The 72,089-nt window shown below is 38.3% G+C and overlaps 1 protein-coding gene across 1 annotated transcript; it reads right to left on the bottom strand.

The window, feature by feature from the left end:
• Positions 1-40,258: 40,258 nt before the first annotated feature.
• LOC149174031 (uncharacterized) lies at positions 40,259-41,215 on the bottom strand. The gene has a single exon (XM_089420717.1). The coding sequence runs from the start codon at positions 41,213-41,215 to the stop codon at positions 40,259-40,261; it is 957 nt and encodes a 318-aa protein (XP_089276843.1).
• Positions 41,216-72,089: the final 30,874 nt, after the last annotated feature.

Raw genomic sequence — 72,089 nt, 5'->3', positions numbered from 1 at the left:
CACGCAGCCTCTCGGGCTTTCTGTCATACTGCTCTCGCCCACTGTTACACAACCTTTTCGTGCTTTCCTCACGTAGCCTTTTTGTTCCCCTTGGCTCTTTGCATCCTTCGTGTTTTATAACACGTTTGGATCAGAGTAGCGCTTAAAAATCGGAGGCCAGTTTTGTTTATAATGGAAGCCATTTGCATAGAAGCATCTGCTGGTGCAAAAAAATCCTCGGAATAGCCTTCTTTCTGTTTAAAATAGAAATACACTAAAAAATGATAAATCTGACCAAAATCCTTTAAAGCCAGACTTCAAAACATTTTAAATCAACCCTACAAACCTTATCGGGTTTGCCTTTAGACACTTATCGCAATTTCTGTGGCCCGGGGCCCTGCCTTTGGCATCCTCGATCACCGACACCAATCGTTCCTATCGCCGATATTGACGATCGCTAATCGCAATCGCAATCGGCCCAAAGGTCTGGGTCTGGTCTGGGTCTTGTGCCTTGGGTTTCGCCGACCCAATTCGTTGATTCTGACATTCTATCACTGATTTGCAAGCGCTGATATCGCTGATTTAAATTCTCCGACCCCATATATCAGCAATCGTTGATCGGGGGTCTTAAAGTCCGCCCTTTACATGATTCCTGATGCGATTTGCCTTATAAAGGCTTTAAGTCCATTTTTATGAGAAAAACCTCCTTTTATCAAAGGAACCAAGGCGATAACTTCATCACCTGGACTCGGATTGATGAACCATTCGCACCTCCGCAATCAGTAAGACGAGATCTATGATTTGGTCCTAGATTGAAGTCATTCGGAGCGCTTTTTATTTTTGAGCCATCTTTTTCCTGTGTGCCTCTCTAGAGCCACCTGGATCAATCCTCCCTATTGAGGAGCGTTTGGTTCTCCAAAAGCATAAAAAAAATAATCTGCAACTCTCTTTATACCTTGTCTGCATCACAGTGTCTTAAAAAGGTCTCGCTTCCATCTCCTTCACCTTTGTTCTTCAGAGCCTTAAGCGACGAACCGACACATGCTACATCTGCAGTCTGTAGTACATTGTTTTGCAAATTACATGCTTAAATGATATGACCAACTAATGACCCAAATGTTCCATACTTTCCACGAGTTTATAATGCATACTCGGTGGTCAAGTTTACAACAAGATGGACATAATATTCCAGCTATGACAACAAGGCCAACCTATCATGGTTGCTTCAAAAAGTGATGGAAAACACATCATCACTGCAACACATGATTTACACACATAAGGCCAAACACTATTGTGTGGACAAGTGATGGAAACATAACATCACTTTCAGAGTTTTAACATGAAACTCAAAATACAACTCAAAACATGACCAGACATCATTGTTGCTGACCAAGTGATGGAAACACATCATCACGTTTACATTTTAAAATGCAACAAGTGATTTACAAAAGAATTACAATGAAACGACAACATGTCTAGAAACCATTTCTCACTTATCTTTGTGAATGGGTCACCTCCTTGAGGTGGTTTTGCTTGTCGAACAACCGCTCTTCTTGGTTCACACACAGACGCTTTGTCGTTAAGGCGCTGCTCTGGATGGAGCTTCCAACAAGTGGCTCTTTGATGGCCATTTTTGTCACAATGATTGCAGTAGGCTTTCTTCCTCCATATCTGCTTAACCTGTTTCTTTTCATGCTTTTGAGAGGGTCTTTCATGCATCATGAGTGCTGCCATTCTTTTCCAACACTTGGAAAATGTATGGTTAGGTAAACCACAAAAGGTACATGTTTTTGGATGTCTTGATCTTCGTTCATTATTAACAACATGATCATAATCAAAATGAACATTCGAAGATTGAAAATGGTTATACCTTCCTTTGATGTCTCTGATGTCAGTATGGCGATGAGAGCTTGCCTCAGCTCTCGCCCTGCAATGGGAACTGCCATGGGATGATGGGGATGTTTTCCCATCATTCTTTTTCCCCGACGATGTCTCGGACGAATCTAACACCTTTTAATACTCTCCTTTGGCGTATCTTGAGCCTGCAAATCGATGCTCATGCACAACCTCCAAAGGTTAAGTGATGCCTTGGTTATTAACACCAAGTTATTTCTCCTCATGCCTCGTCTTTGTAAGGAGCCTCATGTTTGTCCCTGTAATTGGGATCTCCAAATCTCCAACAGACATCATACTATGAGAAGATCAAAATGAAAGGAAATCAACATCTTTTACCTTCTCTTTCGATTTGGAAAGAACTGATGAGGGCTGATCATCATCCGTCGTTGGTGGCTTGCTAACTATCTCCGCGCATTCCCCAACTTCTTTCCTGACATACCCAAGTTCTGCCTGATGGGGTAATTCCTTTACTTTGATGGGGTTGACAATGCCTTGGCCATTAATACCCAAGCCTTTCCCTTCGTACCCCATTCTCTTCAACAGTTTGGAGCCAATCCCTGTGGTATGATTTTCAAACACTGCGAAATCATCATCAGGAAACATACATGAAGACGGAGAACAACTTTTTACCTCACATGAGTCACGCTGCAGCTTTTCGAAGGCCTCTTCCTTTGCTTGTAGCTGTCGTATCAAACTTTGTTTTTCCTCTTTCTTTTCATGTAAGTGCATCTTCAATTCATCATTCTCTATTTGAAGATTATGTTTGTTTTGCTTCAGTTCCTCCATGGCCTCTTTTGTGGCTTTCAACTGAAGATGTAACTGCTCCTTTTCCTCTGTCTCTTTCTGTAGTGTTTCATAGAGAATTTCCACTTTCTTGGAAATGTCGAGCATGGTCTCGTACATTGCTCTGATACCACTTGATCCAAGTCTGGGTGTGAAGAAGGACCCTTCCAAGACCTTTTACTTTCGTGGTGTGTTAAATTTCCATTTTAAAAGAACATTAATGAATACATCTGCATGCTGTAAAGAAGAGGAATAAGACAATCATCAACACAAAAACATAAGCGTTGATAGCAGAGTTCATCCAGGAGGGACTACGTCTCCAGGCTTGGGTGTCAAGATGGTGTAGGCCGCTACATTAAGTGTTGTCAATAATGATGATGTACACAAGAGATGATGTCACGATCATACAAGGAAAAATGCCCTCACGCAGGAGTGGCTGTAAGAGATATTCCCAAACAGAATTCTAAATCAAACTCTTATTAGTATGACACAAAAACATGCATGATGAGCATCCCGCCAATATGGCACAAAAGGGATGTCAAAAAAACATGCATGATGACAACAAGAGTATCCCAACAACATACAACAAGGGATCTCAAAGCATAACATAAAGAGTTATGACAACAAGTACATCACATAAAAGATTCCGCACCAAATCAAGCAAGGAATCATGACATCATGTAATAAACAAGATCCTGCATCAACATCAATCAAGGATTTGTGCAACATAATGCAGAAAGAAGAAGTACATGAACACATCATATACCTCACAACCAAGGGCCATCTGAAGAAGTGGATGTCACACTGCTGAAGCTGCTCGGACCCTTGCTCTCAAGGCATCAATCGCATGAATATGGCTGCTCACATAAGAATGTGGACATTTGAATCAGACGGTCAATAAAAAGCTGAAGCTTGTTGAACATCGATTTCTCAGAATTGATTGCAAGAAGAATTGAACAAAGAAGAATCAATCAAAGAATAATTGATCAAAAGATGAATCGATCCCAAGAAGAAGAATTGATCATAAAGAGAAGAACTGCACTGGACTCTCGGCTCTGTAGCTCACTGGCTATCTGGCTCTATAGCGCTGTGGCTTATGTCACTATAGCTCTACGATCTGCCAAAATTTCAAATGCTGTGAATTTATGGCTATCTGCGCTCTGGATTGATCAAGCTCTGTGGCTCTATGGGGTTCAAGTGCCGCGTTGGCTTTCAAGCTCTCTCTGGCACTTAGGTGCTCGGGCCTCTTCCTCGCAGCCTTTCCATGCAGCCTCTCGGGTTTTCTGTCATACTGCTCTGACCCACTATTACACAACCTTTCCGTGCTTTCCTCACTTAGCATTTTTGTCCCCCTCGGCTCTCTGCATCCATCATGTTTTATAACACATTTGGATCAAAGCCACGCTTAAAAATCAGAGGTCAGTTTTGTTTATAATAGAAGTCGTTTGCATAGAAGCATCAGCTGGTGCAACGAAATCCTCAGAATAGCCTTCTTTCTGTTTAATACATAAATACTCTAAAAACTGATAAATATGATCAAAATCCTTTAAAGCCAGACTTCAAAACATTTTAAATTGGCCCTACAAACCCTATCAGGTCCGCCTTTAGACACTTATCGCAATTGCTGTGGCTTGGGGTCCTACCTTTGGCATCCCTGATCATCGATGCCGATCATTCTGATCACCGATATTGACGATCGCTAATCGCAATCGGCCCAAAGGTCTGGGTCTTGTGCCTTGGGTTTCGCCGACCCGATCTACCGATGCCGACATTCCATCGCCGATTTTCAAGCGCCGATATCGCCGATTTAACTTCTCCGACCCCATATATCAGCAATCGCTGATCGGGGGTATTAAAGTCTGCCCTTTACACAATTCCTGATGCGATTTTCCTTATAAAGTCTTTAAGTCCATTTTTATGAGAAAAACCTCCTTTTATCAAAGGCAACAAGGTAACTCTTTTCGCGATAACTTCATCATCCGAACTCGGATTGACGAACCGTTCGCTCCTCTGCGATTAGGAAGACGAGATATATGCTCTGGTCCTGGTTCAAAGTCATTTGGAGTGCTTTTGATTTTTGAGCCATCTTTGTCCTTTGTGTCTCTCTGGAGTCACCTAGATTAGACAATGACTTCCTTGATTGTGCGGCTGCATAGATGTCGTTCTCACATATTGAGGACCTGTTCAAGTTGGAGCTAGAGTGAACCTTCTTCATCCAATTTAGGTAGATTGGTTTGAATTATGAAATCGTTCCCTGCCACTTTCTTGAGGCATGATACATGGAAGACTGGATGGATTTTTGAAGTTGGTGGTAAGGCCATCTTGTAGGCTACTGCTCTAATGCGCTGAAGTATTTGATAAGGTCCGTAGAATTTTGGAGCTAATTTTTGGCATCCCTTTTCTTTGAGTGATGTTTGCTTATATGGTTGCAGTCGTAGGAATACTTGATCCCATTCTTGAAATGTGCGTTCTGAATGATGTTGGTCTGCATGTTTCTTCATTCGATTCTGAGCTTGATGGAGATTATCTTCGAGACAAGTTAGCATGCCTGCACGGTTCTTTAGGAGTTGATCCAATGCTTGCACCTTAGAGCATCCAGGGATATAAGAAATAGGTGAAGGTGGGAGTTGGCCATACACTGCTTCATATGGATTCATCTTGGTGGCTGCATGATAGTTAGTATTATACCACCATTCAGCTAAAGGTAGCCACTGTACCCATTAATGTTGTTTTCTAAAGCGAAGCACCTTAGTTATGTCTCCAAACATTTGTTGACTGCTTCAGTTTGACCATCATTTTGGGGATGATAGGAAGTACTTAGTTGGAGTTGGGTGCCTTGTAGCTTGAAAAGTTCTTACCAAAAGTTACTAGTGAAAGTCGGGTCACGATCAAACACAATGGAAGTGGGCATGCTATGCAGTTTGAAGATCTGGTCCATGAAATCTTGAGCCACCAAAGTGGGGGTAAATGGGTGTGGTAGAGCACAAAAATGAGCATATTTAGAAAGTTTGTCCACAACCACCATGATGATTGATTTGTTGCCTGACTTCAGAAGACCAGTAATGAAATCCCTAGAAACATCTGTCCAGACTGAGGCATGGATTGGCAATGGTTGTAAGGTGCCTAGTGACTTGAATGTTTCTCCTTTCTAGTGTTGACACACATCACTGTTTCAGGAATAATTAGTGTTTCTAAGAAATGCTAACCCTCTAGGTTTGGTAGCTAACCTAGAAACAATAGTTAAAACAATTCACTACTTTTCCTATGAATCGCAGATAAGAGAAATATTATAAGGAGCCAACCTGCAACTTTCGCTTGATTCCTTGCTTGATCCCTCTCTCCCTTGACTGATCTCACTGCTCCTTTCCATACTTAACTCGCTTGGAAAGTACCTGTGCAATTACAGAAACAAAGACCCGTCAAAGCATAATGATCCATAATTCATAAATAACACAGAATCAAAAGTATGATAAACATATGAATGCATTGACAGATTACACAAACATAGGGGAAAAATATTGAAAAGCTTTATTAATAGAAAGAAGGATTACAACCCATAAGTTCGATCCAGTGTCATCCTTCCAACTTCAAACCTTCTTCACCTCATGAACAGCAACAGATTCCGACATTATCACAATACTCAGCCTCAATACTAAAACCATCATCACCTCCTTACAACTCAAAATTATTCAGCCCCTAGATCCCTTGGATGAGTGATCCATTTATAGATGAGTGAAGGAGGTTGGGTCATCAATGATGATGATGAATGCATTTCATTTTTTTGGAATTGGTTCCATGAAAGAGGGAGATAGGAGGTTGATGTTTCCTAATTCCTTTAGTCATCCTTGGGTGAACTCAGAGGGGCAGGTGGCACTGGAGAAGCTTCTAGAGGTTTCCATGAATAATTGATTCTTCAAACTCTCCTGGAACTTTGCCTAAGCTCGCTCATCGCACCCTAAAGAGGGCCTAAGTGCGATGCATAGCACTTAGTCAGTGTAGTACCTTCCATTCATTGCAGCCTAATGAAGGGCTTCCTGCAATGATCTCTTTAGAGACACTTTTTGGATGAATTTTGTGATGGAACTTCTTTGAGAGTGAGGCATTCATATGACTAAGTTCTTTAGGGGATGAAACAACTATATTAGGGGTTGATGAACCCTAATAACATCGACATTTAAGTTGGGGTTGATGTGCCCAAATAAATCTATAACAGTTGCCCCCTAAAGTATGAGGTCGTAAATATCTATGTCGGGTGAAATGCTTTATCATGAGGATCGAAAGTTTCAAAACGGAAGGCAACCTGCATCAATTACAATACAATACATCATGATAATCTGATTTCTCTCATGAACTAGCTGAGGGAGGCACTCCCATGCTCAACTTTTAAAATTTCATTACATGTAGATAGATCAGATAGTCGTCTTATGATTCTACAGATATAGATTTGTGATCCATGATGAGGATGATCATCTGTGTAAAGCCTTGTACATTTGATTTGGTACTCCTGAATATATCGCAGCCCGGATGGATGAAATTAGATTTGGGGTCTTCAATCTCGTTCAATCTTCACTCAATGTACAAGTCTAACCATGTGGATAGATGTTCTGAAGTTGAACATGGAGAGACATCGCCTGATTACCAACCAATGATGTAAGCTGTTAACAAACGCGAGAGGGATAACTGATAATGAAGATGATCCTAAAGGTACTACAATACATTTCGCATGGTGTGAATAAATGATTTGATGTCGAACACCATGCAAAATCTTTCGGTCGAAGGTCGTAGATGTCAACCTGTCGCCAGAAGCGAGAAACTTGCCATTGATGTATGCAAGCTTCAAATCACTAAAAGGGTGTTTCTAAGTCAACTTCTTGGATGGTGAGCCGATGTCAACAAGAAGCGACTCATTATAGGAGGGCCTTGATGTATCCCACATCTACGACACGAAACAAAGTAAATGATTTTTGGAGATGAGAATCGATTGACGACACAAAGTTCAGGAATGGCGGTCATGAAAATGAAGGTTTATAGTATTGCAATGGATGAAGTTTTAACTGGATGACTTCTCTTGAACATATCGGTGACACTGAGATGAATTGGTAGCGTTGACCCAAAAAAAAAGTGATGGATGGTGTGATAGACAAACGGTATGATAACCATCAAATGGAAAGACCCAACCCAACTTAGTCATGGAGATGAAGTGAAAGTGCCATGTTCAAGAGCGACTCGCTACCATAAGTTTTCAAGACTTTTCCCATTTTCCCCAATCATTGTTGACCAGTACCTCTTTATTTTTTATCAAGCTTGAGGAGGATAACATATGCTTGTTCTATAATTCACCCTTCGGGCAAACCCATCGCTATTTGATGTTTTAACGAGTCTAGCGACAGTGAAACTTGGTCTTGTCTAGATGGACAAGTTTGTCGCTATTATGATATTTTAACGAGTTTAACGACAAAGATAACTTGGTCCTTTTCATGTTTAGAGAGTTTGAAAAGGGATGAAAAGAAGACTCTATAAGTTCTTTTTCGTAAAATAATCTCTCAAATCTAAAAAAGGGTAAAATAATACAAGAGAGATGTCATTTCCAATCCGTTAATGAGCTGGAAAGGACAAGTGCTCGATAATCTTTTCATGTTTAGAGAGTCTGAAAAGAGCTTAAAGAGGACTCCATTTTGAGGAACGAGTGGTGTCTAGGGTAGCAAATGGTTCCAGTGATGTTGGAACTTCTCAAAACATGTTGATTGATGTGAAGAGGCTGGCTAATATGACCACTCATTGCAACTCTTCCTCAAAAAGGATAAACAACCAAGTGAAAGCCTATGATTGGCCAAAGGGATGGTGGCAATGTTATGAAAACAACCAAGGCTCATCCAATGAAAGAGTCTAATAGAATGGCAATCACGAGGGTTAAAAATGGAAATGGGTTCATTTTTACACAAGCTTGAACCATAGGGAACTACGCTTGGATTCAGTTTCATGTTTATACAAGCTTGAAATGGAAAAACTATGCTTGGATTCAGTTTCATTTTTACACAAGCTTAAAATGAAAAAAACTATGCTTGAGATTGGTTTACATGCCCCCAACATGATGAAAGGGAGAGTCTCCTATAACCAGATGGAAGTTGCTGCGGTGAAGTAGGATGATTATCCAACACCTTTTGGGCTTCGTCCAGATAGACAAAGGTGAATGGGGTGATTCCCTTCACATAACCTACAGGGAACCTTAACTTTACCATTAGGTGCATGCCCCCCAAGCTTCATTACATTCACCTAAGTAGACTACTCATGGCTATCAAGTGGATGGAATGAAGGTTCTTTTACAAGATCAAGTGAAAGACTTGACTGGGATTTTACGAGATCTTAATCAAAGACTCGACTTGGAACTTGGGACCAGAGGTCCTTGTTTCATTGTTTAATGAGCTTGACATAAGACAAGGAACTCTGCTCAGATTCCTTGTTTTATTTTTTAACAAGGTTGACACAAGACCAGGAACTATTCTCATGGACCTGTTTCCTCTTTTAACGAGGTTGACACAATAAAAGAACTATCCTCATATTCCTTGGTTTCTTTTTTTAACGAGGTTGACACAAGACAACGAACTATCCTCGGGCGCTGTTTCATTTTTGAATGAGTTTGACACGGTAAAAGAACTATCCTCATACTCCTTGTTTCATTTTTTAACGAGGTTGACACATGACAAGGAACTATCCTCAAACTCTTGTTTCATTTTTTAATGAGGTTGACACAAGACAAAGAACTATCCTTAGATTCAATCACAACTCATAAGAGGTCATGAAAGAGAGATCTAGTTCCAATTCCACCAGTACATGATGTTCAACATCACTGAATTGATCATCAGTTGATGTAGGTATGGAACAGGTTGCCACTTAATTAACCCGTGGTGGGGCTGATACCATTGGTACAAATGGACCATTTAGGGACGATGGTTGACTAGGAGCTATATTTGGACCGGGGAATGAAAGATGGTCAACGGTGATTGTTTGGCCTTCATGCGGGAAATAAATCACTCGAAAGAGTGTTGAAACAATAGCTCCCATGCCATAAACATAGTCGTACCCTAGAAGTAAATTATAATCTAAAGGGCCTGGGACTACCATCATGTTCAGATAAATAGTTTTCCCTCCCAAAGTAATAAGTAACTGAGGAAGGATCCCTAATGGTTGTCTGGTTCCTCTGTTAAAGCCAAATAGATTCTGTGTAACAAGCACAAGCAGTGGCGAACCAAGCTCTTGCCAAGAAGTTGAGGAAAGGATACTCACTGATGCACCTTCATCTATAATAGTGCCAGATATAATCATTTTACAAACTTGTACTATGATCTAGAAAGGCACATAAGAAGAAAGGTGGAATCTTACCAATCGATTCCAATCAAAGGAAGTGACTAGACTACTTGGCGGGGGTACCGTAGAAATGGGAGGATTAACCTCTTGAGTTACGAGAACTGGAGGATTTTCCTCCTGTCTTGATGGAACAGGCGGATTGCCCCCAAGCTCATTAGAATCTGAAGAAACAAAAGGAACTTGAGTGGTATCATTTTCACTCTCTTCGGGAAAGGTACAATTTACTGAAGGTGAAATCGGGTCAACTTTTGTCTCGACCTGTTGATTTGGGTCAGGTATAGACTCATTGGCTTCACTTTTAGAGAGAGTGGGTTTGACCGACGACCTATTTTGGTCAGTCAATTCATCAACTAGTGAAAGACTTAGGGAAAGTTTCTTGTGACTAGATGGAAATCGATGTGGTGAAACAAGACGATTATCCAACACTCTTTTGGCTTCATCCAAATAGGGACAAAGGTGAATAGGGTGATTCCCTTCACATAACCTACATGGAAACTTAACTTTTCCCTTCTGTCCATGAATTTTACTATCACTAGTTGATGGTGTGTCACCAACATGATCTCTAGAGGTTGATGACATGGGATGATGTGAACGGGAAGACCATTCTTCTAAGATCTGAGGAATATCAGGACAATTTCGAAGAAGATGGTCTCCTGCACAAAGTTTGCATGGATATCGAACTTTGTGAGGCTTAATGGACAGTTTCTCATCAGATTTTGTATTCAAAGCAATGATTGCTTGGTTTCCCCTCTGCTAAATTTTCTTCTTCTTCTTCTTCTTCTTCACTTTCTTCTTCTTCTTAGCCACCTAGTTACTAGTACCAATACTTTCACTAGGCAAAGAGGAAGAAGGGGAGGAAGAAACAACCGAGGAAGAAGACAAAGGGTCAACTTTAGGATCAACTGGAGGTTGATTTTGTCCAGTTGGACGTGTACTCGATTGCGGAGAAATCACGACATTTTGAACGAAAGAGGTTGAAAACAACCATACTAGAAAGCCAATGGTAAATCCGGGAAGGGACAATGTAGCCATATATGGAGCACCAATATTTCCAAACGGAGGAAAAGGAGTAGGATTCCCATCAAAAGGAATTCCTTGATTGGTGGACTCCAGATTTGTTGCCATATGTTTCAACCTAAGATCAACTAATTTTTACGACACTAGAACTTAACTTTGCTTTTTCATTTTTTAAGAGTCAAGAAAAAGAAAAAGATGACTCTAGTCGCTTTCATTGTTTAATGAGCTTGAAAGGACAAGCGCTCAGATGAACCTCTTCTTTTAAGGAGTCAAAAAGGAGCAAAAGTGACTACTCTGGAGATACTAAGCAAGAGGGTTTACCAAACTAATCACAAAACTGCAATATACACCTTGGTGGTAAATTAAAAAGAAATTACCAAGGATTTACCATACGACAGACATTCTTCTCGAATGCTGTGTTCGGTGCATTGTGATCGGTAAGGCGACATACTCAGATTCCTAGGGATAAAGAATTTCAAACTATTAGGGTCTCCCACTATATATGCGACGATACAGGGAGCACAAGTCCGTACTAGCACTTATCGAATCAAAGAGGAGGAATCACCCAACCTTTAATGAAAACGACAACCACTAGGTTTAAAGATGCCGAAACACGTCTCTAGCCTAGACCTCTATATGTGTTTCGTTAAGTTCCAAAGAATTGTTAGATTAATTGAGGTAAATTTTAAGTTGATCTTCTTTAGAATTTTCCTTTAAAGGTTCACCACGAGATGTTTTCCGAAATTCCTAAAAATGCAACTAGAATGGGAAGCACTCTTTCCATTTATTTCAATAATGAAAATCCTAGCTATGAGGGATAGAGCATACAAGTACTTATTGAAAAAACAACAAAGAGCATGAACTAATGCAATTCCCTAAACCATTCCTTTTTAGCACACAAAACTCAAACTTTAAAATGCAAAGTGCATGTATTTCTTTTTAGTTTTCCTTAATGTGAATGATGCAATAAGAAAAACAAATGCAAAATGATTCAGAATTATTTGCACACAAAATGAAGATTGCTACAATTTCTTTCAAAGAAAAAAAAGAAGACTTGTACGACACTTTCAATTTTGAAGAAATGACGCTTTTCGACACTTTGAATAAGAAACCAAATCGAATGCACAAAAATAGATTGATCAATTATCTATGAAGGAAGACTTTATGACACTTCACTTTTCGATGAAAATGACGACTTTACGACACTTTTCAATTCGACATGACAATCAATCAAAACTAGTTTTCGACAATAAATTGCAAATGATAAACAAATACAAAAAAAACATTCAACAATCCAGTCTATGTGAGTCCAAACTAAGGAGATGAGAGGTTGATTTCAGAAATGAGACATCATTTATATCCACCAAGCAATCCAAAAAATAATGAAAATTGACAAAAACTTCAGCTCCTAGATGGGAAACTCATCTTCAAGAGATCATCGCACCCTAAAGAGGGACCAAGTGCGATGCATAGCACTTTGTCCATGTGGGAACTGCAATGCATAGTAGGCCACAGTTAAGGACAGTGCAATGATTACAGCGAGTGATTCTTAAGGTGTTTTTGGCTCAAATTCAATTCAATTTTCAATGGATTAAACTTGACTTGAATAAACAATAGCAAGTAAAGTGTATTGGAATGTTCTAAGAGGCTACAAAGAGAAAAATTGAGTGTATCTAGGTCTAGGGGAGACTGAAAATAGAGGTGAAGTACCCTACCTAGTCTGTAGACAACACTCTTGGCAATTCTAAAAAAAAATGAAAATTTTCCAAAAAAATACCAAAACGTAGGTATTGACCTGGAAAAGTGGAAAACAAAGTTTCTGGGCCAAATAGTGTGCTCTGGAGCATAGATCAGGGGTTAAAAAGTGTTTTTGTTTTCTCCTGGGACTCCTAGTCAACATATATTGCACAAATTTTGTTGTCTCCTGCTCGACTGGTACCTATGACCTATGGAAAGAACCAGAAAATCACTAGAATTTGAAAATTTGACAAAAAAATAAATAATACTATAAATAGAGATTGAGAGACTAAAAATAGCTATAGAAAACACTAAAATTTAATGAAACTTTAGTCACCTAAGAACACTGTTATTAGACCAGTGGAGTCACCATTTGTTAATATGTGATTTCTTGGAAGGTGTACAAAAAACACTTCACTTAAGTCACTAGGTGAGAAGTGACCCTAACAATTATTTGATGGCTACTTACTATTCATATTTGCAATAAAAATGGAAAAACCTGCAAAAAAAACATATACAACCCAAAATAAAAAGAAGCAATAAAGTTATCCAATGTAATAACCCAAATGGAAAGACTTTAATTGAATAAATTCTTTATTGAAAACACCTGGTGAAGGAGATATACAAACAGGGTTTGGAAATCCCCCTCTATGGGATGGGTCGTGTTAGGGTCCCATAATAGGAATCAATGGTGTTGGCCTCTTACTATTCATTTTGGTCACTTTAGCCTATGAATCACTAGGTTTCATAGCCTAAAGGTTTAGTTGTCAAAGATGCCATTCAGTCCTTGAAGTCCCGTGGTCAAACTAGTCTAAGGCTAGGAACTTTTTTTGCTTTTTAAGCTTCTATAAAATGATCTTGCATGTGTTTTCATGATAAATTTCTCGGAAGCATCTTTCCAATGGTATATTCATTTCTTCAAACTGACTTATGGATCAAAAGTTAGAGTAGATTGAAGTTCCCCTTTGAAAATCAGAAAACAAGGAGAAATTTGCCTAAGTATAAAATCTCGGATCCCACATATCGGAGGTTTGGAGAGAGTAGTAGTGGAGGTCAGAGCAAGGTCAGCAATCAACAATCATCGATATCTCATATCGGTGAATCGGAAGTTTCGAAACACTTCACAATAATGATAATATCATTGAACTGCGATCACCAATTAGGCACATTAGCAAGCGATATCGGAGATTGGCAATCAGAGGTGCATGGTCATATCAGCAGTTAGTGGGTCCAGGCATATCGACAATCAATGATTAGTGGTTTCAAAGTGTTGAACTTAAAAAATTCCTGATATGCGACGTTGCGATATGTGATTAAACCGTCGGGAATATGCCGCTAGTGTTAAAGTGTCGGGGAGGGTTGATTACAAGTTAACAAAGTATTTCACAGCAAAGCCAGGGTAGGTCAAGCCTTTTCTCTCTCCTCCAAAGGGACACGTGGTCAACAAAGAATGGATCCGATAAGAGACACTCGGAAAACAGAGAATGGATCCAATAAGAGACACATGGAAGCAAAATACCGGATTCGATAAAGTACATAGGGTGAACAACTATTGGATATGATAAGGTACATGTGGTGGGTTGTGATTGGTTCTGATAAAGGCCATGTGGTGGCTGATGTCATCATGATGCAGCAATACAATGGACACGTGGCCGGTAGTTTTGGCATTTTCAGGGGTCACAAAAGGCTAAAAAAGGGTGACACATGTCACCACTCACATGATGCACATGGTAGTAATGACATCATGTATCAGAGATTGATGATTGTAGGTTAAGGTGTATTGTGCATCTAAGTGAAATCGCTGATTGAAAACCTCTGATTAAGGGGCTCCGATATGGGGGCTGGCCTATTGTTGCGTGAAGAGTCATAGAACCAAGGGATAAACACAGTAGGTGATCGACGATTGACAATTGGTGAAAGTAAAATGTTGTGCACCAAAGTTACATCCCCCGAATAGAAATCATCGATTAGAAAAGCTCTGATATTATAAAATTCCCAGGCACATATGTTGTGACAGTATTTCAAAGAATCGTCCCCATGTCCCCAGCTAAAGGGTTTAGCCTCAGAAGACTGAGCCTATAGTCACAACGTATACTCCACCATGTTTTATGGCTATGAATATTCATAATTAACTCGATAAGATTGAAAGAGATCGCTAACGCATCTGAAGGATTTTTAATAGGATTTTAGCATCGTAGCAGGTAGTTCGGGATTTTCCAAAGGACTACGGGCATATGAGGATGAATATGGTTTTCTAAGTTAATTTTGTTCCTATAATTTTCCTTAATCTTGTTGCTTTTGTTAGAAACAATGATAGAATGCACCTTTGATCCACTTAGGTGGATGAATGCAATGTATCTGGCCCTTGGCCGAAATAGTATTTAAATGCTAAATGTACAATGTAATAGAGAATGGAGAATTGTTGAGTTAATGTTGTTCCTATATCAAAACATTTTAATAAAATCTCAGAGCATACTTTGGTTATTAGTTTTCAGAGATTCCTGTGGTGTGTGGTTTCAAGTCTATGATTCCTCAATGTTAATCTAATATTCATTTATGAAACTGTTATCTTGAATTCATCCTTAGATGTTCATGATAATTGTGGATCTCATACATGATATAATTCTTTGTTTCTTTGTCATGTTTCTTCTGAATATTTGGTTATAATTTGTGTAGCATAATTCATAATTATATGCTCTGTTGCATCTGACTGAATATTTTTGTGTTTCCATCATTCTTCGCTATACTACAATTGATAACTCACTTGAAGTATGTGCCTACCTTGCCTCTGTTATCTAGATAGATCATGCATGCCCTAATTTTCTATAATCCTATACTTTAGTGGCCTCCACTCCCAACAATTTTCATCAAACCTTATGTTATCTACCTCTAAGCTTAATAACTAGTCTCAAATCCATATCCTATCAGTTGTTTTGACTGATAGTTGATCCATTGAGAGAGCCCTCTCCAAGGTTAGGGGGACTGGACCTTAACCGACAAGTGATTTTTCGTTACCTCTAAGATCCCTTTTCTCAGCCTTAAGGGATTTACAGAGTGCTAATATTTTTGGCATCGTTGCCAGGGACTGAACAATTTTTTTAATCTTCTCTAGGAGAGATCTTTAAAGTTTCAGATCTAATTGTTGATGGTGGACAAAATTCGGACAAAGGAAGGATGAAATCATTCACTTGGTGACTCCAAGAATTTAAAATATATTTACAGAAGGACAAACTTCATCAAGGAATGATGGAAAAATAGCTTGTGAGAGTCAGGTACTTGAACTTGAATTTTTTGTAGGATATAATTTTATATTGTATCAATTGCCTCCTGTTTTTTCCTGAGTATATCAAAGGGATTTTATTTTATTTGTTAAACGCGAATGTAGATTGTAAATATCCACATGAGTCTTTTTTAAGAGATGTACATTATTCTCCTGAAGTTTCAAGTGTATCTCTTGTTTGTACGAGTTTTCCTGAACAATGTCAAATTGATAATCATAGCCCAATTGATATAGTTTCCTTTCAAACATCAGTCCTCTTTGCTGCCCCGTATGCCCCATTACATCTGCTAGCTGCTTTGTATGAATTACCATAGAATTATGGGCAAAGGATTCCTAAATTTGATAGTGCAGGCAAAGTCATAGTTTGACAGCATGTAGACAAAATTATCGTTTTTATGGATCTGGAGGAAGTTGATTTTGAGGACGTGAAATTAAGGTTGTTTTCTCAAAGCCTTACAAGATAAGTCAGGACATGGTATAAAATCCTAGAAACTGGAAATATTCCTTCTTTCCAATAGTTTGAACATGTTTTCATTGGCAAATGGGAGGTCAAAGTGAACCCTTTTCAGATTATGGATGAATATTGGAACCTAAAGAGGCAGCCTGGCAAGATAGTCCAAGGATTCTCTACCAAATTTAACAAAGTTTTTAATGCCATACCTTCAGATATAAAACCTCCTCCTAGATTGGTTATGCTTCATTTTCAAGATGGTTTTGAGGCCCACGTTGCTTATCAGCTCAAAGAGAGGAACCTTGCCACTTTGGAGGACATACAAAAAGTCATGGTTGATGTAGAAACCAATCTATTGATAAAAAAGGCCAGTGTGGAAGCTGAAAGGAAAGAAGTTGTGAAGGAGGATATTTCTCCATTGTCGGACCATAAGCTGGACAGAGCGACAAAAACCATGGAAAGGATGATGGAAGCATTCACCTTGCAAAATGAACCTGTTGTCAGAAAACAACGAAGAAAGCCTGCTTGCCAAGCAAAATGGGCATAAAAAGGAGAGATTGGTTATTTGTCTCTCAAGGAGTTATACACTAATTGTTTTATTTATTCATTTTAATAGAGTGCTAAAGAGCATCTAGTGTCATGTTCTCAGTAAGAGGATGTTCAATTTCAACAATTTAAGGAAAGCAATCATCCTTAATAATATGATGAAAGTTTTGATTTAGGTGAGCAGTCTTATAATTTTGACATTGAACATGAAGAAAACAATGCATTTTTTGATGGTAACTCTCTACCTTTATGTTAGGCTACATTTGAATTGCTAAGAGAAAATTATAAGATTGCTAAGAAAGCAAGAAAGCAAGTTGAAGCTAGCGTAACTTGGCAACAACCTTCTGATATAGTTGAGGACTCTATTACTTGTTACATTGAAGACTCTTTCAGTCAAATATTGCAATATCCTTCTCAATTTTTGATCATCCAATAGATGATTACTTGGATTATTTATGAAGTCAAAGTTCTCCTCCTTTAGCTAGTTGTGAGTCTGAAAATAGATGGAGACTTAGTTTGTTTTCAGGAAAAAATCTAGCAAACAAAGGTTTCTTCTTTTTCTGGAAATGAAGCAGATTGTACTTTTGATGATGAATCTCATGTATTTTCTCCTGAGTCTAATGGGTATATTCAACAACCTTGCCAATTGGTAAGTGACCAAGAAGAATATCAAGATATTTTTTTGAGCTTTTCTTTAGCCCATTCATTTTTTGAATTATTATTTCAAGAATTTTGTGAAAATCAGAGTTTTGAATTTGCATGCATAAAGGCTTTAGATAGTGAAGTTGTTCCAGGTAATGGCCACTGAGTATTGCAGGAAATTTTTGAAGAAAAGCATATTATTGAAGACCTCATGGATGCGGATTTTCATAAGATCGTGCAATGTACTAAAGCACAAGACAAGAATTTACTTCTACTTTCAACCAACGAAAACCAATAGATCAATGAAAACAATATGAATAAGAAGACGATAAATTAATGGCACATAACACAAGATGTATATGGGGAAAGCCACTTCTCAAAACCCTGCTATCTGTATTGCATATATCATAAATATGAGTGAAGAAACAAAGCTTGTTCTCACTAGAAAAATTCCACACAAGTATGCTCAACTCTCTCAGCTCACAAGCTAGCTCTTGGCCAACACTTAGCCAATTATGTAGCTCTCCAAGCACTTAATCTCTTGCGTGATTGCTAGGATGAATAGCTCGTATTTAAAGGGAATTCATGCTTCCAAAACTGTGCAATCCAAATATAGAATCAATCTCTGATGCATGCATGATATTTATACTCCAGTAAATAATACAACTGATAGTACACTGTCCCCGCACTCTAGTCTCAATTGGGTCTCTCTCAAAATCGGCATGCATGAGTTTCTGATGAGGGAATCTTTAGTTAACTAGAGTGATACTTGTGGATGAATTAGTGAAACAACTAACTGTTAACTCTCTATTAGTTCCACAAACAGTTTGGAACCAATTTAACTGAACTTAACTCAGTAAACTGAGTGATCTAATTTCCAACTCAATTTAAACTCATACTGGACCCATAAAACTTAGGGAGAACATATACATGACTACAAAAAGACTTCTAACTTGAAATTCCTAAGATAACTAAGTTAATTAAACTAAATTAACTATTTACAAGTTTCTATGAGAATAGAATTTGATTTTAATTCTCAGTTTAATTCAAGGAAAATTAAACTGGAATTTCTTGTTGCCATTTCTCAACACTCCCTCTCAACAAGAAAGGGATTATCAACCAGCCCGATCCTGTCTCTGTGAAACTCAAATTTACATCTTGACAATGCCTTTGTCAAAATGTCAGCATCTTTCTCCTCCATGGGAATGTACTCTAACAACATAATCTGCCTCAATACACAATCTTTGAGATGATAATATCGGATATCAATATACTTGGACCGCTCATGAAAAACTAGATTTTCAGAGAGTTTGATACAACTCTGATTATTGCAGTAAATCATAGTTGAAACCATCTTCTGACCAAACAAACTAACCAGGTTCTTCCTCATCCAGATTGCCTCACATGCTGCCTAACTCGAAGCCATGTACTCTTCCTCTACCGAACTGAGTGCAACCGATCTCTGTTTCATGTTGTACCAAGAAACTACCGCTGACCCAATACTGAGGATGCCTCCTGATGTGCTCTTCCTGTCGGATGGACTCCCTACCCAATTTGCATCGGTTAAGCCTTGAAGTTTCACTCCCTCTATTCATCTGTACCATTATTCATATTGAGAAGAGCCCCTGAGGTATCTCAACACATGTTTTTCCGCCTTCCAATATAGCTTGGTAGGCCTAAACATTGCTTGACTAAGCTAGTTAGCTGCATAACACATATTTGGTCACGTGCTCACTAAGTACATGAGTGAACCCACAAGCTGCCTATAAACAATAACTTCTACTACTTCCCATAAAGTAGCAACCTCCTTCCTCTAGTTACCTGCTAGAGGAGTCTCCATGGTTTTGCTGCTCTCCATGCGGAATCTCCTAAGTATCGCATTGGCATACTTTCCCTGAGACACAAAAAACTCCCCATTTCCCTGCCATACCTCCATGCCAAGAAAGTAATGCATTGAGGCCCATGTCCTTCATCTCAAACTCCCTTGCAAGGTCCTCCTAGCAAGACTTGATCAACTGATCATCACTTGTCAGTATGAGATCATTAACATAAAGTACAATGATCAACATTTTAACTTCCACCACTATGTGGTACAGGTTTGCATCCGCTTCACTCTTTTTGAAGGCCAACCCGATGAAGTAGTCATCTATCCTGGTGTACCAAGCACGGGGTGCTTGTGTTAGCCAATACAATGCTCTCGTGATCCAGCACCCATGCGACTCACGGTCAAGGGTCTCAAAACCTTCAAGCTACTCTATGTACACCTCTTTCTCAATCATGCCATTAAGGAAGGTTGTCTTCACATCCATCTGATGTATCTTCCAACCCATTTGTGCTGACAGTGCCAATAAATATTTGATCAATGAGTACCTTGCAACAGGAGAAAACGTCTCATCATAGTCAATCCCCTCCACCTGTGAAAAGCCATGGACCACAAATCTAGCCTTATGTTTCTCCACACTACCATATGCAGCTTTCTTTACCTTGTAAAGCCAACGTGAGCTCACCAATGAATGTTAGCCTCACTCTCACATTAAAAACAATTCTAAGTCCAAACAATTAAATTAAATAAAATCATGAAATTTAGGATTTAATCCTACCTTTCTATATTATGTTTGTTCCTCATGGTTAGGAGTTAGTTTAGGCTTAGTTGGTTGAGAGATTCTCTCCAACTAGTTAGGCTCCTAGATTAGTGTGTTGTTGAGATATTTTCTCAACCATAGTGTCCAAGATAGATGCACTATCTTGAGACAACTTCCTCATGTATTTATATGTATCATAAACATTATTTTAATAATGAAAAATTCATGAGAATTAGAGACTATAGGAAAGTCTCTCATGTCTTTTCTGCCATGTCTGGTTTTTCTATATTTCTGATATTTATTTTATGTGTGAGTGTGTTATTATTAGGTTTTTTAGTTTACTTCAATGAATTGTCCTCCAATCTTGGGACCACATCCCAAACACTATTACGAACTATGGAGTCATACTCCTCCACCATGGCATCAACCCAAACTAACTGCTACATTGCTTCCTTAAAGGAAGATGGCTCTCTCACAACACATTCTCCCATAAGAGACATGTATCTAGTGTACCTCTCAGGTGACCTCCCTTGACTGCGCTGAGAAATGGGTGCTCCCACATTCACCCGTGCGTAATCTAATAATTTGTTAGCCTCTCTGGTGCGATTTCTTTCCTCTCTGGAAGACTCTGCTTGAGTGGATGTCTCCACTCCAGATCCTCTGCATGTGGCTGCTCCACATCAATCTGAGGCTCCTCAACCTTAGGAGCTAAAAGCTCTTCATCTGCAAGTAGCTCAAGATCCTTCTCAAGTGAAACTCGCATGACCTTCTCCTCATCAAATTTGACATCCCTGTGAACCACTGTCATCCTCCTAGTCAGCAAGTACACCCGATAGTTGTGATGTGTATCAGTGTACCCCACAAATATCCCCAACTCTGTTGTAGGCTCAAGCTTTTTTCGTGCATATTTGGTCACATGGAAATATACCGATGACCCAAAAATCATGAAGTGACCAACATCTGGCCTCTTACCGAAATAAGCCTCCTCTGGTGTCTTCATCTGAAGTATCCGATTTGGGCTATGGTTCTGAACATAAACCATTGTGTTGCATGCCTCAACCCATAACTGTAGTGGTAGGCCCTAATCATGCAACATCACCCTTGTTGCCCCTACTATGCTTCTATTCTTCCTCTCGGCCACCCAATTCCGCTAAGGGTTATGGGGTGTTGTTAACTCCCATTTAATCCCTTCCACTACACAGAAGTTCTTAAACTCATTTGAGACATACTCACCACCATTATCACTCCATAGAGCTATAACCTTCTTGCTCGACTCTTTCTCCACCAATGCTTTAAACTCACAAAACTTTGTGAAAGTTTGATCCTTTTTCTTCATGAAAAATATCCAACATTTATGAGAATAATCATCAACAAATATAACATAATACTTGTTCTTGGTCGTGGATGCTGTCGAGAATGGTCCACACACATCTGAATGGATTCACCCTAGAATAGCCTCTGCTCTATTGTCTCTGTCGTGAAAGGAAGACTTGGTGCATTTTCCCAAAGGACACCCCTTGCATGTACCAACTTTCTCAAGCGTACCTTTGGGAAGATCGGTAGAGATCTATTGCAATATCTTCAAAGCCCCATGATTCAAGTGGCCCAATCACCCGTGCCACAACTCACCAACGTCTCAACTTTGTACCCTTTCCACTTTAGTGCTCAAATAAGCACACTCCTCTACCTCCAGCTTGTAGAGATTCTTCACCTAAATCCCTATCTTATTTAATTGACCCATGGTTATGTGTCAAAGGAACTCCTTTCCTTTTGAGAAGATTACATCATAGCCTCTATCCTCAACCATGGAAACAGATACCAATTTCTTCTTTAATTTGGGCACATACATAACATTCTTCAGGGTGAGTGGAGCCCCATGCTCCCTCTGAAAAGTAATCGTGCCCATTATAGTAACACTATACTTTCCATTGTCGCCCATCTCAATATGCATATGGAGATCTTTCTCCTCTGGGTCACTCAATAACTCTTTGTCGCCAATCATGTGGAATGAAGCTCCACTGTCTAAATACCATACACTTCCCATCATTGATGACACCGTGCATGCAATGAGGGAAAATTCCAATTCCAATTGAGAGGTCAAAGGCTCACCCACCACTCCTCATGAGGACTTCTTTTTGGACTTCTTGAGTGGACAATTTGTAGCAAAATGGCCCAGCTCATGACAATGAAAGCACTGAATTTTCTTAATGTCTTTCTTCTTACCTCCATGATAAGAATCTGATTTCCCTTCTTCTCCTTAGTCGCTAACACACAGTTCTCTTCATCATCAGTCTTTGATGAAGAGTCATCCCTGGTGTTCCTCCTCATCTCCTCCTGCATCAAATCCGACAACTTCTCCCAACCATTGAAAAAGTCCTGATAACTATGCCAACTCTTTGGGAGTCCTAGAAGATCAATACTCACCATATCATCCTTGACAACCGTGATTCCAACACTTCCAAGTTCATCACGACATTAAGTGAACTTGGTCAAGTATTTTTGAATCGTCTTGCCTTTCTCCATTTTGGTTTTTCAAAGTTTGTCCTTCAATTACAATTTCCTTTGGTCAATGTTGTTCTGATACAAGTCCGTTAATGTTTTCTACATAGCATACAAAGTTTCCTTGCCATGGAGACTCGAGACAATGTGGCCTCAAACTCCCTCAAGGATTATCCACCTCACCTTCGCCACACACTTCTTCCATTCAACCAAATTTTGTGCATCTGATGTTGTTGGCTTAGGAATTTATTGATCAACGAATTCCTTCAAGCCATTGTCCTCTAGCACAACCTCCATTCTATCCCTCGAGGCTATAAAATTTGAGCTGCCTTCCAAGACATACTCGAGTTGCAAACCGTAGAATGCCATCTGTTGATCTTGAAGTATGTATTGGAAATTCAAAATTCACATGTAACCCAAAACTCAAAACTTCGAAATCTCCTCTAACATACTATTCCCAACTTTGATACCATGTAGAAAATCTTGTATATTCAAAAGCTCATGCAATGTACTAAAGCACAAGACAAGAATCTAATTCTACTTTCAACCAGTGGAAGCTGATATATATATGAAAACAATATGAACAAGAAGAAGATAAATTAATGGCACATAACACAACATGTATCTAGGGAAATATACTACTAAAACCCCACTATCTGTATTGCATATATCAAAAATATGAGTGAAGATACAAAGCTTGTTCTCACTAGAACAATTCCGCATAAGTATGCTCAACTCTCTCAGCTCACAATCTAGCTCTTGGCCAACACTTGACTAGTTCTACAGCTCTCGAAACCCCTAATCTCTTGCGTAATTCCTAGGATGAATAACCCGTATTTAAAGGGAATTCATGCTTCCAAAACTATGCAATCCAAACATAGGATCAATCTCTGATGCATGCATGATATTTACACTATAGTAAATAATACAACTGATAGAACATTGTCCTTGCACTCTAGTCTCAACTGGGTCTTTCTCAAAATCGTCATGCATGAGTTTCTGATGAGGAAATATTTAGTTAATTGAAGTAACATTTGTGGATGCACCAGTGCACCGACTGACTATTAAATCTCTATTAGTTCCACAAGTAGTTTGGAACTAATTTAACTGAGCTTAACTCAGTCAACTGAGTGATATAATTTCCAACTCAATTTAAAATCATACTAGACCCCTAACACTTAGGGAGAACATATACATGACTATAGAAAGACTTCCAACTCGAAATTCCGAAGCTAATTAAGTTAATTAAACTTAATTAACTATTTACAAGTTGCTATGAGAATAGAATTTGATTTTAATTCTCAGTTTAATTCAAGGACAAATTAAACTAGAATTTCTTATTGCCATTTCTCAACAATTACATTGCTAAAGTTCACTGCGTCACTAGGATCTATTTAAATCCTTCAACACTGTTATTATGAACTCAATGGTTTGGATTCAATAAGAGTTAAAGTGTATTCATCATCAATAAAATAAATCTCTTGGAAAGCATCAACAACCTAGTTGAAAATGGAGATCAGATGAGGATCCACTATCAAGAGATTATAGCTATTCTAAAGCATAACATTTAATTCAAATAGCGAATTCTCCATATCTATTCAAGATGCAGAAAATAAAACTCATATATCTCATTGCAAACAAATGAATAGACATTCAAAACCACTGTGTTTCCAAGTCTATTCTCTATAGTCATCAAGATGCAATTTCTGGGCATCCAATACTGAGAAAATTTCGAGAACAACAATTTGTTGAACAAAAGGCTACCATTGCATGCCATTGAAAAGGGAATCACTAGCATTGATTGTTTACATACATTAAAAATATTAAAAGAAAATGGAGATTCCTAATATTTCAAGAAAAACTTAGAGTAAGCACCAAGAAGGGTCTATTCTCTATAGTCATCGAGATGCAATTTCTGGGCATCCAATACTGAGAAAATTTTGAGAACAACAATTTGTTGAACAAAAGGCTACCATTGCATGCCATTGAAAAGGGAATCACTAGCATTGATTGTTTACATACATTAAAAATATTAAAAGAAAATGGAGATTCCTAATATTTCAAGAAAAACTTAGAGTAAGCACCAAGAAGGAAATGGAAACACAAAGAGAATTGAGCGCTCAAAATAATTCACCCATGTGCAGGATAGAATGAGTTGTTGAAGAAAAGGTGTTAGAAAGAAAAAGTAATAAAAGATTAATAATGATAGATACAGAATGAGAGAAAACAGAATGGGAATAGTATGACAAGAGACATAAAGATAATAAAAATGGACAACCAAACATAAATATGTTACTAATGCAAATTGTTGAATGGATAGTGTTGGAATATAATGATGAAATTGATACATGCTCCAAAATTGAATTTCTTAATACAGACAAGCCGAACGTTACCACCTGCAACTCAACCTGATCCTATTGGAGAGTAGCTCAATGTATATGATTTGGGGCCTAAACCAAGACACAAATAGTATTATTATTATTTGCTCTAATGTTATTGTTGTAGCAAGAGACAAATGGGTATTTTGCAGCCAGAAAAACCTATTATTTGCAGCTAGAAAACCTATCTTTTGCTCAGCATACATGCCTCAACCTATATTATTTGTAGCTCTTATTATTTTCTCCAAGGAATTTCCTTTGAGATCGAGTGTTAAATTGTTTCAACGTTTATCTATGCAACATATGTTATTTGAACTAATATTGCTTCAACACATTATTGATTATCGTCTCAATATATATCAATATTGTTTCAACATATATCGATATCATTTCAATGTATTCTCGATTATTGTTTCAACATATATTGACATAGTTCTTACTTGAATGAATATTGTTTCATCATATATTGATATAGTTCTTACTTGAACAAATATTGTTTCAACATATATCGATATTGTTTCAACTTATTATCGATTATCATTTCAACATATATCGATATAGTTCTTACTTGGACGATTATTGTTTCAACGTATATCGATTATCATTTCAATGTATATGTATTGTTGCCCAACGAATATTTATTGCTGCTCAAAGTATATGCTCCAAGATCCAAGCTCCAACGTATAAAAATGGATAGTCATTTAATCCAAGATCCAATGGTCAAAGTATATTATTTACTCACCGTATATGCTCTGTCCAATGTATTTAATAATCCATATGCACCATATGCATCTTTGTATGCAAGATACAATGTTCTTCTATACACAAGAAGGCATCGTTCAAATATAAGCATTGGCTTGTAGCACTCTCACGGTTTGCAATAATCAATATGACACATACATACCTTGTTACATTGGCACATCATCTATTAATTAACATTCATCAGGTATCAATCTGTCATGTGCGTTGGAGTAGGAAGCCACAACATGTTCTGAGAAATACACATCAAAATTGTTTAGCCCATTTGACAAGCCTAAATTCGGACCTTCTGAGATTTTTGGCTAATCCATTTGAGGTGTAGACTTGCGGCCTCTTGATAAGCCTTGAACGCTGCATATAATATCAATTGTGTGAATATTTTAATCCTTCTAAAGCTGATTTCCCTATGTGACTCAAATAATTTTATGCATATGTAGGTGCTCGAGTGAGTCATTAAAGGTCTTGACTATCCCAGATGAATGAAGATGCTATTGCTACAAGAGTTTATGTTATTGACATTCAAAGTTTGGTATGACTACTGTATTAAGGAAATAGGGTTTTACGCTTAATGTTGGTGAGTTGTTGATGTAAATTCTATGTTATTATAAGAAACATTGTACGCTAGTGGAGACTATCGGGCATCGTAATGAGAATTCCAATCTAGTCATCTTTAGTCACCTCCTTAGCTTGCAATTCCAATAAATATGGCAAAGTAAAACTCATTTAGTACATTTCTTCATTGTACCGAGCTGCACAATTACAAGTGCATGGGGAAGATTCCTTAGGATGGTCATATTGGACACTAAAAAACATCGGTTGAAGGCACTGGGATTTGGAATGGATGGTGAAAAATCAGAACCTTCTATTGTGCATCAAACCAAAGGTGATTTTTTTTCCTTGGAGGAGATCAATTAATGATATTTTATCATATAACTAATTCGATGAATACATCTAGTTGGAGAATAAGTAGCTGTAACAAGAGCTATGAATGAAATAATGCCACAATCTAAGGCCAAAACTAATAATTTTAGTTGCTATGGAAGGTGAATTAATAGGTATCTTGGGCAACCTACTCCCATTTATGAAGAATTTTTCATATGCATCATTAAAGAGCATTGAGGTTAGTTACTGTTGAGCAGTGTTCATCATGGACCAACTTTCAATGTTCATCCCTGGAATTTTTGAAATCTTGATATATATATATATATATATATATTATACATTGAAGTTAGGGTTTTATGCCCTAATTCATCAAAGATGCTGGAATGATATATTGAAAGCATTTATGGGTATATTTCTTCCATCATATATTGGAAATCTACTTTATTATTCACATATGTTCGAATACTATATGCACACATATGGGTTTCTTCAATCCCCCTTGTCATTATTTTCAAAGGGGGAGGTCAACAAAAGAGAAAGGAGAGGAGAAGTGTTTTTTCCATCAATGCCAAAGGGGGAGATTGATGGAATTATTGTCATTCATGGCAAAAGGCCAGCAAAAGCAAGGTATGCGGAGAAGGACCAAGGTAAGAAGGAGAAACATAGGAAGAGGAGTTGACTGATTAATGCCGATGAATATTGTTAATGTAATTGTAGAGGCTGAAAGTGATGTGAAGTGCAAAGGTTGAATGTGAAGGTTGAACATTGTTAAAATGGGACATTAAAAATGCATATATATATATGTGTGTGTGTGTGTGTGTGTGTGTGTTTCTTATTGAACAAAAAATGTATACAATAAAAGAAAATTTGATTTGTCTCTTGTAATCATTACAAATTGAGTTGTTTTAATTCAACAATATTTTATATTACAAATTACTTTTTCAGAACTAAAAGTGAAGAGATAAGCTTGTGAGCAGTTTTTGGAAGTCCAAGAGACAATGCTTCATTTTATATTCTTGCAAAGAATAAAAACAACTAAGATGGCTTGCTTATAAAATATACAATGTGGAATTGTAAAAGAACCTTTTTGGAAGAAAAACAATCTGCATAAGAAAGTGGATGAGTAGCAAGGGAAGAGATACAAAGTGAAAAGGAGAAGCAATGCACCAGTAGACTTGAAAACAAAAATGTAAATGAGATAACCATCATTTGTGACATGATGTTGTGATTGACAAATTTCTGCCCCTTTTTATGTTGTATCTTGAAAAGGAACAATTTGTAGGATGTTGAGGTAGGAGCCTCCTGTGGGTCGTAGCCTGCAGAAAACTTGTGGGAGTTGGAGCTTCCTTCCAGGTAGGAGCCTCTTGTAGGTTGGATCCTACAAAAATATGATGTAATAAAGAGTAGCAGCTTGCCTTCACATCACTTTCAGCCCAAAATTCATGGTTTTCTCCCTTTAGGGTTTCCACTTATATCTGGTGTCTTCATGTGTTTATTCTTGCGTGTTGTGTGAATGCTTTGAATACTTGATAAATAAATCTAGAAATTTCTCTCCTCGACACCTGTAGAAGGAAGTCAATAATATTTGAGCACAAACATAAACCATTAATTGCATAAGAAGAAGATTAAGTTGAGCATAAATTATAATATTGAATTACTGATTCACCCGCCCCCCCTCCCCTTCAGTAATTCTCAATCATAAATATCAGTTTCCCCACAACTGTTCACACATGTCAGTCACATGTTCCAAAGATCAAAACATCATGTCTATTATTTTGAAATCAACCTTTACCGATACTAACGACCATTTCATAATAAAGTCACAGTCATTAATCATAATACCACAACTAGTACTCACTTATACTCAAGTACATATCAAATGTCTCAGCACATACTGTGTTAGTAAAACGGTCTTAAACAAGATCGTTCCTTCATGTAATATTATAAACACATACTCATATCATGTAATTAATCAAACATTCAAACAACAAATAAATGACATAATCAAACACTCAAACACCAAATACATGACATAATCAAACTCATACCTCAACATATCTCAAGGACGCTATCACATCTACATAAGTAAGTACAGATTAGTATGACACAATATCAAAAATATATCAACTCATACCTAAATATCATAACCATAACCATCTACACAAGCCAATCCAAATTAGAATGATACATAATAGCATCAATACCTTAAGTATAATGACCATAACCATCATGCATATGACCACAATGCATATAACAACAATTTACTATCCTTGATGACTAACTGACACATATACATATGATCACGCTAATTAACTAACATCTATCATACATGTAACCACAATACCATAGACTGATAGAGATGTTCATAACCCTAATGCTTATAACAACCATTAACCAACATACTTGCATACCCACCATACAAACCTATATGAGGATCTTCGCTTACGCTGAGGTCTAGTGCTTCAACCTCACTTTGATGATCTGCATCTCCTACTCTATCTCAACCAACACATTAACATCATAACAACCAAGAGCATAATGATGACACAAACTACATAATGACCACCACGATGCATATCTATCCTACTATGCATGCATAACCATCACCATAACAATACATGCACAAGAACATATATACACTAACATGCATAACAAATGAATATACAACCAACATGCATTCATGACAAGCACATCCCAACAACAACACAACTACAAAAATGACCATGACCATGCATACATAACACACACATATAAAACCTACATACATGCATGAAAAAAAGAAATTCCATCCATCCAGTTGAAGGGTTGAAGCATGCTCTGATACCACTTCGTGGTATCAAATATCACCCAAAGAGAACAAAACATGCTCCGATACAACCCTGTAACACCCTCCTCCCACATTTAACCAAGATAACCGGTCCACCGAGGTAAAAATGTGATGAAGAGTTACTATTATATGATTTAACTCCCAAGTATAGTTAAGGAACTGGAATGGACAAACCAAAACCAAAGTGAGCTTCCTCAAGAGCTAAAGGACCCCTAGAGGCTAACCAACCACTCTAGGTGCCAAACCCCTAAGTTAACCTTCTTTTTTACTAAAATAGACCTCTAGTTGCACCCATGACAAGCCCTCCAAGTGACTGTAACCCACCAGTCGCTCCCACAACAAGGCATCCATGCGACTGCAACCTTTTACAGGAAATTCTATGCGAGTCACCCCAAATTTTAAGCCAATTTTTCAAGGCTAGGACTCAAGCCTCTACCTAGAACTTAATGAAACTTATATAAATGATAAATAACATGATGACAAGGCCTCTAATGAAAAATGTGAATAGGGACCTGACTTGACAAGGCATAACCATGACAAAAATTCTGTCAAACATATCATGAACATGTAATCTACATGTCATATAAACACATCTGAGCATATGGACTTCATACTTATCTGAGATTTGTCAAGAAGGTTTGATGACCTCTCATAATAGATGCAATATCATCTATTAGGTCATACATTCATTAACATTTCATTTACAAAACAAAACAAGATGAGAGCCATAACTCAATTCTGTCATAACCATGCTTATAACCAACATATAACCAACAGGATAACAATGATAAAAAACCATTATGACCACATAATAACAAACACATTTACAGATAATACACAAGAGGAAAATATTTCTTATTAACATATGCAAAATGCAACTAGGTCAGGGACTTCCATGTACCACCCGACCATAGATTAGGCTAAACCAATTCTTTCTTTCAGCCAATCACCCCCATGCCATATTCCAAGCATGAATGTGGGACTTACAATGAAACAACCAGGGATTCCTCAGGCTTTACCGCAATCCACCAAGTGATTCCAAGGCCCAAGCCCTCATCTATACAATCAAACTTTACCACAATCCCACCACATACCGGTCCAAGGATAACTAGGCCTATACAAGGATGGATGCCTTAGGATTTCTCCACCTAAACCATGAGGAATTTTTCTGTCTCCACCCTGTGGGATTTACCATATATCCTGTCATTCATTGGTTAAGGATTCCTAGGCCCAACGAGGGTATACAAATTTAGGCTTTACCATAATCTCACCTTGACCGTCCAGGGATTCTTAGGCCTTGTGTTTCCTCCCATGACCACCCCCCTTGGTTTCAAAACCATCTAACAATTTAGCTCAACCAAGTAAGAGAAAATCCATCACACCATGGCTATCTAGAAATGGCAAGGCAAGGATGGAAACCATTATCACACCTAGAAAAAGCCATGCCAATGACAACAAGAGAAGAAAATGCACAAAGGCATATACCATGCATGCCAAAACTAGCAAGGAAATCATACATGCAACTCGATACCTGCAAGTAATCCTGTTGTAACTACTTGATACCACTCTTACTTTCTTGATCTTTGCTTCCCTTTGCCTTCTTTGTCCTTCCTTAGCTGCCTTCCTTCAATGATAGAGTGATCCAAGAATGCTCCAAGTATTTGAGAGAGAGAATGGAGAGAGAGATCCACCCAAAAACTGTTAAAAATCCCATGAACTGATCCTCAGAAGCCTTTTTATCAATGAGGGCTATATTTTCTTCATTTTCCATTATTTTTCCTTAATTTTCCTCCTCAAATGCAACCTATGACCTTTCGCCTTCCTTCTCTCCTAATTTCCATCATTTTCATAAATAAATACCAATTATTGCCTCTTTTCCTTTTCAAAGATTTTTCCAATGCCTTTGCCAATTTCCTTAGCCACAATAAACGAAATGAGCACCCACACTAGGATGTTTTTCTCAGCATTCATCTTGGAATATGTGTCCCATTACCTTGGTCTCATTTTTCCTTTATTAACTTTATTACATGTAATTTTAACTCGTGGATAGTACATCATATTCCCTATTTTGCACATCCCTCCACTCTACACACGACATCCCTTTTGCATATATCCTACTTTCACAAATTTTATTTCTTGCACACCACTCTCCCATACTCTCCTAGCTATGTTGAATTAATTACCTGTATGCCACCTGTCACAATAGTAAGGATTTTGTAGTAGAATGGTTGTCTTGGGTCATTAATTTCCCTATTTCTCATGGCACTAATATTAAGAATGTTAAAAGAATATTAATCTACAAATTAATGGGGCATGATGGTTTTTAAAATTTGATATTATTTTCCATCATATCACATAAATGGTGGCCTTAATGTATTAAATTTCCATTTATTGGCCCATCCTGCCCAACGGAATTCACACGCAAAAGATTTATGGTTGGTAAATATATCAAAGAATGAGAAATTCACAGTTCATAATTACTAAGAATGTCGATAGTTAACAACATATTCCCCAATAGAAAAGGAATATGGACACTAGAATAAAGAAGGAAGCAAATTATAGTGACACTTTTAACTCACTTACTGACACTAGGACAAAAGCTCTCACTCGCTAACTGTGTACCAATGTTATGTAAATTTATTGGCTAAACAAAAGAAAAACAACAAAATATGGACCGGTGGGTTAGCTAATGTTGCATGCACTGTCCCTAAAGTCTTTGACTTCAAAGAAATATTCTACCTTTTTGCACAAAATTTTGATCTGAAGACAATGAAAATCAAAGTAGGAGTGAAGCGAAATCCAATTTCTCTAACCCCCAAAGAATTCCAGAAGATATTCAAATTTCCAAAGGCAAATGAGTTAACTATTAAAATTTCCTGAAGCTGATGGTTGCTTGGACTCTCAAGTTGGTGTAGTTAGCATTATTCAAGAATTCATCTCGCTAGCCTCACAGGTTCCTTCTAACATCTTTTTCTTGGATATTTTAATATTCATAGAACCTTACAGATTTTTTTCTTGGCTTTTCACCCGAGTAAAGGGACGAGAAACTAAATCCAATGTTCTAAGATATGTACTCTATGTTCTCTATTATTATTATAAAATAAACTCTTTGTTTGATTAGGAAGACCTCATTTCAAATGAGCTAGCCTTCGAGTTGATGAATTTGTCGAAGACCCATAGTTTTTTCATGATAACATATTTTAATAATAGCCCTTGTATCTTTTTCATTTTTTTATTGACCTACCACGTAACCCAATTTTAATCCCGATGAATAACCAATTCAATTTTGTTATCTAGTTTTATGGAGACATAAAGGCCCCTTTCATTTCTGCCAAATTCAAGGTTTTCTTGTGAAAGAAGTCAATTACGTAATAACTAGATGTGAACATACAAGTGTATTAGGAAAAACACAAGCTTTATTATAAGGAAAGGGAACCCATGAAGAAAGACAAGATAATATGATAATGTAAATTTATGGATTGTAGAACAATTCATTGTTATTACCCAAATTCATGATGGACAAATATATTGTTTTTGAAATTTGCAGGAAGTATCACCCTCGGCTAATTTTTTTTTCAGCGAAAAAGAAGAATCAGTTTATTACCTTGCCTTTTACTATAGGAGAGATAACAGTAAGAAATGCAACTCATTTTGTAGAATACGCTTAGTTGTCGAGTCCTTTTAATTTAAGTGAAGTGAAGAGACTATTCAAGGTTTTGACCTAGAGGGGTTATTTTCCAAGAACTTGACTACTATAAGATACGACGATTTGTTCACAAGGATTTGAGAAGAAGTCAATGAAAGTCATATTGGCCTATTAAGAGAGAAAAAATTGCCCAACCATGTTGAAGAAGCCATTGTAAAAAATATCACACACATGGGAGGAAGAAACAAGGAAAGAAGCAAGAAGCCCATAGACCCTACTTCAAACTCTACATGCTAGACTTGCTCGAGTTTGTTTTCCACTCAATGAAAAATAAATACTTTTTTTACTTGAAGACAAAGTAATGATAGGCTCTCGAGTGGAGGAGACAAGGGGGAAGCAGGAGACGTGCAAGAAGTTATGGATATTGAAGTTGATAGTACTATAATACCTGATTGGGTTGCAACATACATGACTGAAAGCTAGAGAATAATCAAACAAATCGTTGAATATGTAACCACATTTGAAGATTGCCCTGTCACTTTATAAAACACAAATTACGATAGAAATAACAAAAAGTTAAGAATTGAGAAGGCGAAGATTCATAATAAAAATGTTATTGGTTCGACTCATATGGATGTTAATGTTTTAGAAGTCAGATCCATTGGGATCTTGAAATTACATCATACCACGGAAGGAGCATTAACACATTCAGTTATTGAGCAAGAGGTAGAAAAAATGAGATTAAAAAGAAGAATAAAGGAGCTAGAAGAATATCTTAATCTAATCGCTTTTTTTAATGACCCCCCTTGCCATAAAAGCACCAGTAGTAGCTCTATGTACCATTGGGACACCTCACAGGATCATAAAACCTTCCCACCTCCTTAATGGAGTCAAATCCTATATTCTCAATTATATTAATAAAAGATTGATTTTCGAAGATATATGGGAAGTAGCTTTCCATTTAAGAAATCTGGTGCAAATAATTTCTTCATTTTTTGACTATCTCCAACTAGACTTCGAGCATGATCGACATTTTGTAGATAATGAATTATCTACTTTTTTTCAAAGGTTCAGTTCATCACCAAGTTATGTAAATCACAATTGAATCTCATAGGAGCCAAAATATTGAAGCAGATCAAAGCTAGATGGTTTGTAAGAATTAATGTACTAGAGGAGATTATTTATGAGTGTAATAAGATTAATGTTGTTACATCTTAGACTTTTGTGATCCATATTGATAATAGTATTGTCTTTCGGATTAATTAAATTCTTGAGATTTGGTCGACGTTTAGAACCAACTAATGTGGTTCATCCTCAGGACAAAGGTTCGAACCACATTAGTTGGTTCAAAATGTCGACCAAATCTCAAGAATGTGATTAATCTGAAAGACAATACTATTATTGAGATTAAATATAAGCAGTGATTTCCTCCTCAAGGTAGTAAAAGTTGTTGATGATCTATGTGGTCCTCGTATGATAAGAGATTCAATATTAATTACAAAGGACATATTAAAGAATGAGTTGAATGATATTAAGGAGTCAATGGCACTAGAATTTGATAATATAATCGATTTTTCCGAAGAAGAAATTAAAAAATGGTTAGTTAATTTTGTCAATGTAAATGAAGATCAACCTGCCATAGTCGCACAATTGCAAGAATATGCCCAAGGAATCAAGGAGGAAATATTTAAGCAGCGTGTCAAGATGGGCATCACTATTTTTCCATTAAAATACTACATTGAATAATGATTAAGGAAGTCAATTCAATAAGTCGTTAATCCCAAGTAACCATCAACATAGTTACTATAATGATTGCATCTCTAGCGATAAAAGGCATCACCGATACTTCAACATCAATGGAATTCCATTAGTCTACATTTTGTGAGTACTTTGAAGTCTTAAAGCATTTCCCCTTTTTTCTTCCCAGTCATTGATCATTTAGCTTGCTTAATTGTATTTTTCATCATCTAAACTGATCCCTGACCACACCTCACCTCCTATTTTCTTCTAGGTATCTTATTTAGGCTTTGGTTCATGGGAGCCAAAGTCCAATCCTCCTTGGGAATATTTCATTTTAATCACGTTTAAGTATAGGATTTTATTGAGTGCCTTATTCACTAGACATTCTTTTTAAATCTTAAATATGTAATATTTTTTAATCTTGTAGAGAGCACTTTTTCACGAAAGCATTTTACCTGTGGTTTATAAACTTGATTTAAAGTTGTATGGATCTGGTGAGTGTTTTTTTCATGGTCTTATGATTTTACATGAATGAAATTATTCTATAGCTCTTTGATATCTAAACTTCATCATCTTATCACATGACTAAAAACTTATGATGTGATTAATCAGAAAGAATTTATTAAAATTACTATGGATCACAAAAATCTAAAATCAAACATGGTTCAATATTATTTTTTCACTAATGATGAAATGGATGGATATCATGCTTATTTTACAAACTTTTAGATTTATGGTTATTCCTTTCCATGTATTCTTGAAAAAACACATGGTCCGCTCACAGGTTCTACTTGAAGTTATTTGAGCGTTGATCCTACCACGTGATGTTGCATTTATTAAAAGTGATTATACTCTCAATTCTTCTCCCGCTACGTTTACACACAATCGCTGGTTTTCCGTAGGCTCAAACATTGTGTGAGGAACGCTTGCATGAAAAGATTTACGCGCTCCGAATATTTCTGCGTAAACATTGTGAAAGGAACGCTTGAAGGAAAAGAGAGGTAACCCGAATATTTATTTGTAACGCTACTACGAAAAGACGGATGGGTAATTAGGTGACCCGAATATTTCGGAAACTCCTATTTCCACCTCTATAGCAAAGTTAATGCATGCTGACATGCAAGAGGAATAGTGGGTGCCTTGCTGCTAACATGCCAAAGTCAACTTTGGCAGAAATATAAATGCAAGGCACCCACTATTCCCCTTGCATGTCAGGGTGCAATAACTTTGCTATAGAGGTGGAAATAGGAGTTTCCGAATATTTCTCCATAAACATTATGAAAAGATTTATTGACCCGAATATTTTCTCCGAAAGGACCGCATCTCTGAAAAGATTGATGGCTAAGGTGACCCCAATAATTCTCCTTAAACATATTGACGGGAACAACTAGGTGACCCGAATATTTTCTCCGAAAGGACCGTGTCTCTGAAAAGATTGATGGCTAAGGTGACCCCAATAATTCTCCTTAAACATATTGATGGGAACACCGGGATGAAAATATTTATGGACAACTAGGTGACCCTAAGATTTCTCTGAAAAGATTGTGGACAACTAGGCGACATGAATTTATCTCCTTAAAGGTTGCGAAAAGAGCGCGTCTATGAAAATATTTAATATTAATATAAATATAATTATATTAATATTTATATGATAGTTGTGTTTTTACTTTAAAAAAAATCCAAAAGAAAACTTGATCAGAAAAATTGTTTGCTAATGTGAAAGGAGAGGTGTATGGCCTTGTGGAGTAACTTTTTTCGACTATTCTAATTTTAAAGTTAACCTCTATATTAGTAATGATTGAACCATATATAAATTCGCTGAAATATTTATGGACAATTAGGCCACCCTAAGATTTGTCCTTATTTATTTATTTATTTATATTTATTTTTTTTTCTCAGAATGAAAAAAGCTATATTATATTCAAAGATAATTTACGATAATACATCAACATACATATATGATAATCATATATTGAACCCTGATATGTAGAGCTGACCAAAATTTTGAGAGATAGCATTGTCAAATCATTAAAATGGAATCAGATATGGCATGCAAGCCAAGGATAGGAAAATATCAACTGCAAATTACAGAAACTAGATATAGTAGAACTATGAAGATTTTAGAAAGAAAAAACTGAAATGTAATGCTGAATGAGTATACCTCAAAAGGATGGGCTGAAGAAGAAAATATATAATCTGGGTACATTGATGCATACATGTGATGGAGAAGGTTGATAGAGAGATTAGGTACTTGGCATTATGAAGTCCTGAATTTGGTGCCTGATATTACCCATTTTTATGCTCACTTGCCAGAATTCATTTGGGGAAGAAAGGTCTTTCTTTGAGAGGGCATTTGCAATATTGTTTTTATCCCTATCAATGTGGCTAATGGAATAGTCCATTCGTGATTTACAGACGGAGACTATTCTTCTCAGCCACCCTGATAGATTTATATTTTTTATGATGTGGACCGACTTTACATGATCTATAATAACCTTTGAGTCCCCGAAAATATGCAGCCCCTGAATGTTTAAAAAATCACAAAACTTTAATAACCTAGACAATGCCATTGCCTCCGCTTTGTTGTTCGTCCCTTTCCCACCATGCCAAAAAATATCTATATGCTGGTCCTCCTCTGGAATAATATATCCCCCACAACCACAATATCCATTCAGAGCCGCCCCATCGAAGTAGGCACGTGGAACAATTGTGGGATCAACAGATTTATTATTTTGAGGCTTAGAAACTCTGGGATGGATATTGGGGGAATAACAGATATAATACTGGGATAAAATTTGCTCAAAAACAAAGATATGATTACCTTTGCTGTTATTAAAGAGGACCCTATTCCGCCATTTCCATATCTCCCAAAAGGTAATAAGTGGAATTGACCTCTAGTCTACTTTTATCTTACTCCACTAATGAAATGCTTCTTTAATAGAGGAAAAGGAAATCCAATTTATGCCGAAATGATTAGCAATACTCCTCCAAATGCACAGGGAATGAGGACAGATTAAGAAAATGTGGAAGTTTCTTTCCTCATTCGATTTGCGTAATGGACAGATTGTAGGCCCACTCCAATTCCTTTTTTGGAGGTTATCCCATGTAAGGTTCTTATTGTGGAAAACCAGCCAAGTAAACAAAATAATCTTTGAGGAGCAGCTCGCCTTCCAGAAGGATATGGGAAAAATTTTATTGTGAAAATCAAAATTGACTAAGTGAAGTTGGAAATATATATCCTTGACTATAACCATGGACCTTCCCTTGACACCCTTCCAGATTAGCTTATCCTCTTCCTCATTTCTGTGAAAGCCCCTGTTCCTCATAGACCATAAAATCTGGTTCCATTGTAAAGCCAAGTCATCATTAAGATTTAGCAAAATCGGTGATTTCCATATAGGAATATGACCCATCCATCTCTGGATGACCTGGTCCCAAAAGAAAATCCCTTTTTGCTGGAGTGCTTGAATTAACTGTTGAGAAATAGTAGCTTCCTCTTCATCTCCCGCGATCGGGTCGAGACCTATAATAATATTTTTCCCAGATTGAGAGCTCCATGCTAGGTTTTTTAGAAAAAAATGCTCAATTTTCCGAAAACTTCTCCAAATAGCTGATCCATGTGGAGTTCCGATTGTTCCTTGTCTATACCAGAAGGTTATCTCCCTGCTTTCCATATATTTGGCCTTGATGGCTTTGCTCCATAGGCTATCCCCATAACTCCTATCCACAATGATTTGCAGAGAAGTGCATTACGGAATAAATGAAGGTTCATGATGCCCCAACCACCCAATTTTTTTGGCCAAGTCAAGTGAGAAAGCTTTGTAAGGTGAAATCTTCTATGCTCTTGATTTCCCCCCCAAATGAAATTAGCAATTATTTTGTTTAATTTGCTTATTATGATAGAAGGTATATAAAAGAGATGAGCCCAATAAACCATAAGTTGAACCAAAACTGTTTGCATTAAAATCGCTCGACCAGCCAATGATAGGCATTTAAATTCCCAGCCCGCAATTCTCTTGAAATACCTGTCAAGAATCCACAACCAATCGGAAGAAGTGTATCCCATAGGTTTTAATTGATAGCCTAGATATTTCAGGCCCATGCACAGGGGACTGGCTTTTATGTTGAAAAGGTTTGTCAGGAAAGCAACAATCTCCACATTTACATCCTCCAGGTGGAAAGATGATTTGTCAACATTTATACAGAGCCCAGTGGATTTCTGGAATTTTCCTAATATGACATGTAGACAAATCCACGAGTCACGACATAGTATTGCTGATAGAAGAATGTCATTAACGAACAAGTTATGAGAAAATGAAATACCCCTGCAGATCTTCAAAGGACGACATCGCTTTTCCTTTATAGCTTTTTGAATGTGTAGACTAAGGGTATCCATGACCAATATGAAAAGTAGTGGGGACAATGAGCATCCCTGTCGCAAACCTCTGGCGGTAGGGAAATAGGAGGATGGGATACCATTTACAAGGACAAAATAATTTACATCAACTACGCATGCCATTATCCAGCTTGTACAATTTTCGTTCAGACCAATTTTATAGAGAAGACATTTGAGGAAGCCCCAATCTATACAATTGTATGCTTTCTTTAGATCAATTTTTAATAAAGCAGCTTCAGATTTCCTAATGTGCATAGAGTGAAGGCATTCCTGCACAATGGCGACAACCTCAATAATATTCCTACCCTTTAGAAAGCCGTGCTACTCCAGGGTCAAATGGAAAGATAATGTATGTCTCATCCTGTTCGCAATAAGTTTGGAGATGATCTTGTAAAGAGTATTACAAAGTGAGATGGGCCAAAAGTCCATGAAGGTTAGGGATTTTTTCTTTTTCTTGGATTAAGGCAATATAGGTGGAAGATATTAAATGGTTAATAGAGCCCTTTGTCCTAGACTCCTCCACCATGTTCAGAAGATCATTTTTCAGCAGATCAAAAAAGTGAATGAAAAAATCTATAGTCCAACTGTCCAGAATGAGACTTTTGTCCTTTTGAAAGGATTTCATGATAGACAAAAGTTCATCCTCAAAGACCTTTGCAAAAAGAAGATCATTTTTCTCCTCATCGAACATAACAGGGTAGGGTTCAATACCCCATATAATGTCATTTATATCACTGCCCCCGTGACTACTGTAGGCATCCTGGAAGTATTTAACCACCTCCAAAGAGATATCTTCCTGAGTCACCACCAAGGACCCCATCTCATTTTTTATTTCCCATATAGAGTTAGATTCCTACCTACCATTTGCATACCAATGGAAAAATTTAGTATTTTGATCTCCTTCTTTAAGCCATGTGGCTCTGCTTTTTAGTCTCCAAGATGTCTCTTCAATAGCAAGAAGTCTTTGCTTTTCCTTTTCTAGATTTCTGATATGGGCTCTCGATTCCAGAGACACATTATTTGAAATAAGATCAACAGATAATCTTTCCAGATCTTCATTAATTCTCTTAAGAGCTTGTCTATTAGAGATAACCTTATCCCTTTGCCAATTTTTTACACATGTTCTAAGGTCAGATAAGCGATCCAAAAAAGATTTGAAATGCCCAGGGGAATCATCAGAGGAAAAAGTTTTCCATTGGTCCCGAATGAGATTATTGAACTGCTCATCTTCCAGCCAGACTATATTAAATTTGAAAGGATAACCTTTCCTAAGACCGATCAGATTCCATTGAATGGAGATAGGTCTGTGATCAGATATGAAACTCGAAATAATCTTGACAGTGGGGATCCCCAAGCGGTCGATCAATCTGTCATGAATGAGGAAACGATCAAGTCTCTTTGCTAAATATGCTTCATTTGATCTCCCGTTATCCCATGTAGGGCCCAATCTCATAGGATAAACATCAACAAAATTTCGCTGAAGGATAGCATCACGGATCATACTACCCACCTGGTCATTTTTCCTTCCCCTACCCCAAATCTCATCATTAGACAAAGTGCAATTGAGATCCCCTCCAATCAAAAGAGAGTCAATGTCCAGGAATTCAGAAGACAGAAAGCGTTCCCAGAAAGGGAAATGTTCTTTATATGGGGCATAGATATTTAAAATGTGAAACGGCCCAGTGGAACCTCTTATATAGGCTAGAAGTAGAATACCTGCGAAACATTTGAAAGCCATAGCTGAGATCCATGCCGAATCCCACAAAACCGCAAGCCCGCCCGAAAGACCAGAAGCATTCGTCGCTGCCATGTGCCAAGTGGGAAGCATGCATCTAAAGTATGCAATGGAGTCCTGACACCCGTGCATTGTCTCTTGAATGAGAATGATTTTAGAATTAGAGGATCTGAATAGTTCTTTTAGAGCTAAAAATTTAAGGTCTGCTCCAAGACCCCTAATGTTCATAGAAAGAATGTTGATCATTTAGATGATTCCCCAGGCTTGCTTGCTCTAAGCGGCCCATTTTCAGCCAGATCAATGATAGGAATGTCGACCAGAGAGAGATCCCGAAGGTTCAAATCCGACCGACCAATCCTCCCCCGGAAATGTCTGCTCCCCCTATTCTGTTTCCTTCTAACTGTAATATTTGCCGCAGAGGATGGGCTGATAGAAGGAGGAGGAGAATTCTGAGGTTTGAATATAGTTAGAGGGCGGAGGTTGAGGGATTCTCGTTTTAGCAGTAATTCAAGATCACAATCAAATGAGTTTACCGGGGAGGAATCAGGGGAGTTTAGAGGAGTATCAACAGTACAAGGAGCCTTCCCTTTTAAGTCCGCAATGGCTTTAGATGTGGAGGAAGGCAAGAGGGGAGGAGGGGAATTAATCCTCTGTGGCACAGGAGTGGGGTTGATTGGTGAATGAGGAGAAGATGAAATATAAGTAATGTGGGAGGCGGGAGGATGACCCGAAAAAGGATGGGTCATAGGGAGAGGGGAAGGAATGGCCAGGTCCGGGCAAGGTTCAGGGGGGATAGGATTAACAGAGAGAGACATCCATCTTTCAGAAGGGGAAATAGACAAAGCTTGCTGAGTCCTCAACTTGCCAGGAGAGCTACATGAGGGATGATTTTCCTTTTGCAGATAGAGATTCGGCCGAACATGCATAAATGAGTGAGACCTCTTCAAAGATAAATTGATTTTTTCTTCGAAGAGAAACCCCGTGAGGGTGAGAGATGAACTTTTCCTAGGTCAGCGGCCTTGCCCAAAACAATGCTCCTGCTAATATCAACACCCCCCAGCTCCTGATAAAAAAAATAAGATTTCTTATGGAAGTCCCACCCCTTTTGTCTTGAACCAGGTCGACGAGGACAGGCCAATTTCAAGTGTCCTGTTTTATGACAATAAGAGCATCTGAAGGGGACTCCCCAGAAGTCTAAACACTACTGAATACTAAACTTTCCCCATGTTAGATCAATATACTCCGGAAAACCACCTCTATATTCCTTTTCAATCAGAATCCAAGCAACCCTTTTATTTTTGGCCCCAAGACATTTGGGGTCGACATAGATAAATTTGCCAATAACATTGCCAATATAAGCAAAAGACTCCCTTGTCCACAGTTCAATAGAAAGGCCTGGGAGCTTCATCCAAATGTACTTGTTTTGAGGGGTACAACGGAGGGGATTGAAACAGATATACCACTTGTGCAGGGCAAGGAAGCTTTTATCACGGACCCAAGGAAGAGCGTAGATAACATCAAGATCATGGTCACTAACAAAGTGGAAGCTATACCAGTTATTCATAAGCTTGACAATGGTCGGAATATAACCCAAGAGAGAATTCCATTTAGAGCCGATCCAATGACGCATCTAGTCATCCTCCATTGAAGGAAAATACCATCGGCTGACTATTGCATGCTTCTGTAGGCTTACAATCCTATCCAAGAGGAAGGAACTATCTAAATTGATGGTAGAGGGGGGAGGGGAAGACTTCACCAGACGGTGATTTCTTATACGAGGGGGAAGAGTAGCTTCATCACCTTTTTGGTCTTGACCCAAAATCAATACCTAGGGCATAATCTTATTCGCCAAAGAATTTTGCCGAATTCCCCACCCTCTCCATTAGCTGTTGTTGATACTGATAACCATCTTCTCTTTGGGTGGTGAGTTGTTCATTGCCTATCTCTCCTATGTCGGTCATTCCCTAGCTGTTGGAATCTCCTTTTCGCTTATCTTCGGATATGTATGCCGAAACCTTTATTCCCCACTCACAGAAACTGATTCAATGTCCCTAGCCCTCTTATCAAATAGTGGGGCAGTCAAGTGATTCCATAGGATCCCTTCCTGCTTCAGTCGTTAGTCAGGTGGGTGGATCACCACTGATGACCTAGCTGATGGTGCCAGGAGTAGTAGTGATGGCCGTTCGATCGAACATTCCTTATTCCCATACCTCCGCCAAAGCATATATTCTCTATGTCATTATGCATGAATGAATTATATATTTCATTACACATCAAAACCTCTGCCTCCTAAAATGGTAAGAATAGGAGAGAAATATGTTCAAACCTCTGCCAAGGATGTGTAAGCAGGCTCAACTGTGAAAGGAGAGGATGCAAAAGCATGCTCGACCACCGGGAGAGGTAATGAGCCAAACTCAGAGGGCCCTTACTTCTTCATAGGGGTCACTCCTAGCTAGTCTTCATTTGCCTGACTAAAAATAGGGCTGTGGGACCACCATCTCGGTAGATGTTTTCTATTGTCTATGGGACCGCCCATCTCTCAAGATGTTATAAATCAATCACTATCCAGGAAACACCCACAACCCTCCTCCCTAACTGGCATTCCTTCCTAGTGTGAATTAAACCATGTGGCGATGATCCTTAGGTGCATCATAAGTAATGATCATCCATCAAATCGAGATGGTAGTAACTCCAGTTCTGTAGGGTAATTGAGTTCGAGGTCGAGTTCTCTGTAGGGGTGAGGTTCCATTTATCTGTAGGGTAGGGGGCCGAGATCAAGTTTGAGGTGGAATTCGAGATAGATTTTGAGGGCTATGTTTTTGTTGAGGTAGAGGGTCAAGTGTCGAGATATATGTACGGTTGCTCTAGGCTATGACTGCCTCCACCCAAGTATCCAAGCCGAGTATCCCATCTCATGAGCCCAACAGCTATGATTGACTTACTATGACTGGCAATCAGCTGACCTTCTAGCAATAACCTTACTTATGGGAATGACTACTGGCTATGAAAGACTATAGGCTATGACCTTCTGGCTGGCGATGATCGGAAATGATGTATGGCAGCTATGACTACTATTTGGCAATGACTGGCAATGATTGGCTATCTATGGAAAGAGTATGAACCTCAAATGTGGAATCATCGTATGTAACGCCTCATCATAGCATTCATTCAATAAGATAGGAACTTTTGGGTAAGATCGATCCTGGGGAACATGGGGAAAAGAGAAAGCGAGCAACTGGTGGCTATTATTTCTTTCTCATTATTTCCAAGGCAAGATCAAGCAAGAGACCTTCGGCAAGCAACTACAAGTTGTATTGTTCAGTAGGCAGTGTGCCTCACAGTGTTGGCCCCATACCGTACCTTACCGTATTGTATCGTGCAGGGGCATGGCCTCTCTATCAGGTATGTATTGAAAGGGTCCTTTTCCTCTTTCGAATATAGTGGGAACTTGGAATGGATGGAGGAAGGATTTAGTGGAATGGGCACTACTTGACCTGTGTGACTGGCTCTATCCCCTCTCCCTGAGGACTATTTGTGTATGATCCTCAAATGGGTGAATCATCGTATGTAACGCTTCCTCATTGCTATTCACTATTTCCCCCCCTCATTGCGACTAACCGCCTAATTTCTTTATCTTCCTTTTCCCCCACAAGCAATGTTTGTACTAATTTTGATTTCATACAAATTGAAATTGGAAGGCAGGCGAGAGAAAAAAAAGCAAAAGCTGCTTCTGCTAGTAAATGAAGTGGTGGACCACCTTTCATTTCAACAAACAGAAGTAACTAAGTAATTTTGATTGATCCATTCCCTCACTGCACCATATTCCCCTCTCCAAGTATTCGAGTGGTGAAAACCATGTGACCTTTCTTGCCTCACAACTTGAATTCTAAAGCAAGATCCTGGTTATGTTATGAGGCCGGGATAGGGTTGATATAAGGTTGGTCCTAGGTTCAAACTCCTCTTATAGCTAGATTAGTCATTCACTCTCCAAGCTAAAAAATGGAATTCCTTCCGATCTCTGCCAGACGTGAAAGCCGTTCTCTGGTCTAGCAAACCTATATACTCAAGTTCTAAAGCTATTGAAGAAAATAGCAAGCCGTCATTAAATGCGCTAATAGGAACCGCAGAATTCAGTGTTATAACTGTTATGCAATATTGAGGGAATTTTGAAAGGACAGAACCATAGAATTAGGTCTCATCTCAAGTGGCCTAGCTCCCCTCATCATAAAAGCTCAAAACACTCGTCGTTAAGGAAACCAGGAAACAAGAAATCCGGCAATGCTATTCACTCATGGATATTTATCCACTTGAACTCAAGCTGGGATCTAACCTCTAAAGCCTGGCCACCCATTCGGATTGTATTGGAAAAATATGACAAGCATTCTCCTTCCTTATTCCTTGGCTCGGAATGAATGGAGTGTCTACGTATAGGTATAGCTATTCAATTATGCATGCTCAGCAAATGGATATTTATTCCCCCCTTCCAGTTTATCACTCTAATTCTTCTGTGTTAGGCGTTCCAACCAGTTATGAATGCTTCAAAACTGCACCCCCAGTAAAAGGAATAACTAAACCTACGGGGGTATTACTACCCATGTGAGAGAAAGTAAAAGAATTATACACCCTTGCTTTTCATTTGGCCAGATTGCAGGGGAGAGTTTTCCATCTGCTTGGAATTAAGACCAATCCATGATAGATTGAAATAAGTCTATTCCTTCTGCTTTAGTTCAGGCATGTTGACTAATGTGATAGATGGATTATAAGTTCATCCTTGCTCATTTCTATTGGGACTGTTGGGAGATTTAGTTGTCTGCTAAATCCCTGTCATTTAATTTATCAATCTGGGGTATCGTAAACTTAGAAGCAAACCAAAATATATGGGACCTTAGATGAAACAGGTGTAGGAAGTTTGTTTAGAATGGAAATGCATATTACAAATCTAAACTATCAGATCTATTTTATGAAAGCATAAAAAATGTTTGATCAATGGAATTATTTTACTTTAGAAGATAGAGAAGAGTCTCTTGTTCAAGAGTCCTGATTGTCCTTCTACAATCTTCCTATAATAACATTACCAAACACCTAAGAAAGCAAGAAACAAAGCATGTAAATGAAAGCAAGTAAATATTGTTTTCAATTCAATTCTTAGCTTATGGGGAAGAGTCTCCTAACTTAGGAGGACTTGATTTCCCTTCTCACATAAAAAACTATATACTAAAAGGGAATCAATATTCACATCAATGTAATCTAGGAAAGCTTATGAGAAAGTAAAGCTTATTTCAATTTAATCTAGCTCATGGAGAAGAGACTCCTAACTTAGGAGTTCCTGGTTTTCCTTCTCACATCAAAACTAGCTATTGAAAGGAGATCAACCTTCACACAACAAAACATGGCCATAAAATGAATTCATATTGAAATTATCTACAAGTATTTACAACAAAGAAATAAGATGAACATCATAATTAAAATTAGTATATTCACAACATTACTTTACAACAAAGTGTACTTATCTCAGTATGGGGATCCTTCCATTCCTCAATGAGCACACATGAACAACTATCACACCTTAAGAATCAAACAACACTCATAACTCATGATTTGGAGAAAGTAGTATTATTCATGTTGAATGAACATAAATCTAATGCTAATGAATAACTGATAATTGTTTTCTCTCCCTCCTCTCCATCATAACATGATTTGGAGGATGCTCTTCTTATTTATACATGAATTAGGGATATCTACTCAATAAATGTAGATCCCTTAAATATCTACTAGACCCATACTTGTCTCAACTTATCCCTAAATACTAGATACAAATCCCATGACACATCAAAATCTCCATGATCTTTCTCCTTGGAATATGGTCCACCTCTTGAGTTGAAATTCGAATTTGATCTTGGGAGGCCACATAAGGGTGCCTTGGAAACTTCCAAATGATCTTTACATGTCATCAAACTCAAGCCACTTTTAGGTATAAGCAAATACATGTTATTTCTCTAACTTTTAATCATAAATTCACTCTAAATACATGAAATTAATAACTTTGGAAAATGCAAATATAAACTCATATGGTAATGGAAATATAGGGTTATGTAATGATAATATGATAAAATGAGGTGACAAAATGAGGATAAAGGTGAAAATGGAGTGAAAATTGATGTTAATTTGGCGGCCCAACAGGGACCATGTGATATAGTGTGAAAAGCTCAAAAGTTGTTTTTCTATATGTCTATGTGGACATGTTGTACTTGTATTAGAATGTTCTAGGTGGCCTGTTTGTGCCTAACTCTTTGGGAATGACATCTGACCTGTTCTTCCTAGGAGCTAACCTATTCTATCTGTGAGCATTAATACCAATGAGGAGGAGCAGGGGCATTCAAGAAAGTTGGCGATAGGAGTGAATGAAACTCCAATTTGTGTATTCCGTAGATAGAATTATGAAAAAGAATCAATCAGCAGGGACGACTGCCATTGGAAAATAAGGAGTCGTTGGAGAAACACCACTTGAAGGAACTAGGCAACACCAGGACAAATTGGGCAAGAAGCAAAAGCATCGACTCCGTATCTCATCAGTTGCCCAACCCTTTTCGTCATGGAGCTAGCTACTACGAAGCTAGTTACTACTGCATTGATCTAGTCCCAATTATGTTGACCGATAAAAAGTGAGTCGATAAGAAGCCAGATCACTTTCTGAATCCCTGTTGTCACCCCCCATTGGCTATATATCCCCCAACCTACCTTGATGGTTGTGTCTTATTCCCTTATTCACAGCATGAGCTGGGCAGATCGAGCAGACGCCCACCCGCTTGAACAATTGAGTTGAATCATTTTCTCTATTGCATGCATTTCTAGTGTCTCATGTTCTTGTTGGATTAGGGCCAACCAATGGTATATCTATGGGTATGCAACATATATTCTAGCAATCAATAATAGGAAGGTCTTTTTCAATGGGCCAAATTCCAATCAATTTTCCAATGATTGCATTATCCTTCATTTGACTTATTGGGTGGCCCCTCTCAAATAAGTAACTAAAAAATATTAGTTCCTTCATGTATTGAACTTTGGCGTTGATTCTTTCAGAAGGTAACTTAAGCCGTGGCCGCCTATATCTCTTATTCTTACTTCATTGTTGAAGGATTCACCTTACCATAAGTAAGTGCCAACTCTTCGTTTTCGGGGTAATCACAACAAGCAAGCTGGTCAATGATGGATAATTTGCGAAAGCGTAATTACATATATAATAGGAGCATTGTCGAAGATCAACACTTACTTCTATTTTAAGAGAGGAAGAAATCAAGGTCCTGATTGATAATTGATCAGTTTCTTCCAGTCATTCATTATATATGTAATGAACCCAGAAAATGCATCTATTATATATGTAAAATGAATCTATTATATATCTAATTATGCATTCGGTAGTTTCAAGCAAATTTGTAGCAAAACTACCGAAAACCAATGGTAAGGTAAGGAAATTGATTGCTTGTCCGCACCGGGCAAAGTCCGGTAGGGCTCGACTATTAAGGAGAGGATGGCCTTGATTAGCCTTACCCACCATAATAGGTAGGCTGTACCCCTCACCCACCCAATTGGCCCAATCAACAACTGAGGAAAAAGGAGCCGGAACCTACTCCTCACTTTGATCCGCAAGATGAGTCACTATACCGGAGCCACCTTGGACAACTAGGAGACACGAATTTATCTCTGTAAAATTAGCTAATTTAACACTTCTCTATTAGCAATGATTGAACCATATATATTAGTTATATTAAAAGTAACTTCAATAAATAAGTGAAATATTTCAACTTTCTATTTCATATATATATTTCGAAGGCTAACCCATAGTGTTTAATTTTATGAGAACTAACTCCCATATATAATATACTGACTCAAAAGGTTTGAACTGGTAATTTCATAGGAACTAACTCCTCACTATTAAGACCATCACTAATCACATTTTATTTCACAAAAATATTAATATATAATAATATTTTATAATATTAGAAAGTTATAGTGAAGGAAGCTATCATTGTATATATATCAAAGGTCATTAAATATGACAACTTGATTGACAAATTTATTAATGGCTTTTTCAAATGCATTAACTTAAATGTGATTTTTTTTTTGTGATGATGATGGTTAACATCCACTGAGACCAAATAATGGTCTATCGGACCTAAAGAAACAAATTATCTATTTTGATTTAATATTTTATTCCTATGCTCAAAAATCTTGGAGAGAAGCCTCCCGAGCTCACTATAATTTTGACATTGTAAAAGGCTAGGAAGGTCAGTATTGTAACAAATATTGTGAAACTGAGATCTAATGTGGTTATACGCGGGGCACTCTAAGAGTAAGTGGTTTTCATCCTCGATGTTCCTATTCTCACATATATGGCAGATCCTTTCCGTCCATGGCGTTTTAGGAACTGCCCAACGACCTGTTTCACTATGGAGCTCATGAGAATTCGTTCTAATCTTTGCTATATTAATTTTCTTCTTTGAGTTAGTTAGAATAGAGAGATACTTTTGATCTTCTAGGGTGGGGTTGATGACCTTCTTATAATAACTTAATTTTCTTTTAGCCGCTAAGTCTTTCTCACACCACATTTTTTCCTTGAACTTAGAAGTAACAATATCTTTAATGTTATTTATGTTTTGCAATGCATCATTTTCGTTGATCTCCCAATAGTTTAACCAGGCCCTTGTGTCTTTATGCCACCCTCGATTGAGCCTTAGGTGGTTTTGGCTAGCATTTAAAGCTAGCTTAGGAAGTCTATGATCGTCTATGTTACTGATTTTGTGCTTGTACAACAGAAACCTAAGCATAGCTAGGCTCTCAATAGGGGAAAGATCTACTTCTATAAGGAGAATAGGATAGGGTGTATTACTTTTAATTTTCAGGTTATAAGTTATAAAACACTTCTGGATTTGCTCAATCTTTCTCCATGATTCTCTGGAGATGCTGCAACCCCAAACCTCACAGCCATATAAGATAACAGGAGTGACTAAAGTTTCAAAGAGGAACTTCTTTTTATCCCACATTACAAGGTTTGCTATTTTACAATTATTTTCAGGACCAAAGTAAGATTTCCACCCCCCATTAATCCTTTTCTCAATGCTATGGTTCCAATTGAGCTTGTGATGAATATCAATTCCTAGGTACTTGTAAGAATACACTTCCTCCAAGTTATTATTGTCATACATAAAATTAGCGTAAGTGTCCTTCTTGGATTTAATAATCATAACTTTTGTTTTGTCAGTGTTAAAAGTCATACCCATGGTAGAGCAGAAATCCTTAAGAAGCCTAAGTTGCTTATTAAGATCATATGGACACCTGCCAAAAGAACAATATCGTCAGCATAAAGAAGAAGGATGACGACTATCCCAGCTAAGATCGTGCCATCACATCCTGCTTCCTCTAAATAGCCTTCGAGCTTATCGATGTAAATGCCAAATAGGGTAAGGGAGAGGGGGCAACCTTTTTTAACTCCGATGTTACACTTAATATCTTTCGACCACCCTTCATTGCTCTTTAGCTTGGCAATTACATTCTCGTATAACCTTATAGCGGTAGCTCTCAACTCGAGAGGAACCTTTAGCTCTTCTAATCTATTCCAAAGGTTGTATCTAGGAACTGTATCGAAAGCCTTTCTGAAGTCCACAAAGCAACAAAATAAATTGGATTTATCATTACGACATTCCTCCGCAATGATCCTAAGCGTAACAAGGTGGTCTGTTGTTGAGTGATGCCTTCTGAAACCTGCTTAGCCTTTAGCCCGCTTACCTTCACTTTCAAGCCATATGCTTAACTTCTTTTCCAAAATACTACCATATAACTTGGCTAAGAGAGGGTTGATCATAATTGTTCGATAATTAGAGGGGTTATTTGTATCCCCACTTTTAAAAATAGGGATAATGAGGCTCTCAGTCCAAGGTTTAGGGAACCCTTGCTTGACTGCTTGATTGAAAAGCTTGTGGATGTGGGGGATGAGGACAGGACCTCCAATTTTTAAGATTTCCACTTGGTAACCTTCAATGTCCTTAACTTTCCCATTAGTGAGGCGATTAACCCCAAACTTAATGTCTTCTAAAGAGAAAACTTCTTTCGTTGTGAGAAGGGTTTCCAAATTATCCATGACATTTGGAGATTCATAAAGCTTTTTAAGATAGGAATTCCAATCATGAAGAGCAATTTTATTATTATCCTTAGTCTTCCTAGTTAGAATCTGCCTCCAAAATTTCTTAGGAGCTACCTTAGAGAGGTGTAAGAGATTCTCTTGTCTTTGACGAATGTACTGCCTCTTTTTCCTTTTAGTTAGGGCTTTGTATATTTTTATCTTTTCCATTTTAAGAGATTCATCAACAGCTTCCTTAATTGCTCTCCTTGCACTTTTACAATCTTTGTCATACCATGGATTGGTTTTGCTATTTCTTTTATTATTTGAAACTTCAATTGAGAACTTGTTAATAGAATATGAGAGGGTTGTAGTAAAATTATGATAGAGGTCTTCTATGTTGTCTATATTAGATAAAGGAAGCAAATTAGTTTTTAATTCATTTAGAAAGAGATCATTTTTATTTCTATCAAATATTAAGTTCTTTTGGCTATAGGTATTATTTTCTATGGGAACTCTATGCATGACAAAATTGAGAGTTATAAGTAAAGGCCTATGATCAGAGTCAGGTTCGTGGTCGTTTAAGATGTCAAAATTTATTATTTCGTTGTATAATGGGAGATCGGAAATAATGTAGTCTACCACGCTGCTACCAAGTCCATGGATGCAGGTCATCTTGCTAGAATTGGGCCACTTCTTTAGACCGTTGCAAATTATGAGATCCTGAGCACTACAGAGCTTGACTAGCTCCGACCCAAACAAATTTTCCCCGAGATCTTCAGAGTTCCTTTTGTACCTGCTAGTCAGAGTAGGGTCTTCGTCTAACCAAAGAGGATTAGGGTTGGAATGATTGCTTAGAATAATAGCTTGGTTGTTTGAAGTTCGAGCATTAAAGTCACCTATTAAAAGGATATTACCGTCATTCCTTCGGCTAGAAATATCATTCTCTAAACCATTGTAAGGGTTAGTTTTATCTAGATTCTTCTTCTTATAGAAGTTAGAATTAATGGGGGGAAAATAACATATTGCTATGTAGGACTTTTTATTATTAATGTCTTTGATATCTATCCAACTATATTGGTTGTGAGGGTCGTTTTTATAAGTCCTAACATGGGGGGAGATGTTCTTCTTAATGTAACAAGCTATTCCCCCAATGCCTCTACGAGAGGATCGCTTGTTCTAGGTAGACCATAGCGTAAAGCCATCTATGTAAGTTGGGTAAGTCTTTCATTCATTAAAGTAAAAGTAGGTTAAAAACATGTGAAAAACGTTCAATGCCCTCAACCTGCCCTATGGGAAACCAGATCTGTTGGCCACCAAAACACATTATATGCCATCCAAAATCTGAAAGTTTTATGTTTGTCCATCAAGGCTCTATATGTCTGTAAGTCTGACCAACAATTTCTACTAATATATCTACATAATTCTATAGTAGTTGACATAGATAACTATTAAAAACTAGCAAATTTCCACCACAACTAAACTTGAAAACATCAACTAATCAGAAGACTCCACTGGAGTTGGGTCTCATGTACTCAAGCTCTACAACTCTGTCTTGGGGAGGCACTAAGTGTGCTCCTCAATGTGGCCTAGGCGCTTGTCATAATGCTGAATCTGAACTTGGATCAACTCTAGCTCTCTTTGAATTTCCTGCAGGTCCAGGTCTGTGATCTATTTTTGTATGATTAGTTTTGTTGTGCTAATACCAATTATAGATTTATAAACATGTGCATGCTTATTGCTTCTTGTGTTGAGGTTTCATTAGCCGTTTGTGCATACAATCAAGTAAATTTCCTTAAGTTTAAAAATACATTCATGAGAAAAATAGCTTCAGAAACAAATACTGAATAGAAAACATGTATAGTGCAACAAACCATCAAAGAGACACATTAACACAGTGTTTTGATGAAGCAGTTCACCCCTCTATTGAGATTTTCTGTTTTAAATAAAATAGGCAAAAATCCCAGTGTGTGACAACAATAGAAATTTGTTGCTGGATTAGCTCCAGGTTATTGGTGTTAGGATATTCCGACACATAGGATATAGTTAAGTTCAACTTGGTCTAGCATAGAGTTAGGTTAGAGTTAGGTAAAGTGTGTTTCTTTACCGTTGTACATTTTGTAACTTACAATCCGACGGTCACGATATGTAGTGATCCGACGGTTCACTCTCACCTCGGTATTACCGACACTTGATCCGTGGCTTGACACCCGATTGGTCCATGAGTTCTATTTAAAGCGCATGGAGGGTCATTGTTCGGGTAATCTGTGCATGAGAGAAGCTTATGTAAATTTTCATTCTTTGATTAATAAATTGTCTGTACCCACGTTGGGACAGGCCGTGGACTGTTTCCCTCCTTGCACTCTGAGGGTTTTAACCACGTCAAAAATACTGGTGTATTGATTTGAGATCTGGTTGTGAGCGGTGTCCTTTTGGTATTCTTTCTGAGGAACTTACCCTGTAAATTCCTACATGGTATCGGAGCTATTTGAGGGCCGCGTCCGTTGGTGATCCAAATCTGAAGCCGGTAGAACTGCATGCGGCTGTCGTTTCCTAGATCTGCTGTTTCTGACTGCTTTCGGGCCGAGAGGACTGCTCTGTTGCGTTCGGAGCATCTGTTTCAGTGAGGAACCCCTTTCGTTTCACGCGAAAAGGTTTCCGGTAGCCCTAGCTGCGTCATTTTTCAGATCGGGAGGTATACAGTGTTTTTTTTTGCAGTTTACTGTCATTTTCTCTCTGCTTATTTCGGTTTCGGTTTATTTAGCCTTTTTTTTCCGGATCTATACCTTTCATCTCTGCGTATGCTCTTTGCCCTGCGACTCTGTGCGATCTGGGCAAATCAGAAACAGAAAGAAAGGATTTTTCTCATGCGTATGCTCTTTTCCCTGCACCTTAGTGTGATCTCGGAAAATCAGAAACATTGAGAAAAATATTTAGTTTTTCGGCTAAAAGCTAACTTTGAGATTTTTTTTAAATTTCTAGTTTTTTGGCTAAAGCTAACTTCGAGCCGTAAGGTTCGTTTTTCTTTGGATATTCGTGTTGGGTTTTGTGTTTTGTGTTTTGTAGGGGAAAAGAGTCTTCCCAAGGCAAGCACGCAAATCGAGGCCCCCCCCCCCCCCCCCCCCTCTCTCTCTCTCTCTCTCTCTCTCTCTCTCTCTCTCTCTCTCTCTCTCTCTCTCTCTCTCTCTCAAATATTTTGTATAGATCAATTGGTTCAAAGACCTTTTAAGAGAGTAGAGGTCTTGGGTTCAAGTCTCCATTTTGTGGGGGCGGATTCTCTCTCTCTCTCTCTCTCTCTCTCTCTCTCTCTCTCTCTCAAATATTTTGTATAGATCAATTGGTTCAAAGACCTTTTAAGAGAGTAGAGGTCTTGGGTTCAAGTCTCCATTTTGTGGGGGCGGATTTTTTCATTCCCGCACATTCGCGCACTTTGCCGGCAACGTCAACAATTTTTTTTCAAAAAGCCATAACTTCTTCATCCGGAAGCCTTTTTCAGAGCCGTTTTTTTTAAAACCGCCTATTTTTTCGAGATCTATCCATTGGACCACTTACTTTCAGCATCTTCAGCTTCAGTTGTTTTTCAAAAAATGGAAAGTCCATGCCAAGTCATTCTTGACAGCACTAACTACTTCCAATGGGTAGCCTACATGGGAGATTTACTTAGAAGTAAAGGTCTCTTCAGAATAGCCACAGACCAAGAGAAGAAACCCAAAGATGAAGACAAGGCCGAAAAATGGGAAAATAGACAAGATCAAGCACGTGGTTTGATAGGAATGTCTGTTTCTCCTGATCTTAGATTCCACATTGCAGAAATTGAAACTCCTCATGAAGCATTAGAAAAACTTGCTAAAGTTTTTGGGATTAAAAATGAAATTAGAGCCCATCAACTTGAGAATGAGTTGCTTACTTTGGATCCTAATAATTTTTCTTGCATTGAAGATTTCTTGTCCAAATTCAAGACCCTTAGATATCTCTTGGAAGGTGTTAAAGTTAAGAAAGAAGATGGTAACCTTATTTATTCCATCCTTACTAAGTTGGGACCAGCCTACTCTGTATTTGTTTCCACTTTCCATTCTACCAGGGAAGCTTTCATTTGTCAAGGCAAAGACTACAAGCCCCCTTCCTTTGACTCCTTTTGTGATTCCTTAATAAGAGAACAAGAAAAACTCTTACACCTTGGTCTTCTTAATCTTGGAAACTCTTCCTCGAAAGCGTTAGCCGCCCAGCAGCAACCAAATTCAAAGAATCCTAAGAAGTCTTATCCTCAAAGGAATGGTCCTAAACCAACTCAGCCTCAAGATGAAAGATCATTTCAGCAATATGACAAGACCAATAAAAACAAATGGAAGAAGACTGACAGACATTGTAACTTTTGTAATCGAGATGGCCACTTAGAATCTAAATGCTTTAAGAAGATGGAAGCCTTGGAAGCCGCAATGAAGAAACATAACATCCATCTGGAGCCTACTTCAACTTCAACTTCCGGAACGGCATTTTCTGCATGTCATCGTCAATCATCTCAGTCTGGTTATGCATTAAATGTATCTTCTTCTTCTTCTCATTCTCATGAGTGGCTCATTGATTCTGGAGCCTCTTGTCACATGGCCAAAAACCAAGCCATGTTTTCTTCTTTAAATGATTGTAACACCAAAAATATATATGTTGGTGATGATAGATCTCTTAATGTTGTAGGGACTGGAACTGTTCATCTAGACAATGGTCAGTTCAATGATGTATTATGTGTTCCAAACTTATCCTGCAACCTTCTATCTGTCTATCAGATAACTCATTCAGGTGAAGGTAAAATTGTTGAATTTTCACCTCATGATGTTGTAATCAAGGATCTAAAAGATCCTAAACAAATTCTAGCTACTGGTCTTGCTGATGATTCCAAAAGGTTGTATAAGTTTCACAACTTTGGGTCATCCCATCTTCCCTCAGTATTTGTTGCTCATAATGATGAAGTGAGCAAACTTTGGCATGAGCGGTATGGTCACTTAAACTATCGCTCCCTTCAGCATCTATGTAAAGAAAACATGGTGACAGGTCTTCCTATGGTATCTTGCAAAGATGGTGTTTGTTCCGGATGTGTACTCGGAAAACATCATCGGGACAGTTTTGACAAACGTGCCTCTTGGCACGCCTCAGCCCCTTTACAGCTTGTGCACAGTGATTTATGTGGTCCTCTTCCTGTTGCTTCATTCTCTGGCTGCAAGTACTTCTTAACTTTCATTGATGATTTCTCTAGACGCACTTGGGTATACTTCTTAAAACTCAAGAGCGAAGTATTTAGCACTTTTTTGGCCTTCAAAGCATTTGTTGAAAAACAATCTGGACATCAAATTCTTAAGCTAAGAACTGATAATGGTGGAGAATATGTTAAAAACGCATTCATCAACTTTTGCACCGAAAATGGAATTCAAATGCAACATACTGTTCCATACACTCCACAACAAAATGGTGTAGCTGAAAGGAAAAATCGCACCTTAAAGGAAATGGCTAATTGTATGCTGCAATCTAAAGGACTCAGTCTTAGTTTTTGGGCCGAAGCAATTAATTGTGCAAATTATATAATCAATCGCACTCCTACTAAGGTTCTAGAGAATATCACTCCAGAAGAAGCTTGGAGTTCCATTAAACCAGATGTAAGTCACTTTCGTGTGTTTGGAAGTGAAGCATGGGCCCATATTCCAGATGAAAAGCATAAAGCTTTAGAACCTAAGAGTGAGAAATGTACTTTTGTTGGATATTCTGAAGATGTAAAAGGTTATAGACTTATTCCATTTAAGTCCAAAAATGTTATCATTAGAAGAGATGTAAAATTTGATGAAAATAAATCGGCCTGCGAGCCTAGTCCGGCGGATGTGCCACCTCTTCCTATCTCTTCTATCTTTGAAAACATTTCTTCTTCTGATGATGAAAGCGAGGATGATAATCCTCCCCCACCTTCTCAGGATCCTCAACTTCCAAGATGGGTCCGTGCTACTCGGGATGCAGCAGGTGATCTTGCCGGTGATCCTACAGATCAGCGACGTACACGTTCTCAGTTTGAAAGAGCCTCTTCTTTACTGGCTCAAGCTCCAGTAAATCATGATCCTGACACTTTCGCAGAAGCTTCAGGCCATCCACATTGGGAAGCAGCTATGAATGAAGAATATCATTCATTGATGACAAATGATACATGGGATCTTGTTCCTCTACCAAAGGGACGCAAACTTGTTAGATGCAAATGGGTTTACAGAACCAAGTATGGACCAGATGGGAAAGTTGATAAACATAAGGCTCGTCTAGTTGCTAAGGGCTTTTCACAGGTTGAAGGCATTGACTACACTGAAACCTTCTCTCCAGTTGCCAAAATGAACTCTATCCGCCTTGTTCTTTCCCTTGCTGCCTCTTTAAAATGGGAAGTCCATCAAATGGATGTTAAATCTGCCTTCTTGCATGGGGACTTGCAGGAAGAAATCTATATGGAACAACCCATTGGCTTCATACAAACAGACTCCAGCCTCGTTTGTCGACTTAAGAAATCCCTTTATGGCCTCAAACAAGCTCCTCGGGCTTGGTATGCCAAAATGGATAGCTTTCTTTTAGAATCTGGCTTTTCTAGGTGTCATTCTGACAATACTGTCTACACCAAGAAAGTGGGCAACTCTCTTATCATCCTTGTTCTTTATGTTGATGATCTTATTCTTACTGGTAGTGATCCCAACCTTATAAACCATGTGAAGTTCAGCCTTAAAAAGAAATTTGAAATGACAGACTTAGGACACTTACACTATTTTCTCGGTCTTCAAGTCTTGCAATCCCAAGAAGGTATTTTCCTTTCCCAGTCCAAGTATGCTTGTGATATTCTTCGTCATTTTCACATGGAAGACTGTAAGCCAGCCCCTTCTCCCTTTCAGTCTGGAGTCAAACTTTCAGTCTCTTGTACTTCTCCTGAAGTTGATGCTACCTTATACCGTCAACTTGTCGGAAAACTCTTGTATTTAACCCATACTCGTCCTGATCTTTCCTTTGCTGTTGGCCTTGTTGCTCGTTTTATGCAAAACCCCCGTGAAAGTCATTGGAAAGCAGCTAAAAGAATACTTCGTTATGTTCGAGGTACAGTACAGTTTGGGATTCATTACAGTGCCAAAGCAGCTCCTCTGTTAGTTGGTTTCACTGATTCTGATTGGGCTGGTGACCTTGATGATCGGAAGTCTACTGCCGGTTATGTCTTCACTCTTGGTTCAGGACCTATTACATGGGCTTGTAAGAAACAGGCTGCCATTTCTCTTTCGTCAGCAGAAGCAGAGTATCGTGGTGCCGTGGAAGCTAGTAAGGAAGCCTTGTGGCTTCGTCAGATCCTATCAGAATTTGGCTTTGAGCAGCAGCATCCAACCACACTTTGGTGTGATAATCAAAGTGCCATTCAGCTATGCAAAGATCCAGTCCAGCATCAGCGCAGCAAACACATTGAACTACACATGCACTTCATCAGAAAGCTCATTCATGACCATGTTCTTGAAGTGCAATATTGTCCAACGGATGATCAGGTTGCAGACATCTTCACAAAGGCTCTCACAGAGGCGAAGTTCACTAAACTTCGATATATGCTTGGAGTTCAGGAAGTTTTCACTAAGGGGGGATAGGCTCTAGTGCCTCCTTCCTTCTCCTATTGTGTCATATTTGTAAATCCTTCAATCCTATCCCAAGTTGTTCTTAAGGGGGGATGTTAGGATATTCCGACACATAGGATATAGTTAAGTTCAACTTGGTCTAGCATAGAGTTAGGTTAGAGTTAGGTAAAGTGTGTTTCTTTACCGTTGTACATTTTGTAACTTACAATCCGACGGTCACGATATGTAGTGATCCGACGGTTCACTCTCACCTCGGTATTACCGACACTTTATCCGTGGCTTGACACCCGATTGGTCCATGAGTTCTATTTAAAGCGCATGGAGGGTCATTGTTCGGGTAATCTGTGCATGAGAGAAGCTTATGTAAATTTTCATTCTTTGATTAATAAATTGTCTGTACCCACGTTGGGACAGGCCGTGGACTGTTTCCCTCCTTGCACTCTGAGGGTTTTAACCACGTCAAAAATACTGGTGTATTGATTTGAGATCTGGTTGTGAGCGGTGTCCTTTTGGTATTCTTTCTGAGGAACTTACCCTGTAAATTCCTACAATTGGGAGAGAATTAATGCATCCTAAGTTTGATGTGAGAGGCAGTTAGATTCTCCTTGCTATAAAATAGGTATCCATTCAAATGGTTTGAGAAAAGTGAGAGTTTCTGAGGATTCTGTTAGACTCTGTCTTCTATCAGAGATTGATTCTTCTTCAAAACAGGGTTTTGAAGAAGAAATCATTAATGTTGCTTTTCAGATTATGTAATTTATCTTCAGCTCTTCTTAAGACAGCAGCAAACTTCAAAGCTCCTAGCCCTGCACAAGCACAATTTGAAACATTATCAGCAACCAAAGTCTGGCAATTTATTTCTGTATATTATGCTGCCCTTCTTGTTGTTATCCTCTCTTGAAAGGCCTCCATTAAATCCAGTTCAATTTCTCACAGTGCTGCAAAGGCCTTAGTTTTGAAGCGCCTTGCTTACACTTTACTCTGAGAAATAACGAAAGTATTGTTTCTGGTGGTTCTTCATCCTAGCAAGATCTTAGATACCATGGTCAACATAATATATCCGAGTTTGTTGGAAACCACAGCAAAGGTGATGACCGAATTGAAACTGTAAACATTTCATGTAATATTGTTGGGTCGGCTTCTTGGGTTCCAAATCTGACATGCAGCATGTGTTCAAGTTAGTGGGATAAAACCTCCAAGCCAACATTGAATTCAAATGCGCGCTAATTTTACAGGACTGCAGCTATTTACAAAGTTCTGCAATATTTGGGCGAAGTTGGGTTGAGATCTGGGGAGCTAAGGCTATTTATTTTGACGGGACTGTGGTGGGTATTGTATGGTTGTGCTGTGGATGCTGATATTTATTATATTGGTGTGCACATTAGATTTTGGTAGGTGGGTTAATGGTCAAATATGGCTGTATCATGTCATATTGATTGCTCCCATCCAGCTGTGTTAAAGGATAGTCCATATCGCATTCAACGTTCTGCTGGCTCTAAATTAGAATTTCTGTGATCCAATTTGTTCCAAGTCACTGCCATGATCTGAACTGAAGATTTTGAATTGGGACATTGGATTGATTGGTTGCTAATTGGATAGTTTCATTTCTGAGGGTGGTATGTGAGTTCTTTATCATAGTTTAATTTCGTATCAGCGGTTGAAGGCATCTTGATAATCTTCTTTTGAGGGATGATGGAAGACTCTTTCATGTTGACTTTGGCTACATTCTGGGTAAAGATCCTAAACCGTTTCCACCACCAATGAAACTGTGCAAGGAAATGGTAGAAGCAATGGGTGGAGCAGAAAGCCAATACTATGGGAGATTCAAATCTTATTGCTGCGAGGCCTACAACATCCTGAGAAAATCCAGTAACCTCATCCTGAATTTGTTCCATTTAATGGCTGGAGCAAGCATTCCTGCTATTGCATCTGATCCGGAGAAAGGGATTCTTAAGCTTCAAGAAAAGTTCCGTTTGGATTTGGATGATGAGGATGCAATACAGTTCTTCCAGACCCTTATCAACGAGAGTGTCAGCGCCTTATTCCCCCAAATGGTGGAGACAATTCATAGATGGGCTCAATATTGGCGTTAAAGACAGAGGATATGCGTATTGTACACTGGGATCTCTGAATTTTCAGCTTCTTAGTCTGAACAGGAAAGATCAGGCACAATGGGTATCATAGAGAAGATAAAGGAGATAGAATATTAACACATGTTGACGAAAAACTTTGTTATCAAATATTACATGAGTACAAGATCCACAATGCTGAGGTATTATTCAGGGAAGATGCCACTGTTGATGATCTCATCGATGTCATTGAAGGGAACCGGAAATATATCAAATGTGTTTATGTTTATAATAAAATTGATGTTGTCGGTATTGATGATGTTGACCAGCTATTCCGGCAGCCAAATTCTATTGTCATTAGTTGCAATTTGAAGCTCAATCTTGATCGGTTACTTGCAAGAATGTGGGATGAAATGGGGTTAGTAAGAGTCTACACCAAACCTCAGGGACAGCAACCTGATTTTGCTGAACCTTTTGTCCTGTCTACGGACAGAGGTGGTTGTACAGTGGAAGATTTATGTAACCATATACACAAAACATAGATGAAGGATCCTTAAATGGGGCTTTGGAACGTGCTTTCAAATACTACAATGAAAAGCCACAATTTTGGATGAATCTTACTGATCAGGTTGCAAAGAGAGAAAAATTGGCAAAGCTTCGAGAGGAAATAGCAGTGCGAAAAGCTATGGAGACTTGCGCAGTTCTGTATTACATACACCTCGGAAGTTGTGCGCATATCTAGATCTGGCTATCCAACTCGAATGTCACATGAGCAGTTTGCAAAAAGATATGGATTTCTTCTGTTACAAAGTGTTGCAGATCAAGACAAACTTAGTGTCTGTATCGCAATTCTACATCGATTTAATATCTCAGCTGAGATGTATCAAGTTGGCTTCACTAAGTTGTTTCTGCGTGCAGGACAGATTGCCAGACACCTCTTGGCACATGCTTTTCTGCGTTGCTCTCCTCAGTGCCAATTACAAATTGCCGCAGAGTTCTCTCAACTCCAACCGATACAGAGGTCATTTCTTAGGTGGCAGTCATTGCGATATGCGCGCCTTTGGTTATGTGGCAGTTTGACACGTATTTTAGTAAAACAGCAGAGCGAATCTCCAGATTTGGGAAGCAGTTGCACACCATTAGATTGCCCATATCTTCAGATCGACACTTGTGAACGCACTTGTGAAAAGGATATGTGATTCCATCTTCAGCAGCGCTTAGTGGTTATTGTTTTTGTTTTTTTTAGTTTATTTTTATTAATAATGATAAAATAAATGCCGGGTCTTGGGGTCGATCTGTTTTCCCCCAGCTGGTTTTTATTTCATTTTTGGTAATGTGAGAAAAACGGCGCCCCTGTTTTGGGCAGCAGAGGTACTTATTGTATTAAAAATTCATTTGTAAAAGAGAGAGTGAGTAGAGAGAGTTTTCTGAGGGCTGAGAGTTGTTGTAGTGTAGCAGAGCTTCATTGTACAGTCATTGGCAGAAAATGTAATGGAATTTCACAGCTCTGTTTGCTGAGATTCATGTGGTATGTTGATTTAGCATAAGTTTTTCCCTTTGTCTCATATGTAAACTGTTTTGTTCCATTCACCTCCTGATCATATCTATTTGATCAAATGAAGTGCTTAGGTAGGAATTCATAGTATTATATGCTCCTCCTATAAGTTTGTTCAATTCAATGTTTTCTTCTGTTTAAGGAGGATTCGAAGTATTATTTGCCCTCCTTAGCTCCTCACCAGTCTTGCCATCCCATTTGAAACCAGATTTGGTGTTAAATTGCATGCCTACCTTGCCTCAGTTGATAACCTGTGTAGTCATTATATTTCTCTGTTTCAAGCTGTGATTTTGCCCATGCAGCCCAGAAAAGCCCCGTCATTCCATTAAAAAACCCCAAAAATCATTAAATCAACCCCCTATCCATTTACTAGCCTAAAATCTTTGTTCCTATTTGGTCAGCCTAATCATATCATAAGATCTATCAAATCTGACCCGAGAGAGCCTTCTCATACCTCGTAGGGCTAGCTACGAGGTGAAATGGTTTGATGTAGCCTTGAAGATTTACCTTCCTCAGCCTAGGGTGAAATCTCAAGCGCTAACAGATTCAATTAATTATGTAATCTCCTGTTTGATTAATAAAGATTGTCGATGCCTATGTTTGGTGGACGTAGCCCAGAATGGTTGGGTGAACCACGCTAAACCCTGTGTCTTTTTTTTTTATGGTGTGTATCTACTGTTGTTTGTTTTTGATTAAGCTGTATGATCCAACAATTGGTGTCAGAGCTTGTTGGATTAACACTGCGCGCTGAGGATTAACACTGTGTGTGGTGGTCTGAGCCGTGGACCTTTGCCGTGGATCTGATTTAATATGCGTGGAGCAGCGTTGAATTACCACATACCTTTGCTGCGGGCGCGTGGGATTATATTTTATTGTTTTTAAATTGGGCTGGCTGAATATATATATCTATATATATATATATATATATATATATATATATATATATATATATATATATAACAATTTGTTGTGTCTCCGAGTGCCCGATTTGGACAAAAGGACTCTGTTCAAGCTCTGAACGTCCATCCCATTCGCGGCAGGCCGTTCCACAATATGAGACGTGGAATCTAACCGCGTAACGGCTGGGCATAATCATTATATAACTCAGTTATATGGACTGAAATATAGTGATGGCAATAGACTCCGCCAAAAATCAGAACTCTATCTTGTTACACACGATATCGCATGAGAATCAAATTTGTGTGAAATCGGTGTGTACATGATTTAATCTGGTGTTGCGTGGAGGTCATTGTTTCTGCGTAAGGAGGAGTTGTCACAAGCTGCGTGGAGCGTAGATCAGGCAGCTGCTGCGTGGGAGTAGTGTAAAGCATTGTTGCGTGGGAGTTTGGCTGTCGTCAGTGATACAACGGTGATACAGCGTGGGGATTCCATTTTTTTTTAAAAATCGCATGATTGCTGGTGATACAACGGTGATACAGCGTGGGGATTCCATTTTTTTAAAAAAATCGCATGATTGCATACCATTTAACGCCAGGTATGGTGGTTTATTAAATCCACGGAGCGTTTGCCAGAACACGCAGGTAATACAAATTGCTGAGTGCATTTGTTGATTTTTTGTCGTTTGCTGTTAATTTCCTTATTGGCGCGGGTAATGCAATAACAGTCGCGCCAACCAATTGAATTAGCGCGGAAACGAATTAATTAAGTGCGCCAATGCGCTAATGAGCTGATAGGCGCGTATTTGAGTGGTATTCTCGCGCCATTTTGTCAACACTTACACCGTTTTTTAAAAGGCGCGGTTAATGTGCTGATCAGCAAGCGCCATTTGTTTTTTACATTGAAATCTGAGGTTTAAACAGCAAAGCACAGGGGGTTGTTTTTTTTTAAAGGCAAAGATAATCTGAGGCATAGGCATTTATTGAGATTCAATTTTGTTTTTTTTTTAAATTGAAATTGGAGATTCTTTGTTTTAGACGAGATGGCGAAAACTCAGAGTGCCCGATTTGAAATCGAGAAATTTAATGGCAAAAATAATTTCGAGATCTGGAAGGTAAAGATGCATGATCTGCTGGTACAGCAGGGCGTGGCAAAGGCGTTGTTGGGCAGGTCCAAACTGCCTTACCCTGTGACAGATGATGAGTGGAATGAATTGGATGGAAGAGCCTTGAGCGGAATTCAGTTGTGTTTGGCTGATGATGTTTTATTTAACATCATGTCAGAGAAGACTGCAGCTGGTTTGTGGACGAAGTTGGAGAAGCTGTATATGACGAAATCCTTGACAAATCGGATTCTCCTGAAGCGACAGCTATACAGTCTGCGAATGAAGGAAGGTACTTCCATTACTGACCATTTAAATGTTTTTAATACTTTAATGGTGCAATTAGAAAGCATAGAAGTAAAGATTGAAGGTGAGGATAAAGCCATAACTTTATTGTGCTCATTGCCTGAGTCGTGGGATCATTTTGTCACGTCTATAAGTCTTAGTTCATCCGAAACCATTGAATTTGATGATGTCGTCGGAGCTTTGTTGTCCGAGGAAACCAGGAAGTGGTCGAATGCTGACACCTCTACATCAGAGGCAATGATGGCTAGAGGTCGTTCTAGAGAAAGACGCTCTGGTAAGCGCAGCGATTTGCGTTCAAAGTCCAAGGGGAAGAAGAGTAAAGTCAAGTGCTGGTTCTGCGGCAAATCAGGGCATTTGAAGAAGGATTGCTGGAAGTGAGAACAAACTTCTAAAGAAGCTTCATCGACAGAAAAGAAGGAAGCAAACACGACTGATACAAGTTCATCATCTGGTTCAGGTATGAGCGACGAAGTCTTGTCAGTTAATTTGTCAAATCATGATCAACATTGGTTGCTAGATTCCGATGTATCAAACCACATGTGTATTCATAGAGACTAGTTTAACACATATAGATTAGTGAATGATGGAGTCATGTACATGGGTAATGATGTCACATCTAATATTGTGGGAATAGGGAGTATACAGCTGCAAATGTTTGATGGGACAACCAAAATGTTAACTGATGTAAGACATGTACCAGATTTAAGAAAAAATATAATTTCACTGGGGGCACTTGATACAAATGGATATAAAACTGTCATTCAAAGTGGAGTAATGAAAATTTACAAAGGTATCTTACTAGTAATGAAAGCTAAGAAAGTAGGAAATATGTTTCAGTTAGAAGGAAGAACAAGGTCAGTTCATGTGTCTACTGTGTCTGAACATGACAGTAGTTCCATTCGCCTATGGCATCAGAGGTTGGGCCATATGAGCGAAAGAGGGTTAAAGATTTTGGCTGATCGCAAGTTACTTCCTAATCTAAGATCTGGAAAGTTAGATTTCTGTAAACATTGTCTGTTTGGCAAACAAAGTAAACAAAAGTTTAAAACAGGCAAACATACTAGTAAAGGAATACTTGATTATATCCATTCAGATGTTTGGGGTCCAGCACCTACAACCTCGTATGGTGGCTCGTCTTATTTTGTATCATTTATTGATGACTTTTCTAGGAAAGTATGGGTCTACATGTTGAAAAGGAAGTCTGATGTGTTTTCAGTTTTCAAGCAGTTTAGAGCATTGGTAGAAAACAACACTGGTAGAATGATAAAATGTTTACGAACTGACAATGGTGGTGAGTTTACTTCCAAGGAGTTTGACAGCTATTGCAAGGATGCAGGGATCGAGAGACATAAGACCACGGTTTATACTCCCCAGCAGAATGGAGTTGTTGAACGCATGAACAAGACTCTTCTAGAGACAGCAAGGAGTATGCTGAGTAACGCCGGGTTGCAAAAGAAGTTGTGGATGGAAGCGGTGGCAACAACTTGTTATGTGATAAACCGATCTCCATCGACGGCGATAGGCTGCAAGATTCCGAAAGAGGTATGGAAAGGACACCCTTGTGACTATTCTAAACTCAGAGTGTTTGGTTGTGATGCATATGCTCTAGTGCCGAAACGTCGGCGAATTAAATTAGATCCGAAATCGAAAAGGTATGTCTTTGTTGGGTATGGTGATGGAACAAAGGGATTTAGATTGTGGGATCCTACTACCCGCAAAATCATCATCAACATAGATGTAAAGTTTGATGAATCCTCTCTTGTACAGTTAGATGTAGATAATAAATTGAAACAGGATGATGTATCTGATTTTCAGCACATTCAGTTTGACAACACTTTTGATGATAGTCATGATGACCATAGTTCAGATTCTAGTCATGAACAAGTTTCAGAGTCAGATTATGAACAGGGTTCAGATGAAGGTCATGAACAGGTCGCAGATGGCGATCATGAAGAAGTTCCTACAGATGATATAAACCAATTGTGGAAGCACCAGAAACATCCTTAAGGAGGTCTACAAGGATCAAACGTCCTCCGAGAAGGTATGATGATTATGTTACTTCAGTTGCTTTGACCGCTAATGATGATGAACCTTTATGTTATCAGGAAGTTGTAGAAGGTTCAAAGAGTGACAAATGGAAAGCAGCCATGAAGGAAGAAATGATGGCCTTAGGTAAGAATGGCACATGGGATCTAGTTGAACTTCCCAAAGGCAGGAAAACTGTGGGATGTAAGTGGGTGTTCAAGGTGAAACGGGGTGTGAATGATACGGAAGACAAGTACAAAGCAAGGCTGGTTGCAAAAGGGTTTTCTCAGAAAGCTGGCATAGACTTTCATGAGATATTTTCACCACTGGTTAAAATTGTTTCAATTAGAATTGTGTTAGCATTAGTGGCTTTGCTTGATTTAGAATTACAACAACTAGATGTTAAGACTGCTTTTTTACATGGTGATTTAGATGAGGAAATTTATATGGAACAACCGGAAGGGTTTGTTCAGCATCGCAATGAGAAATTTGTCTGCAGGCTCAAGAAGTCATTATATGGCCTGAAGCAGTCGCCTCGGCAGTGGTATAAGAAGTTTGATTCTTTCATGTTGAGTCAGAAATATGTAAGAAGTGAATATGATCATTGTGTTTACTTTAAGCAGTTAAGTAATGGCATGTTCATTATCTTAGTGTTGTATGTTGACGATATGATTTTAGCAAGCAAAAGCATTGAAGAAATCAACAGGTTGAAGACTCAGATGGCAAGGACGTTTGATATGAAAGATCTAGGAGCAGCAAGACAGATTTTGGGCATGGAGATTTTCAGAGACAGGGGCAATGGTAAGCTGTGGCTATCACAACAGAAGTATGTTGAGAAAATACTTTTGAGGTTTGGTATGAACAATGTGAAGCCTGTGTCAGTCCCTTTAGCTTCCCATTTCAAGCTTTCTTCGAGTTTATGTCCTAATTCAGATGAAGAAAAGGAATTTATGTCTCGAGTTCCATATGCCAATGTAGTAGGATGTTTGATGTATGCGATGGTGTGTACGCGACCAGATATTTCACATGCAGTTGGGGTTGTCAACAGGTATATGGAAAATCCAGGTAAAGAACACTGGTCAGCAGTGAAATGGGTGCTTCGGTATTTGAGAGGCACAAGTAGTTATTGTATTACTTACAATAAGAGTAGTGAATCTATTTGCGGATATGTTGATTCTGATTTTGCAGGTGATTTGGATAAGAGAAGGTCAACTTCAGGGTATGTATTTACTCTTGCAGGTGGAGCTATAAGCTGGATGTCAAAGCTACAAAACATTGTTGCTTTATCCACTACTGAAGCAGAATACATTGCTGCTTCACATGCTTGCAAAGAGGCAGTTTGGTTGAAAGGTTTGCTTGGTGAGTTTGGTAGGTTACAAGACAACATCAGGTTACTTGGTGATAGTCAAAGTGCAATACATTTGGCTAAGAATCCGGCCTATCATAGTAAATCAAAGCATATTCCAATTAAGTACCATTTTGTAAGACATGTTATCACTAAAAGGGGAGTCTCTCTTGAAAAGGTGCATACGAAGGAAAACTGTGCAGACATGTTCACGAAACCAGTTTTTTTAGAGAAGCTACGCTGGTGTTTGGCTTCTCTTGGCTTGCAGAAAAGATAAAATAATAAACAAACAGGGCATCAGGCTAATTGTTGTCAAGGTGGAGATTGTTGAGATTTTCTGTTTTAAATAAAATAGGCAAAAATCCCAGTGTGTGACAACAATAGAAATTTGTTGCTGGATTAGCTCCAGGTTATTGGGAGAGAATTAATGCATCCTAAATTTGATGTGAGAGGCAGTTAGATTCTCCTTGCTCTAAAATAGGTATCCATTCGGATGGTTTGAGAAAAGTGAGAGTTTTTGAGGATTCAATTAATTATGTAATCTCCTGTTTGATTAATAAAGATTGCCGATGCCTATGTTTGGTGGACGTAGCCTAGAATGGTTGGGTGAACCACGCTAAACCCTGTGTCTTTTTTTTTTTTTATGGTGTGTATCTGCTGTTGTTTGTTTTTGATTAAGCTGTATGATCCAACACCCTCCTGGGCTACATCTCCTTGGTCCAGTTTCCATGGCTTGGGCCTCTGTATTAGATTAATATGGAAAAAATGATGTTTACAAATCTCTATGGCTCATGATACCTACTCCAATGTGTTCAGAATGTCCAAATTAGCCAAGAACACCTCTTTCTGAGCTCAATTTGGTCGAAAATTGACTTCTCTAGAACTCAGTCAGTCTTTTCCTACATTTCTCCTCTAAATCTACATCTCTAGTTAGTCCCACTAAATTTGGTGTCTGGCCTGAATTTAAGGGCACCACAAAAATTACCGCCAATTTAACTGCAGTTAATTAATATATAAACTACCCTTAATTAATACAAAAATTGGATTAGCGCTAAGCACAAACTGTGACCTTCAGCGACAATGGTGGACTGTTCACATGGAACAATTAATTTCGCAGTTTTGGAGCAGTTGCTTACCTTGACTACCAGGGTTATGTCCTTGTTCACATGTGGAACCATTAACCATCTCATTAACAATTGTCCAGATCTATCAGACGTCTAACCATGAGGCGTTATGGTTTGTGTTCACATGTGGAACCGTCGGAAAAATGGTTTGGCAAACTGTCGTGGTAAACATTAATTTTTGTGGTTTGTGGAGTTTTGTTCACATGGGGGGAGGGATGGCCTGTGGGCTGGCCCTCCCCTGACCGCCAGCCTTCAAACCAATACAACATAAATATATGCAGTGAATACATTGGTTAAGAACCATTGGGTAGAGCGGACGATTAAGCCGTAGTGTTTGTAGGCGGTATGTCATGGGTTCGACCCCAACATCCACCAATAAATTTTGCTCCAATGTAGACCACCAAACCGACCCTTGGGAGGTGCCATGTGGCGGCCTCCGGGCTTACCACATGGCATTCTTCCATTGGTCTAAAATCAAACCAGTAAGAATGCGCCAAATCATCAATGTACAACCCAACCATATGGTGACACTTGTCTAATCATGATTCGTTGTTGACCAATCATTGACCATGCCTAGTCACTTGCCACATCAGCAATACAGATTACTGACTATGCAGTGACTGGGCATTTTTTTTTGAACATTTCGCCTGTTTAGCAATGCGATCAAAGCACAATAACTTTCTCATACGAACTCAATTTTCGACGAAACAAGTTGCATTAGGATCATTTTTTCGAGACAGACACATTCATTTAGGTTTTGAGCCAATCTAAGAACTTATATTTTCGAGCCAAATATTGAGCACCTGATCATTCCTCCCCACTAGAAGCCTTTTGGAACCCAAAAGATATTATCAATTGTTCGACAGGTAAGGGTAAAACTCCCTCACCTTCTCGGTCTTCAACCATTTGGCTTGAGAAGGCTTTTGTCCCCTGAGTTCCATTCTAAGGTATTCAACATCCCCTCTCTTTGAAGTTCTGGTTCTCTTGTCAAGTATGAGATCTTGCTAAAGCTCATCTAAATATTCTGGAGAGAAATCATCTATTGATGACAACTGAACATGCTCTCCTTTATCATCAATCAAAGGAGGCTCAAACAATCTCAAATTCTCAACATTAACAACAGAGTATATTTGTATATAAGGAGGCAAATCAAGCTTAAATACATTGTTACCAATCTTTTCTAGAATTTTAAAAGGACCATAACGGATTGGTTTAAGCTTTTTACCTTCCCCTTGAAGTCTCTCTTTGCTAATATATAACCAAACTTCATCGCCAACTTGAAATTTTTGATCAACCCGGTGTTTGTCATGCCTTGCATTGTAGCTTCTTTGACTTTTCTCAAGTTGTTCCTGCACTGTATGATGTTTCAACTGAATTTTCTCTATGAACTTCCTTGCCTTATCAATGTCACTGTGACCATCGATGGCAACATCTTTCTCAAAGATGAAGTCCAATGGTGATATTGGCAAGTACCTCAAATGGCGATGTGTTTGTGGAAGAATGCTTTATCATGTTGTATGCATGCTGTATGTAATGCAACTGTTCATCCCACAACTTGAGGTGTTTGCTGCAGTATCCTCTAAGAAGATGAATAATTGTTCTATTGACCACCTCGGTTTGTCCATCTGTTTGTGGATGAAATGTTATGCTCTTCTTCAACTTTTTATTCAACATGTCCCACAAATTTGACCAAAAATTTCCAACAAATCAAGAATCTCGATCACTTACAATAGAAGTAGGAAGACCAAAATGAACCCAAATGTTTTGGAGGAAAAGATGAGCTGTTTGTTTAGCTGTAATTTTCTTTTTACATGGTGTTAGTATGCACATTTTTTTGACCCTGTCTACAACTACATACAAGTAATCATGACCTTTCCTTGACAATGGAAGACCTCCTACAAAATCCATTAAGATACTCTCCCATGGACATGAAGGTACTGGAAGTGGTGTATAAACAAAGTTTCCTATTGCTAGGCTTACTTGTAGCACATAAAGAACACCCTATTATGAAAAAAGAAACATTATCCAACATGCGTGGCCAATAAAAATACCTTTGAAGATTCGCTACTGTCTTGTCTACACCAAAGTGTCTAGCAATCAATGAAGTGTGCACCTCCCTTATGATACTGTTTCTTTCTTCCTGTGGAATACACAACTTTCCCAAGTGATACAACAAATTGTTATGTACATGATAATCCAACTCTTCAATTTGATTTCCTTGACTCAAGCTTGCATATACTTCTTGAAAGTCACTATCATTTTCATATTGTTCTATGTAACTTTCATGCAAAATAGAATTATGCTTGAGTATAATAGATGAATTTACAATAGGTTGTGAAAGCATATCAGCTACCTTATTATAGATCCCCTTTTTATACCTGATAACCAAATGAAATTTTTGTAGAGAACCCATCCATCTAAAATGTTGTGACTACTACAACTTTGATTGTGACTGTAAATACTGCAATGGTTGATGGTCGGTATGGATGATGGTATCCTTCCCCATCAAATAGTGCTTCCATTTCTTAACACTTTGTACCAATGCATAAAGTTCTTTGTCATATGTGGGATAGTTAGTTACACTCCATTAAAGGTTTCAGAATGAAATGAGATGAGCTTACCATGCTGTAATAGAACTGCTCCCATGGAATAATTGCTTGCATAAGTTTGAATCTTGAATGGATGTCTAAGATCCGGAAATGCTAATACCGGTGTTGAACTTATATTTTGCTTCAAATCATCAAATGATTTTTTCTGTACATCTCCCCAATTGAAGACTTTCTTGACACTTGT

Source organism: Pinus tabuliformis, chromosome 4_1, assembly GCF_031772625.1.
Source record: "Pinus tabuliformis cultivar Carrire ecotype Pingquan chromosome 4_1, CPIR1, whole genome shotgun sequence".
Taxonomy (NCBI): Eukaryota; Viridiplantae; Streptophyta; class Pinopsida; order Pinales; family Pinaceae; genus Pinus; species Pinus tabuliformis.
This window is presented reverse-complemented; position numbering and strand designations above follow the sequence as displayed.

Excerpts from the sequence above, each read along its gene's own strand:
- LOC149174031 (XM_089420717.1), bottom strand. The coding sequence starts at position 41,215 with ATGGCAGCGACGAATGCTTCTGGTCTTTCGGGCGGGCTTGCGGTTTTG.